This window comes from Panicum virgatum, chromosome 6N, assembly GCF_016808335.1.
Source record: "Panicum virgatum strain AP13 chromosome 6N, P.virgatum_v5, whole genome shotgun sequence".
Classification (NCBI taxonomy): Eukaryota; Viridiplantae; Streptophyta; class Magnoliopsida; order Poales; family Poaceae; genus Panicum; species Panicum virgatum.
The window spans coordinates 2,241,682-2,307,256 of NC_053150.1; the positions used below are offsets into that span (position 1 = coordinate 2,241,682).

General features: G+C 43.3%; 3 protein-coding genes across 6 annotated transcripts; 1 reads left to right on the forward strand and 2 right to left on the reverse strand.

Annotated features, from left to right (window-relative positions):
• The first annotated feature begins 19,905 nt into the window (after positions 1-19,905).
• LOC120679343 (60S acidic ribosomal protein P1-like) lies at positions 19,906-21,229 on the forward strand. 2 transcript variants are annotated; one of them, XM_039960913.1, is made up of 4 exons: positions 19,906-20,008; positions 20,100-20,209; positions 20,304-20,427; positions 20,887-21,229. In XM_039960913.1, the coding sequence occupies exons 2-4, from the start codon at positions 20,141-20,143 to the stop codon at positions 21,018-21,020; spliced, it is 327 nt and encodes a 108-aa protein (XP_039816847.1). In that variant the 5' UTR covers positions 19,906-20,008; positions 20,100-20,140; the 3' UTR covers positions 21,021-21,229. The 2 variants fall into 2 exon arrangements, with proteins under 2 accessions (XP_039816847.1, XP_039816846.1); XM_039960912.1 differs by lacking the exon at positions 19,906-20,008 and having other exon boundaries at positions 20,100-20,427.
• A 930-nt stretch (positions 21,230-22,159) lies between these two features.
• LOC120678678 lies at positions 22,160-55,978 on the reverse strand. Of its 3 annotated transcripts, XM_039959962.1 has the most exons (48): positions 55,662-55,961; positions 55,186-55,263; positions 54,983-55,095; positions 54,793-54,886; positions 54,168-54,211; positions 54,003-54,071; positions 53,423-53,496; positions 52,237-52,414; positions 52,006-52,071; positions 51,811-51,890; positions 51,244-51,393; positions 50,533-50,596; positions 49,332-49,433; positions 48,379-48,555; positions 48,113-48,237; positions 46,737-46,887; positions 46,568-46,657; positions 44,278-44,379; positions 43,445-43,503; positions 43,259-43,361; positions 42,581-42,772; positions 42,380-42,496; positions 41,605-41,864; positions 39,936-41,518; positions 38,678-39,846; positions 36,830-36,958; positions 36,602-36,754; positions 31,341-31,931; positions 31,197-31,268; positions 30,594-31,058; positions 30,326-30,512; positions 30,011-30,245; positions 29,570-29,938; positions 28,293-28,409; positions 27,612-27,885; positions 27,426-27,539; positions 27,208-27,291; positions 26,579-26,629; positions 26,320-26,496; positions 25,859-26,169; positions 25,462-25,785; positions 25,296-25,377; positions 24,371-24,517; positions 23,858-23,962; positions 23,661-23,771; positions 23,476-23,580; positions 23,179-23,248; positions 22,160-23,103 (listed from the first exon to the last, which is right to left on the reverse strand). In XM_039959962.1, exons 1-48 carry the CDS (start codon positions 55,756-55,758, stop codon positions 22,442-22,444), a joined length of 10,272 nt encoding a protein of 3,423 aa, XP_039815896.1. In that variant the 5' UTR covers positions 55,759-55,961; the 3' UTR covers positions 22,160-22,441. The 3 variants fall into 3 exon arrangements, 2 of the variants coding, with proteins under 2 accessions (XP_039815896.1, XP_039815897.1); XR_005676693.1 differs by lacking the exons at positions 22,160-23,103; positions 23,179-23,248; positions 23,476-23,580 and having other exon boundaries at positions 23,858-24,017; positions 55,662-55,978; XM_039959963.1 differs by lacking the exons at positions 49,332-49,433; positions 50,533-50,596; positions 51,244-51,393; ... (8 more) ...; positions 55,186-55,263; positions 55,662-55,961 and having other exon boundaries at positions 46,568-46,652; positions 48,379-48,536.
• Positions 55,979-56,549: 571 nt separating this feature from the next.
• Positions 56,550-60,194, reverse strand: LOC120679450 (beta-1,6-galactosyltransferase GALT31A-like). Its single transcript, XM_039961037.1, has 11 exons — positions 59,930-60,194; positions 59,701-59,740; positions 59,553-59,614; positions 59,242-59,447; positions 59,111-59,171; positions 58,931-59,009; positions 58,688-58,808; positions 58,511-58,598; positions 58,193-58,318; positions 57,996-58,105; positions 56,550-56,955 (listed from the first exon to the last, which is right to left on the reverse strand). The coding sequence occupies exons 1-11, from the start codon at positions 60,043-60,045 to the stop codon at positions 56,807-56,809; spliced, it is 1,158 nt and encodes a 385-aa protein (XP_039816971.1). The 5' UTR covers positions 60,046-60,194; the 3' UTR covers positions 56,550-56,806.
• Positions 60,195-65,575: the final 5,381 nt, after the last annotated feature.

The following is a 65,575-nucleotide window of genomic DNA, read 5'->3' on the forward strand; positions in this document are numbered from 1 at the left end:
GGGAATTGAACCCGCGACCTCTAGCCTCGTGCGTTTCTCCTTTACCATCTCACCTACACAGCAGTTTTGATCGAGAAGGAGATATTTTCCTTTTCAAGTAACCCATGGATGAGCCTAAGGTACCGGTTGGTGTTACCAACCGGTACCTAAGACTCCTAAGGCACCGGTTGGTAACATCAACCGGTACCTAAGGCTCGTCTATAGGTACCGGTTAGTGGCACCACGCGGTACTAATATAAAAATTATCACCCGGTACCTATAGAGAGCCTTAGGTACCGGTTGATATTACCAACCGGTACCTATGGCTCATTTATAAATTTCATCTACCCCAAAAGTACCGGTATGGAGATGAACCGGTACCTATGTTAGCATAGATACCGGTTCATCTCCATACTTGTACTTTTGGGGTAGACCTAAGACTTGTTTTCTAGTAGTGAAAGATCCCACTATCATATACAATATGTGGGCTGCCTCATGAGCTCAACCTCCCCCATGCACTGCCCAAACCCTAGCCACCCCCATGCACTTCCCAAACCACCAGCCACCACCCCCGTCCTCTCATGCACTTCATAAAAAAACCACCGCCACCCCCCTCTGCATCACACGCGCAGCCCCTGTGTCTCGCCACCACCTGCAGCAACTCGGGTTCCTCACGCCCGCGGCCGCCACCCGCAGAAGGGCAGGGGTCCTTGCGCTTGCGGCCCGCCGGCGGCAGCACCACCGAGGTCCTCGTGCCCGTGGCCGTGGTGCCAGGCATACTCGCCACCGGCGTTGCTCCTATTACCATCACGAGGGAGGGGGTCCCCCCTAACTCTTGGAAAACCCAAGGGCAACTAGGCCGAAAAGACCATTCCGGCCCAATGGTGGCAACAAGCCGCGAACAGATCGGTCGGAGATCTCACCCGGCCACGCGCTTACCGAGGCCAAGGGCAATCCCTTCGTGGAGAAGGATTCGCCTGCCGACGCCTTCAATGTGCATGGTCCACTACTGATAAAGCAAGGCCCCAAGGGGCACCACACCTTCCCCATAAAAACACTATGATTATAGGGGAGGCGTGCTTACAGTTGGGTCAGAAGCCGGCTAAGAGGGGAGCTCCATCTCGGACCGTGTTGTGGCCCCAACCACTACCACTTTCCCCTAAACTACTCTAAGTGTCTCTCAATGCCAAACGACACATAGAACTAGTTTATCCTTGATCTTTGCGCATATCCTTTGTACCAACACAAAGAAAACCATAATAATGGGGGCCAAGAATACCATGAAAACATATCATTGCACTAACTTAAGATTGCCACTACAAAACACATGTTAGTTGCAATGATTATGTTATCATTAATCACCAAAATCAAATTAGGGTCCTAGAAACTTCTGCTAAAAGACAGTGTCAAAATATCCCCGGCATAAAAGTTCAATTTGGCCTTGTATTTAAATAGTTGAAATGGTTTAAGGTTGGGATTGTCATTCTTAATAGGGTTTTAGTGTAGCTTTGGACATATTGAAGTCTTGCTCATCAAAATAGTCACCTTGGGAATGTGTGTTTTCCACATTTAAGTTGTTGGGTACACTTATATGACGTCAAATACAAATGTGCTTATCTCACAAACTTTAATAGAAAGAGTTTTAGTACATTCCAAACAACATGTAGATCATAGTTTACCGCAAGAGCATACAAAAATAAAAAAAATACTAAATTTAATTCAAAGTAGATAGAAGCATTTGTATACCAAAACATAATACTGAAAGGCTCATTAGAATTCTATTTTGTGTACCTTTTTTCATATACTAATATGAACAGAAATTGAAAAAAAATAGTTATTTATGCTGAGTCATTAGCCACCGTACCTTTCTTATAGTTGCGACAAACCTGTCAACATCAATATTATAAGTGACATCATAAGAATTCTTTCAGAGACCTAGTCACCATCTGGCAGGCCCGTCCCTGGGCATGTGCGACCTGTGCACCGGCACAGTGGCCCTAAAAAATGCAGGCCCCCAAGCTAGATTAGTCTACTACTAGTTAGTATTAACCATGTGCATTTCAGAAAGCAATCAACAGCAAACACGTTCTTATAAAACTATGACATGTTGCTTTCCCACAAAATATGTATGCTGAAGAGTTCGAGATTTAGCAGTTGGAACACCGCTTCACAATGTGGTTTGGACAATGGGGACACATAAAACCCAGTCATGTTCAAACCTATGGGAATGTGATGCATCATGAAAGAATAAGCTTTGCTAAGAGAAACTCAAGGGATCATACAAGGATGCCTTCCGTAGAAAGCAGTTTTTGCATCTATATCAAAAGAAGTTTGCTCTAGAAGCACTGCTACAACCGGCGATAAAATTAAAGAGGGTCCGGACAAATATATTTTGTCGATTCAAAGATTTGACAATTGATCCTTAATTTTCATTGTTCATCCAAGCTTACACTAGCTAGCTATAACTAGACTAGTTGATGTAACTAGCTGCTTTGTACTCCAGAAATTGAGTTGCGTCCTCAATCACATTACTCCAAATGAAACAAAAGGTTCATGTGGGCATGCTTGGCACCCCATATTCTTTCCAGAAAGAAAAACTTTTCTTATATGACGCGAACGGAAGATGGTTGGTGTTATTACAATAGTTGCATTGCAGCCAACCTTCCATCCCACATATATATAAGTCTCCATATTTTAGCACCAACACACATCCTATTCTCTTCTTTTATCCATCCCTGTAGACCCAATTTCGACATAGCCATAGTTGTGTAGGTGCTCATTTGATTTGCTTTCTAGCTCAACTGCACCAACTCACAAGAATGGAGGAAATGTATCAAACGAACATTGATGTTGTGCTGTATGAATGGGATGCATCTAGAAATTATGGTTTACTTCAGGAATCGGTCATAGTTATCTTATGCAGTTAGAAGCAGCCATGATATGGGGAGATAACTAGTGCTAAAATCACCATCCCGAAGCTAGAGAACAATCTAACCTGCAAATTAAAACCTGGGAAAAATGGGAAAATACTGGGAAGGATCAGCAAAACCAGAGAGTCAGTGGTGACGGGCAAGTGGTGGCTGCAGCACCAGCCGCTGCTGTTTTATTCTGATAGTCCGGTGTATAACTCTGGGATTTGGAATATTCTATGTGGCGACTTTACAAAGTGACTCATTATGGTGTCAACTTCAAATGGTGTTAATAATTGTGTTTTAGGATATAATTACAGTGGCCCCTTCCAATTTGACATAAAAGCACTTAACTATTACATATCCAACTCAACTTCACTGTACCTAGGACCTTGTTCCTGCTCATATGCACCACCATAATATCCACAGGTCGCCTCGATCCTCTATGAGGAACTAGGCAACGTGTGGATATTACGGTGGTGCATATGAGCAAGAACTGGATCCGACATTGCACTCCCATTTCCACATAAACTACCATTGCCTGCAAATTAGTCCATTTTTTCATGTCACCTGCCGCCAATACTTCTCCACCAACCAGCATCCACTTCACGTGGGTATCTCTGCTCCTCATCTTCCTGCCACTTGCTACCCCCTGCATAAGAAGGGGCCAGCTGCATCCTGCATCATCTCCAATTTCTATTGAGAGGAGCTAGGAAATGTGTAGAAAACCAAGTAGGCTGCTATTGAAGGGGGGAAGATACCTATGAAGAAGAGATCGAAATACCACAAGTAATCAAACATTGATCTTTTGTGCTATGGGAATGGGTTGCATCAAGAAATTATAGACGAGTTCAAAAAGTCGGTCATGTATCTCATGGAGTTATAATCACAACCAAGATGTGGGGAGATCGGCATGGTCACAGTCGAGGACCTCACTTTTCTACTTTGTCTGCAAAATTTGCAAAATCCACGAGTAGAACCTGGAGATCCAGAGAGGCATTGGTGACGAATGGTGCAAGCGGTGATGCCAGCTGCAAAATGTATGAATGTTTTGTTGGTGTTGACAGCCAAATTTGGCACCTGCTGAGGTCGACCGGTCTGACCGGTCGGGCCGACCGGTCAGACCGGTCTGGTTTGTACAGTCCGAGTAGAATTAGGGTTTTTGTAAAGAGTCCTCATGTAATCCTACTCATGAAGGGGTACGTCTTCCCCGGCCTATAAATATAAAGGCTAAGACCGATTGAGGTTATTCCCAATCGAATCGAATCAAAATATCGCATTACTTTTTGTCTCTCAAACCCTAGCCTTTTCCAACCCTAGATTGCTTTCTTTCTTCGTCTCGACAGTGTTTGAAGACGTTCTGAGTGGCCTGCCGACCTCAGAGCAACCCTACGTTCACGAGCTCCGACGGGGTCCCTCCCGAGCTCGCTGTTCTAGGTCTTTGCGAGTTCCCTGCTTGCACCGGTCAGACCGGTCGGCGAAACCGGTCAGACCGGTCCGCCCAGGGTTTTCGCTATGTTGATCGTTTTGACGATCGTCCGCGCGTTCTAGCGCATTCGAGTGTGTTGGCGTGATTCTGTGTCAACACACTTTTTGGCGACTCCGCTGGGGAGAGATTAATCTAGTTTTAAAACCGATCTAATCTACTCCTCGAAGAAGATGGGCTCTTCAGAGATCGACAAGGAAAACATCATCACGGCTACAATGGAGGAGCTCACCGAAGAGGAGCGCAAGGCCTACCTTCTTGTGGAGGAGCACGTCAAAGCACAATTCTTGAAGGGCTTCAAGAAGGATCGTGGTGGCCTCGTCAAGAGGGTGGAGGAGTTCGTACTGCCGTCTCTCAAGCTTAGCAAGAATAAGATTGAAGAGATCCCCAAGGTAAGCCTCTCTCCCTCTGATATGTTAGATCGAATGTCATCCATAATGGATCAAAAGATTGTTGCTGCACAAGCTGTTGCGGGTGATATTTTGATTAAATTGAGTAGTGATGTTGATGCGCTTAAAGGTAAACAACCCATGTCAGATCCTAGCTCATCAGATCCGAGTTCGGCTACCCCTGAGTTCATATCTGAACCACTCTATGGTATGCCGCCGAACTCGTTCTCAGGGCAAACCCCGCCACCGTCGACCGTGCACACTGCACCTGCCGAACCAGTCCCACAGACCGGTCAGACCGGTTATCAAACCGGTCAGACCGGTTACTCAGTGCCGTCGCCGACGCCTCTCGAGACAATTCTAGGTTCGGCTGCCCCTAGCTGAACTAATGAATTGTCAATGTATACACCACCTTGCACTACTACTGTAGCAGGAGGACCACGAGGGTCTGGACCTAACCAAGGACCGATCCCGATTTCTTTACAGACGATGGCGCATGGAAATTCTAATGCGCATCGTTTTTCTGAGTTTTATACCAGCCAACACTATCATGCCGATTTTCTTAAGTTCAAAGAGGATCTGGCAAATGCGATTAAAGGTAAGCTTGGGGTGGATATGGGTACTACACGTTTATATCAAAAACCTTATCCCGCTGAGTTTGATTTTACTCCTTTTCCTACTGGTTGGCGTATTCCTGAGTTTACTAAATTTAATGGTGATGATTATCGTACAATTTGGGAACACGTTAGTCAATATGTCTTGCAATTAGGAGAAGCCGGTTTCAATGATGCTTTGTGTGTGCGTTTATTTTCTTTATCTTTGATTGGGATGGCTTTCTCTTTGTTTTCCTCGCTTGCTCCTAATTCTATTCGCAATTGGGCTCAATTGGAGCATAAGTTTCATGATCACTTCTTTAGTGGGGAAACCGAAGCAAAATTGTTGGACTTAACATCGATTAAGCAAGGACGTGATGAATCTTCTTCGGATTATTTCAAAAGATTTAAAGAAATTAAAAATTGGTGTTTTAGTTTGACAATTTCTGAAAAGGATTTGGCTGATTTGGCGTTTAATGGTTTACGTTCTTATTTGAAAGAGAAACTCGAGGGATTTGAATATCATACTGTGAATTTCTTGCAAGTCAAAGTCATGGGTTTAGAGTTTAAACTTAAAAATGCCAAAGATACTTTCAAGCCTCATCGGTCCAACACACATATTCTTGATCATGATTCGGATAGTTCAGACGATGATAGCAAGGAAGTATATGTTGCTGAGTTTGTTTGGCCATCAAAGGCCAAACCCGGTTCAGTTCCGTCTCTCAAGCCGATTCAAAAGAATCGGCAAGAGGAGCTGAAATTTACTTTTGATGTTTCTAAGTGTGATCGGATTTTTGATGAATTGCTTAAGAATGGTAACATCTGATTGTCACATGCTATTCCATCTCCCGACGAACTTAAACGACATGCATATTGTAAGTGGCATAACTCTACATCTCATGCTACTAATGATTGTAATATTTTTCGTCGATAGGTACAATCGGCCATTAATGAACGACAATTGGTACTTTCTGAGATGCAAATTGACAAAGCTCTTTTCCCTGTTCATACGCTGGAATTGAACAATCCAAAGGTGCTCATTCGGCCGGAACAAGCCGAAGGAGCTAAGGGGAAGAATGTTGTCATCGGTGATCCAAGACCGATGGATACAAGTGACAAGATCCTTGCCCGGCAAGTCATCAAAGAGAAGACTGATGATGGCAAGGATACTCTGAAGATCATAGTCAGAAATCCCAGACTCGGGGGGCAAGGAAGCTCTCCACCAGAAAATCGGTCTGCTGATCAAGCACGACCGGTCAGACCGGTGTCTCCGACCGGTCCGACCAGTTCCTCCAGCCAGTCAGACCGCCCTGGTGACCGTCCCTGGACTTTCAAGCCAAAACGTCCGGAAGTGGATACTTGGAAGACCAACGAGGTGAAGGTGTAGGGAAGAGCTGCTAACCAGAAGCCCACCTTCAACCAGTTGTTGAACAAGTACACAAAGGCCGTTCAAAACGATCGGCAGCTAAAAAAGAGACCGCGTTCACCACCGCGCCAAGATCGTCCAGCGTCCCCAAGGAGGGAATCCAACAGGCGCAGAAGTGATGTTGTCACATTGTATCCTCCTAAGAAGATGTATGCTACCATGCCATGGATGCCACCGGCGTCAAATACAACAAATCCGGCGTGGGAGCATGAAGGGATATGGATGCAGTGTTTCTCAATGCCTTATCATCTACATTATCAGGGGGAAAGTTCCAGAGTACCAGTACATGACCGATTGGGACCACGCCAATCTGGTCCAGTACAGCAAGCTGCACCGGTCAGACCGGTCGCCTCCAACCGGTCAGACCGGTCTCATCAGAGGCCAGGCCAAGCTCCTGTTCCGAGGTTTGAATATCGCATCAAAGAGAAGGAGGAGGAGTAGAAGCCTGTGGTTGACTCAGAGAAGCTTAAAGCTGATGTTGTGGTTCAAATCGGTGAAATCAAGGTGCCCATAAAGGATACGGGCAAAAAATCGATGGATTTAGATACATTGGTTGACGTTCCTTGGCAAAAGCCGGTCATGGCCAATGATCATGAGGCCGGTAGTAGCAAGAGCGCAGCGGACAAGTACCATCAGCCTAGGTGGTGCCCTTCGGGTTTAACTCATACACAGAAGAGGAAATTGCAGCGCCTTCGCAACAAAGAAAAGAAGGAGCAAGAGAAAGAGAAGATGAGGGATGAGGACTTCAACAGATACAGGCCCATGTTCCCTCAAAGCAAGGTTTGGAAGGCCAAGACAGCTGATCAGCCAGCCAGACCAGTTGGACCGCCACAGCCGACCGGTCAGACAGGTCAGACAGACCGGTCAGACCGCTCTAACCGACTGGTCAGACCGGTCGAGCCTTTTGCAGAGCCAGCAGCCGAATCGGCACCACTCGTTTCGGTTTCTTATGTTGATGGAGCCCCAGCAGTTCCTCTGACAGCAGAAGATGAGGAATTGGTGGATTATGAGGCATCTCCGGAGCACACCAATTTGGAGATCAACGTGGTGCACTTGTCTTCGGATTACTTTGTGGTTCCGGAGGAGGACATGGCTCATCTTCAGTTTGGGCCTCGTGAAGCTATGTTCCAGAAGCCAAGCGAGAAGGACAACCATCTGAAGGCTCTTTACATGAGGGGACACATCAACGGGAAGCCGGTAACTCGCATGCTAGTGGATGGTGGGGCCATTGTAAATCTTATGCCCTACTCATTGTACAAGAAGCTCGGTGGCCAAGACAAAGACTTGATCAAGACGAACATGACGGTCAGCGGTGTTGGAGGGAGCGAGTCCCTTAGCGCCAAAGGAGTTGCTTCCATGGAGCTCACCATTGGGAGTAAGACGCTTGCTACAGCTTTCTTCGTCTCGGAAGTGCAAGGTAACTACAATTTGATTCTTGGGAGGGATTGGATTCATGCAAATCAGTGTGTTCCTTCTACCTTGCATCAGTTTCTTGTTCAGTGGATCGGCGATGAGGTCGAGATTGTCCATGGGGACACATCGTCCTTTGTTGCTTTGGCCGATTCGGATTCTATTAGTGCACACGACAACGTCAAGTGTTTATCGGGCGTGGATCTGTCCGATTATGATTTGATCAGTTGCACTATGGATGGTTTTGTTTCTGCTGTACTAAAGTCGATGGATAATCGGCTAAATCATTTAATGTAAATCAGATGAGTACAACAGAAGCTCCAGAAGAGACCGGTCAGACCGCCCGTGCCGACCGGTCAGACCGGTCTTGTCCCGTTCGGCACACAAGGCCGACCGGTCAGACCGGACACCCCGACCGGTCAGACCGATCCAACACAGAATGGCTGCAGCAGAGGCTAGATCAATATCGGGCACGTACGAACGATATGTGTGAAGCCATTGAGGATTCTGGTGATCTAGATAAGCTGGGCCAAGGGTTTACTTCGGCCGATCCTTTAGAAAAGGTAGAAATTGGTGATGGAACTGTTCCTAGGCCGACCTTTGTAAACAAAAATTTATCGGCTGAATATAAAGCCGATTTGGTTAATTTATGGAAGGAATATGTTGATTGCTTTACTTGGGAGTATCATGAAATGCCTGGTTTGAGTCGTGATCTTGTTGAGCATCGTTTACCAATTAAAGCCGGTTTTAGACCTTATAAACAACCGGTTAGATGTTTCAATCCCATTATTTATGACCGAATTAAAACTGAAATTAATCGTTTACTTGATGCTGGATTTATTCGGTCTTGTCATTATGCTGATTGGATCTCTAATATTGTGCCCATTGAGAAAAAAGATTTGGGGAAAATTAGAGTGTGCATTGATTTTAGAGATCTTAATAAAGCTACTCCCAAGGATGAATATCCTATGCCTATAGCCGATATGTTGATCAATGAGGCTTCCGCACATCGTGTCATTAGTTTTCTTGATGGTAACACCGGCTACAATCAAATATTTATGGCCGAAGAAGATATATCTAAAACGGCCTTTAGATGTCCGGGATTTGTCAGCTTGTTTGAGTGGGTGGTTATGACTTTTGGTTTGAAAAATACGGGTGCTACTTATCAAAGAGCTATGAATTTAATCTTCTATGATTTGATTGGTGTCATCTTGGAGGTGTACATTGATGATATTGTCATTAAATCGGCTGGTTTAGATCATCATTTAGCCGATTTGAGACTTGCTCTTGAGAGGATGCGCCGGTATGGTTTGAAGATGAATCCACTCAAATGTGCTTTTGGTGTATCGGCTGGAAAGTTTCTTGGCTTCATTATTCATGAGAAGGGAATAGAGATTGATCCTAAAAGAATTGAAGCTATGAGGAAGGTTGAAACCCCTGCATGCAAGAAGGATTTACAGAAGTTCTTGGGCAAGGTAAATTTCTTGAGAAGGTTTATATCTAACTTGTCTGGGAAGATCGATGCTTTTACTCCTATTCTTCGGTTAAAAGATGAAACCGAATTTACTTGGGGGCAAAACAGCAAGAAGCATTTGAGAAGATCAAGATTTATTTGTCTTCGCCACCCGTACTCAAAGCACCTAGGAGAGGAGCACCTTTCAGACTTTATGTGGCTGCTGAAGACAAGGTTATTGGGGCTGTTTTGACTCAAGAAACCGAAGGGAAGGAGTATATCATTACATATTTAAGCCGACGACTTATTGATGCGGAGACGAGGTATACATTTATTGAGAAGTTGTGTTTGTCTCTTTATTATGCTTGTACAAAATTAAGGCATTATCTACTATCTAGTACTTGCATAGTAGTATGTCAAACCAATGTGATCAAACATATGTTACAAAAACCAATTTTAAGTGGTAGAATCGGCAAGTGGGATTATGCTTTGGTTGAGTATGATTTGGCTTGTGAACCTTTAAAATCTATGAGAGGCCAAATTATAGCGGATTTTATTGTTGAACATCGGATTAATGACAAGCATGATCTAGAAGTCGGCTATATTAATTGCACACCATGGAAGTTGTACTTTGATGGATCGGTTTGCGGTGATGGTCAAGGAATTGGTGTTGTTCTTATTTCTCCGAATGGTGCTGTTTTTGAATTTTCAAACTGATTAGAAGAAGAATGCACAAATAACCAAATTAAATATGAGGCGCTTCTATTTGGCTTGGAATTCTTGCAATCCATGGGCGTGAAGCATGTTGAAGCCTTTGGGGATTCTCTTCTGGTGGTGCAGCAAGTCTCCAAGGTATGCCAATGCTATAACGATTCTCTAAATGCATATCTTGATAAATGCCTTGATATTATTTCCTCATTCGATGAATTTATTATTAAACATATACCGAGGGAAGAGAACGAAAAAGCAAATACTCTGGCTCAGGAAGCATCTGGCTATAATGTTACGAAAAAATATTTCAACATTCGCAAGCCGATGCAAACGAAAGCCGAGTTTCTGGTTCTGGACGCACCGGTCCGACCGGTCAGCAAGACTGGTCTGACCGGTCTGACCGCCCAGACCGGTCTGACCGATCCAGAGACCGGTCTGACCGGTGATGCTGTTGTTGGTTCTGATTCGGCCAAAAAAGATGATTCAATCGTCTCGGCCTAAGCCCAGGATTGGAGGGTCCCTCTTATATCGTATTTGAGAGATCCTGGTCGTGGTGCGGAGAGAAATATTTGGCGTTTGGCTTTCAAGTATGTTTTAATTGACGATGAGCTTTATCGTCGAACTGCCGAAGATTTGCTTCTCAAGTGTTTAGACTCGGATCAGGCTCGGGTTGCTATGGGTGAGGTTCATGAAGGTATTTGTGGTAATCAATCGGCTCCCAAAATGAAGTGGTTACTCAGAAGAGCCGGTTTCTATTGGCCCACCATGCTATCCGATTGTTTTAAATACTATAAAGGGTGTGAAGAATGTCAGCGATTTGGTGATTTGCAATTGGTGCCTGCTGCGTTGATGCATCCTATTATTAAACCATGGCCGTTCCGAGATTGATGGTTAGATTTTATTGGACAAATTAGTCCTCCATCTTCAAAGGGGCATCGCAAAATGATCTCTCCGCTGTTGATTACCATGATTTGATGATGGATAATATTGATGAGGTGACCGACAAACATTTGAAGGCTTTGAAGGAGATTGAGAAAGACAAGTTTCGAGTGGCTAGAGCTTACAACAAAAAAGTAAAACTTAAGTCTTTTCAGGTTGGGGATCTGGTTTGGAAGACAATTTTGCCTCTTGGGATGAAAAGCAACAAGTTTGGCAAATGGTTGTCAAGTTGGGAGGGTCCATACAAGATTGTCAAGGTTATCTTCGGTAATTCATATGTGATGGAGACGGTGCAAGGTGAACGTCTACCTAGGGCTATCAGTGGGAGATACTTGAAGAAATTCTATCCTAGCGTATGGCAAAGTGCGTGAAGACGAAGATGGCCGGTATTGGATATCGGCCTTAGTTTTATTTTTGGACTTGTATGCTCTGTGTGAAACGTGTACATCAGAATAGTTCTTGCTTTTTGGCTTGTGAAACTCACCAAAAAGCAGGGGGCATATGTTGACAGCCAAATTTGGCACCTGCTGAGGTCGGCCGGTAGGGCCAACCGGTCAGACCGGTCTGGTCTGTACAGTCCAAGTAGAATTAGGGTTTTTGTAAAGAGTCCTCATGTAATCATACTTATGAAGGGGTACGTCTTCCCCGTCCTATAAATATAAAGGCTAAGGCCGATTGAGGTTATTCCCAATCGAATCAAATCAAAATATCGCATTACTTTTTGTCTCTCAAACCCTAGCCTTTTCCAACCCTAGATTGTTTTCTTCCTTCGCCTCGACGGCATTTGAAGACGTTCTGAGTGGCCTGCCGACCTCAGAGCAACCCTACGTTCACGAGCTCCGACGGGGTCCCTCCCGAGCTCGCTGTTCTAGGTCTTCGCGAGTTCCATGCTTGCACCGGTCAGACCGGTCCGCCCAGGGTTTTCGCTGTGTTGATCTTTTTGACGATTGTCCGTGCGTTCTAGCGCATTCGAGTGTGTTGGCGTGATTCTGTGTCAACAGTTGGTTGCAATTCTTTTTATATAATGGATGAAATTTCGGCTCCCGACAACCACAGAAGGGGATGCATCAGACCAAAGTTATTACAAAAGGTAGCCAGTGCTACAACGCCCGCACATGTAAGATATGTAGCCTAAACAAAAAAGAAATGGTCTCTTCAACTTACAGTTCCTATAAGAATACAATGAAAAATCCACCTCAACTTCACCGAAGACATTTATGTAGCATTAGTTGTTTCTTCTCCAGTGTGCAGGATAATAAAAATGCATTCAAACTACGACTACTTTATTTCCCAGCTAAGACTAAAAGCATGTAAAATATTATAGTTCTTGTGTTGGTGGCATCTTACATGTTTTGGATCTGTGGCACCTATATCTACAAGAGCATACACGTCATTATATATATATATAGATAGATAGATATATATAGACACACACACACGCTATATTAAAACATCTTATCTATAAGCTTGTCTCTCATTAATTGTTTATTCCTGCATATGTGTCTAACAAACCATCCCATCTCCCTCCCTCCCTCCCTCTCTTTGGAAAGAATATTTGGCATGGAGTCTGAGAGTTCAAATAGGTGTAAAATTTGTCTAACATAATACGATCAAACCCAAAAGATTGAAGGAGAGATGCAAGAAACGGAGCAATGGCATCGTTTTTCTATCTATAATCACAACAATCATACGGTAATGGGGTTGGCCAAGAAAATCAGGGTGGTCCATGGCCCATAGGGACCACCCTGTAGCTCCGCCCCTGCTAGATGCTACATGTGCTCCTAATGATAGACCTAAGGTCTTGTTTAGTTGGGTGGTGAAACTTGCCGAAAATATCATATATTGAGTTTATTGATGCTAATTAGGAGGACTGAATAATGATTTATTGATGCTAATTAGGAGGATTGAATAATGATTTAATTATAAAACTAGTTACATAAATGGACTAGAAATCACGAGACAAATTTATGAAACCCAATTAAGCTAGAGGATGTTTACTAGCACCACATTGTCTAATCATGACCTAATTAGACTCAATAGATTCGTGTCGCCAATTTACCCAGGGTTATGAAATGAGTTTTGTCATTAATCTATATTTAATACTCCTAATTAGCATGGAAACAATTTACTCTGTTCCGATATGATGGGTGAATAGTAGAAACTTGCAGACCTAAACAAGGCCTAAATTCGTGTCGTATTAAATATTTCACACATCTCAGTTTTCAGTAACTTTACTCTGTTCCACTTATCCTTAGAGGAAAACAATTTATTATTCTACTTAAACAGAAGGAATCCGACAAGATGATTTCAAAATAATTTTCTACCTTACTGAGAGAAGCTTTTATGTACTTGTTGCCAATTTTTTTTGTCTATGTTTGACGATGGAAAAACACATGTGGTTTAGTTTTCATTTTCATTTTTTTTATTTTTTATCACTCATCTTCATGCCTTGAAGAGGAAAATACAGGTTTGCATTATACGAGCAACATATATGGTCTGAACAGAGGGTGCTCATGAAGTAACAGATGCACTTTAATAAATCCATCTAACATCCTCTATTTGGTCTCTACTTATATGTAGTAGCGACAGCACTACTATGCTAGTACTAGCACCACAGTTTGTCAATTATTAGACATTCTCATACTACCACAATAAGTCATGGAATGAGGATACTAGCCAATCATGTGCTGTGGGAATAGGATGCATCAAGCGAAGGAACAAGAGACGGAATCCGAAAGAAAGGAACCAGGCAGGATGAGGAACCCATACCACCTAATAACAGATATACTCTTCGAAGCATCCCCTCTAGATGTCTGCTAGGCCCAAACAAACCACCACGAAATGATCCTTGCCTCCTTGGCATATGGAACAGTGAAGGCAAAAACAAATTGGAGTGCCGAACTCAGCTGTAAAACTCATTCCCAACAGAAGGACACCACGCTCATTGCTGTACAGAGAGAACGGTCATGTTGACTATGTCCACCTGTGTAACGTCTCGGGCCTATTCTCCTGTCCTCAACTATTTTGTGCACACATTAGCTACATTCTAGTTCAGTTAGCAGCCAATGGCTCATGTACACATGTAATAATGTAATTGACAACCGGATCTATGGTACGAATGCCATGCATTGCATTCAACTCTATTCATTCATAAAAGTTTTCGTTTCGGAAATAAGATTGACACATCGAGTGTTGCCATCCTAGATGCTACATGTACTCCTAACGATAGAGTTATTTCGTGTCACAATAAATATTTCACACATCCCAGTCATCTGTAATTTTAATCTGTTATATGCAGTTATCGTTACATAAAAACAATTTGTCTACTTTAACAGAAGGATTACCGCAAGATGATTTCAATGTAACTTTCTACCATACCAAGAAAAGCTTATATGCATTTCGCTTTTTTTTGGGTCCATGTTCGACCATGGAAAAAGCCCTATGGTTTGAGATTATTTCATTTTCAATTTTTATTTTTCGTCACTCATCCGCATCCCTACAGACGTAAATATAGGCTGTCTGCATTGCCAGAGCAACATATATGGTCTGAATAGAGGGAGCTCGTGAAGTCACTGACGCAATTTGATAAACTCGCCTAATATAACATCTTCTAGTAGTTGCACACGACACAAACAAACACTATCTCGTAGTAGTTTGCAATCCAAGGATATGGGTCGTCAGCGTAACTTAAACAATACAGTACTGGGAATGGAATGCATCCAAGGAATTAACCAGAGTTACGAAATCGGTGGTAGCTGCATCCAACATCGCACTAGTCAGATACAATATAGGTAGTTGACTAGTTGCTGCTTGGCTAATGTACTGAAGCATTGAACAAGCACTTGCATTTCCTTAAGTGAATGCAGGCAGCAAGCAGAGGCCGACTCAGTTACAAAATGATCCAAGATGAACAAAAGCTTCTGTTGAGGACAATAGTTAACTTGAATGAGAATAAATTATTTCACTATATATATATATATATATATATATATATATATATATATATATAACCTTGCACAACACAAAATATATGGTTTTGTCTTATGATAATATTTATGCATGTTAAGTTTCATATTTTAGGACAAGATCAACCACGCGGCTCATGTGCTGCTGTAAGACTACTTATTAGCAAAACTTTGTTTCGGCCAGCACATATCTGTTTGCTTAGCTTGTCAGTTCCGAGTTGTGGTAAACATATTTCCGTGTAGTGGCAGTTGCACACATGCGCACATATGATTTGCTTTCTAGCTACCGCGGTTACGTCAATTAACTCACAAACATTGGGAAAGATGCACATAAATCAATTATTGGGGTTGTGCCGTGGGAGTGCGTTATGCCAAGAAATTACACTAGCATATAAAAACACAGCATAACATTGAGACTTTCCTGTACCTCGATCTATATTTTTGTCCCAGCACCTTACTTTTATATATAGAACAATATATATAAACACTATATATATATATATATATATATATATATATATATTAGCTAGTATCGGCAGCACTCACAAATATGTACGGCAATGACTCAATGTAATATTTGTGTGCCCACTGCCCAGCAGGTCATGTAGTTAATCTCGATAATTTTGTGGGAGTGGGATGTCTCCAAGGAAGAAACAAGCAACCGAACCCAGACAAAACTAGCCATACCGATTTGATAAGCCCTAGTGAACATGGTGTATGGTGTTTGTCAAAGAACAACCATATCAGAGGCATCTGATGTTCAGTACTGATGATATAATCGGAGCCGCAGATCATCAGTTATCATCAGTTATATGTCTCTCGCGTGGCTTCAAAATAATAAATGATTTTGGTAGTCGATGGAGTTATCGATACACATCACACTTCAATTACTAGCATCTAGTTAATTAATTTAAAATTTGTCCTTCCCAGTTTTTCAATTGAGATTTGAGAAATCATCTTGGCCTTGGAGGTGATGGAAAAATGGAGCTTCCATTATACATTGATTTTCTTGGTTAAGAAAAATTGAGTAGCATGTACTCCTAGTAAGGAATATATACTTGATGCTTCGTTCTAGGGATAATGCACTGTCAATAGGGGCATGCAACTATGCGAGACAAATCTCAAAAAAATATATAGATACAATCATATTTTACAGGAATGAAAGAATATAGATACAAATTTCAGGTGTATGAAATTTCTGCAATCATATTTACTAGTGTTGTTTGTTCATTTTTTTGACACTATCATGCGCCAGCTTGTGTATCTGAACCTGGCTCAAATAATATGTTTCTCATGAGATAGAATGCGTAATTATGCTTCTCTTACAATTCTAAATGTTTTGATTCCCATAGCAACGCACAGGCATGAACCTAGTTAACGAAAGATTTCTGTTTGCCTAAGAGGATTTGCGTAAGAGGTGGCTCTGGCTGCCTAATTTGATCCATTCATCAGCATAATCGCAGCTGCTGTTTGCTCCAAAGTTATATTGAAAATTTTTCTGCCTAATTTGATCCATTCATCAGCATAATCGCAGCTGTTGTTTGCTCCAAAGTTGTATTGAAATTTTTTTGTTCTTGGAAAATGAATTGTTGTTATGTGTCTTTTCCCGGTGCATCCCAGTCTCATAAGCTACGCTGATTATCTGCATCTCCTATACACTCATCTACAAACCCATGTCACCACCATTTGGCTATTAGAATTGTCACCGAATGGTGTGTGTGCAATGAAACCAGGATATTTATAGTGGAATAGACCAGCAACCGTTTTAAAGCCGAACCTTTGCGTTGGTTGATAATAAATTCTACTAGGCAAGTCACTACTACAGAACCGAACATCACAAACGCTTTATCACCGCCGGTTTTGAGCTATCCGGTGGTGATAACGGGCATCAATACTTATAGTAGGCAAGTCACCACTACAAAATCAGGATATTTATAGTGAAACTAGGATATTTATAGTAGGCAAGTCACTATTACAGAACCGGCCATCACAAACGATTTATAACAGAAAACAGCAGTAAAAGATGAAACCAGCAATCATGATATAACATCACCTAACACTACGTGAAATAGGGTTATTGGCAACGGGCATAGAACCACATTGGTAAAGAGCATAGCATGTGTTACCAATATTGGGTTACTAATGACCCATCATCAATAACTAGCAAATGCCCGCTACCGATAACAGTCATTGGTAACGGGCATTAAGTCAATGCCCGTTACCAATAACAACATATCAGTAACGAGCATCAATTACGCCCCCTACTGCCCAAAACCTCCACTGAAATCGAAGGAGAAAAGTGAGAAGAAAAGAGAAAAAAGATGAAGAAAAAGAGAGAAAATGAGTGGAGATGAGAATGAGGAAGAACCAAGCCCCCCCTAAGTTTGTAATCTGCGTCCGCCACTGAGCTCAAGTGTTGTAACTAGATGTTCTATAGATGTCTGCATCAACCATACCTTGCCAACATATGAGCACACCATATTTTCTATATCCTGGACAATGCTTTCAGGCTACCCCTCTGAAAAGATAACATGGTCAGTGAAACATTCTGGACAAAAATTACCTGAATTTAAGAACATGAGCAAAACAACCATACCTTGTCAACATATGAGCACACCGTATTTTCTATATCGTGGACAATGCTTTCAGGCTACCCCTCTGAAAAGATAACATGGTCAGTGAAACATTCTGGACAAGAATTACCTGAATTTAAGAACATGTGCAAAACCGATATAGACATATACATACCTACATCAACTTTTGTTAGACCCGGTAGATCAATCAATGTCAAGTTGACCACTGCAATAATCAACTGAACTGAGTAAATATTTTGGGCAACTGCACTATTTCAGAATCAACAATCCATTTCATACCTCTGGAAATTTATCAAGCTCCAATACTGATATGGTCTTTTCAGAACTTTTTTCAAAATATAAACAATTTCTCTGTGCAAGCATTGGAGCAATACCATCCTAACTAAAACCTGAACCATCGTTGATAGGCATCACAATCAATAGCAGCTTCCAAATCATCATGTGAAAGTTCAAAATGGATTTATTTTTTTCATATTTGTAAAACGCAGTCTAAATCCTGTGACCAAAAGTTCAGATTTAGTGGCTGTAGACGACCTAGGTTGTTGCATTGGATATATAGAACTTAGAAAATCAGATAATTCTCACATAAACCCTTGCCGGAGCACCTCTTTGGGACTCTTTGGTGGGAGCCGTGACTAGATATCACTCGAGTGATTTTTGTCTGGCTTTCAATTGATTTTTGCACCAATCTAATCATGGCACGCAGCAGTGCGGGGAGAGGAAAAACAAGTGACAACCAAACTAAATTCAGTCGATTTTAATTAAAAAGATAGTTCCCCACAATCAAGGTAAAATTGAACCATCATTTAAGTCTGTTTGGAAAGTGGGGGTTTAATTTAAGCTAATAAAGCACCCTTCCACGATAAGCTTAAAATAAACCTCCAATCTGTTTGGGCAATAACCAAATAAGCACAATAAGCACACCAGAAAAAGGAGGTAGGTGTTAGTATCTGGTGGATCCACCACCAAATAAGCACAATAAACATACTCTGGAGGTACTTATGGGCTTATGGAGTGCTTAAAATAAACCTCTCCAATAACCCTGGTGTTTGGCGATCAAAAAAATTACTTGAGGCTTATTTGGAGGGGTTTATAATAAGCACCCTTGAGTTCAGTACAGAGGTGGTTGAGGACGCGATGTGTGGTTGCGCTTGGCGGATGGTAGGATGCAGCAGAGCAACAATGGTCAGTGTTGCTTGGTTGAGCACATGCCAGTGGTTCGTGGAATGGTGCACGACTGGGCGGGAACAGCGGGCAGCTAACCAGCGGGCTGGACAAAGACGAGGGACTTGTACGGGAATCGCTCGAGTTGACGACTGGACGGCAGACATGATCTGAACGACGGTGTTCAGTAGTCAGGACGACGACCTCGAAGCTGTGATGAATGGATCGGTTTTGCTGTAGTGGAGTGGAGCTGATTGACCTGTTTGGATTTTTTTTAGAGTAGAACTGTTTTTTTTCCTTCTGGAGTGGAGTTCTCCCAAACACCCTTTAAATGCAATTGTGCAAAGAATCGACTAATGGGCCGGCTGAAACAAATGCAACCCGCTGACAAAACAATAACAAGCATTCAAGTATCATGAGAAAAGTCAATCGAGGAGGATTGGTCGTGCTGCGTTCAATCGAAAACAAAAACAATAATCTGTTTCAAAAAACAAGAAAGAAAAATAAAATAGGAACAATAGCAAATACAGTGCAAACGACAGAACAAAAATTGGTTGATGATGGGATAAAAAACACTCGAGTGTTATTTAGGAATTCCGTTTGTACTTTAACAATTCATTCTCTGCTTTAGTTGCATCTTGCAAATATCAACTGGACTCCGCTATAGGCCTGTAACAACTTGTACCTGGTGGCAAAGCTCTGTCAAAGTCACTTTTAGATTTCGGAATTTTTAGAATTTTTTTGTTAGAATTCGGAATTTTTAGATGAAACATTGGAAAATGGGAAAAGTCAGCCCAAAACGCTTTGCCGATGGGTAGCGACGCAGGGGACGAGAGCCCACGATACGGCCCACCCGGCCCAAAGTCCTCGCGCCGGCGAAACCCTAGCAACTCAAAGCCCCTATATATTGCATCCACGCCGCCTGTTCCCAAACCCTAGAAGCCCCCTGCCTCCAGCGCCTCCACCCTCCTCGCCGCCTCTCTCCCTCTGGTACGCGCCGCCGCTACCTCCTCCGATTCCTCTCACGCGGCCGCCGCCGTTGCATCGGGTGCTGACATCGCTCTCTTGTTTTCCGTCGCAGAGACCGCAGATCCTTCCGGTGAGAGGAACCCGCCCGCCGCCATGTCGATCGCTGAGCTCGCCTGCACCTACGCCGCCCTCATCCTCAGCGATGACGGCATCCCGATCACGGTGCGTCCTCTCCTCCTCGCCATCTGTCGTGTTTGAATCTTTCTCTCCGTTCGTTGGGCGGTCGGGTGATTATTTGGGTGTTTCCGTCCGCCAGGCCGAGAAGATCGCGACGGTCGTGAAGGCCGCGAACGTCAAGGTGGAGTCTTACTGGCCCGCGCTCTTCGCCAAGCTCCTGGAGAAGCGCAGCGTTGAGGACCTCATCCTCTCCGTTGGATCTGGTATACCACCAACCCTACCCTACTATGTGTATGTTTGTGCCCATGATGGCAATTGTTGTAGTTTTACCTTGATCAGTCATGTAGCTTATTTGATCTTTGTTGATACCTGCTGTTTGTAGCATTCTTTGGTTACATTATGATAATCTCATTATACAGCACTAATAGTCTATTATGCTGATTTATAGATGATTGTTGAATGTGATTGAGCCATTATAACTTGGCTATAATTCTCTTGAGTTGTTAGTTTCTGTTTCTTAATGTTTAATTTGGCATGGTAAACATGTTCATTGTGTGTTCTTTCTATTCGTGCAGTATTAACTTTGTATTTGATATCCGTGTAAATTTAAAACTGGTACCAAAGACAAGGCTATCCTAATGCATTTGTCAGTCTTTGCTTAGCTAGTCTATGATAGTTCAGCAAATGTTGTATACTTATGGGTGTGTTTAACTTTGATTTAGGTGGTGGTGCGGCCCCAGTTGCTGCTGCTGCCCCTGCTGGTGGTGCTGCAGCAGCTGCTGCCCCGGCTGTTGAGGAGAAGGAAGAGGCCAAGGAGGAGTCTGACGATGACATGGGCTTCAGCCTGTTCGACTGAGGAGACCCTGGCCCAGCCATTAGCAAATTCACTTATGCTGTCCAAGACTTATCTTATATTATGTCTCTAGGCTTTTGTTACAAGTACTCAAGTTTTGAGTTTTTGAGATGTGCTATGGCTATGTGATGAACCGCAAACCATCTTATTAGAGTGAAACCTGTTTCTATGTTGTGTTCAATCTTAAATGGTTCTTGAGGTCTGTTTATTTCTCTCTGAATTGGGTTCAGATGCCCTGCAATCCTGTGATGACTGGATGATTAATTTGTTGTTTATTTGTATAGGCCGTCTGTTTGAGTTCCTTCGTTGGTTGCTAAAGATTTGTTGCATTACTCTTTAGGGTCAAATTCGTTTTTTTAGATCTGGGCGAATAACAGTAAACCTACTTTAGCAGTTGTGGTTATTGCGCACAAGCGCAGCCCACGGTCCGGATGTCACCTATGATTGTTTCGTTCATATTAACCAAATTGACCGCATTATGAATCAGAAAAATGACACCTTAAATGCTCACACTCAAAAGATCTGTACACATTATATATATATATATATATATATATATATATATATATATATATATATATATATATATATATATATATATATATATATATATATATATATATATATATATATATATTTGGATTGTGAAACGGTAGTTCTTGGGTTATGACAACTCCCCCAACAACAAATTGCACGCCCCAACTCATTATTGATGTTAAACTCCATTATTGTTATTTTGTTGCGATAGATATGCTCTGGTGTTGCAGAAAACTTTCAGTTTATTACTGATGTTGCAATTGTAGTTTAAAAATATTGCAATTATAATTTTTAAATGTTGATAAAGGTAAAACTTTATTTCTATGCTAACATAACATCATATTGCATGTCTACGGCAGGAATTTTTTAATATTGCAGCAATTAATCTTCAATGTTGTGCCATGGAAAATTTTCCATCAAACGTCCCAGCAATAGTGGCTCCAAATATTCAAATATACCTGAGACTGACTTCAACAACGCCAGTCAAATGCAAAAATACATCAGAGCTGGAGGCAAATGGGAACCAGCAGTGGGAACTCGAACTCTGGTGATGCCTTCTGTGTGTAAAAACTAAATGCATATACAAACACATACTGAAGGAGAAGAGAGCAGAGAAGCCTGGTGACATTTGCATGCACAAAATCTTTACAATTGTGTTGCTACACATACGTCCCCACCACCTCACCCTTCATTCACAAGAGCCATCGACAAAATTTTCTATAGCTACATGTGTACACCTAGCCTCTGCAAAAAAACCGGAGCACGCCCAGCTGCGCTGCGGTGGATCACCTATGAAACACTGGGTTACTTACAAGATCACACTATCTCAATGTATGTTGGCATCTGGTCTGACTATAAACTGTACAGATCGCTTGCTCATGAAGACCTCAACTGATGTTGCTTCGGTGTAGGATGTTCTTATCCCACCTCCGCGCCCTCCCCTTCTCGATGAGAGCCTGTAGGACCTGCAGCGTGCCTTCTGCATCCTCAATGTTTGGCAGCTTGATGCTGAGGTGAAACAAGGGGACGAAGGCCGAGCTCGGAACCCTGTTTCTAGCGACGCCTCTTTTGCCCCTCGGCGAAGTCTCTCCATTGCTCCCAACAATATTCACAACCTCCAGAGACCTATCCAGATGAACAACGCTCTTGAGGTGCATCTCTGTGTCAATTGACCACTGAGGGTCAGGAGGAACACCGACAAACTGAGGTGACCCTAGATCCACTAAATATGGACTTGAGACAAGCAAAAGCAGCTTTTCAGTCAGCACGAGGAACTTCCCAGGCTCCTTGAGTGTTTTGCACATGACAAATGTCTCCTCCTTTAGCCTACCACCATCAGCTCGGGAAAGCAATGATATGCCAATGGCTTCTTCCCAGGAGTACGGAAACAAAGGACGATCTCTGGCAACAGGCCTGGGGAAACGAACACGCAAGCGGTTGGATTCATAAGGGTTGCTTCTGTTTCTTATGCTTTGGGCAGTTCTGCCTGTGGCTTCAAGAATGCTAGCCATAGGCCGCGCCACAAGCCCAGCGGTTCCCATTGCTAAACCTGTAGAAACAGATCAGTTGGTCAAAGATGGGAACAATAACAAATGAATGAGTATGCTTAATAGAATCACAGCACCTGAGATGACCCCGGGGAGACCATGTTTCTCAGCACCCCTGATTGGTGATTGGAGGAGCCCAGTCAGACCCTACAGAAAATCATTGCAGCTTAGAACATACATGGTGCTTAGAGGCCCAATAAGGTGTATGGTGAAAAGTAAAAATAAAATAAAGTACAACAACAAGTTTCATTTCAAGTAGCCCTAATGATCCAAGGATGACATCATCTGTGATTTAGTTTTAAAGTGCAAAGAGGCATTGATTTTAAATTTGTTAGAATCAGATGACAAGCATGATCAAGAGAGATGGCTTTTACCTCTAGAAACCCATTCAGTACTCCTTCCCCATGCAAACCTAGCTGTCTTTCCCGTTCTTCCATTTTTGAAGCAGCTTGCTCATCATATGTAAAGGCAACAAGGCCCTGCATAGTGGAATTATTCCTTAGCACTGACCTCAGTAAACGTACATTTTAATGATCAAAATGGCCATCGGCATAAATACCTTATAAGCAGTTTTACTGAAGTGAGAAGTGGCGCTGCTGACTGCATAAACTGTACTTCCAATAAGAGTTTTTGAACCTTGTGCTAAACCGCTTAATAGTTCAACTGGACTCTGTAAAAAAGCAACCCGTAGATATTTGAGTTTAAGCTGGAAGGCTAATGCATGGACATTCCTGCTAAGACTTTACATTTACAAACCTGCAATTTCCCTTTTCTCGAGGCAGATATGAAGTCCTTTAAACCAAACCCAACATTCCTAGCAAAACCCATAGGATTTCCTATAACGCCAGCAGAACCAAGAACCTGCAATAAACCGTAAAGCAAAATAAATTGTGCTCCCAATTCGTGTAGATAGACCCTGGAAAAGGAGACTCATTTCAAGCTCTAAGGTTAATGTTTCAGTTGAAATATGTTTTCAGAATAACTGGTTTCTGTCACTATAGAATCCAAAGTGGTCCTTAGGACCCACTTCCAATAACGTAACAAGAAAAATGTAAGATTTGCCACATCCATTGCAGAAAGCCAGCAGCAGTTTAAGCTATAACTTATAGACTGCACACAAACAGGTGCAGCCACTCGAGATCTTTTTACCCTGGTTGAATTAATCATGTTTTCTTTATCAAATATAAGCACATTTTCCACTCAAGTATTGTTCAATAAGTGTTTACAACTTTGCATTCTAGTTAGTTCATTTTGGATGCTACTATTTACCTTGTAAAGTTCATGGAGGATTTGCCTGCTATAATGCCTCACAAGAATGTCCTGAACAGATTGCCAGCTGGCCATAAGATTTTCCACCATTATTTCTCCAAGGTGAACTGGCACTCCTTCAACATCTAAGAGGGCCATGATACCTCTCTGCAATCAAAATGGCAACATTAAGGCCCAAAAGATACAATACATTCGAACGGAAATTTTTAGATCATACATACTATCAACAGATCAAACAAATATCTAAAAACATTTTTTTTCTCGAACACACAGGAGAAGAAAAAAACATTGAGAAAAATCTATATTTATACTAAAATATTACTAAGCAACCTTATAATTGTACATCATAACACTGGAAGCAATCACCCTGCATGCTATCCAAGTTAGAGCCTTAGCTACTTGAGTAGACATATGTTTTGCTGGCTGGTGGGTGGCAGCGGTTGAGATAGGAAGGGGGTGGTGGGCGGAAGGGTCTAGTTAGAGCTTCAGGAACAGCAAGATTTTGTCAGCAGACCATGGCAAATTTGTTAGTTACACATTGAGCAAAGAACTGAGAATATCTTTTTTTTTTCTCGAACACTAGAACTGAGAATATCACTACTACTCCCCTAGAGAAGAAAATAAAGACCTCACTCAGGCCCTTTTTCTCCTGGGGTGCCACCATTCTCTTCTGAAGTTGACATTGGAACTTTTTGTTTTAGGTAATCGGTTAGTATCGTAGCATAGATCCATACAACCAAAGGAAAAAGGTGTTCATTTGTCAATATCATTGTTAATTCTAGTAAAGAAGTTGCAATACAGAATGAAGTAAAAAACACACGCAAAGACAGCTGCTATGTTGTATAACAAATTGTGTGGCTGGATTAAATAACACTATAAAAATAGACAATATTAAACCTATCTGTTAAGGGATATGTGTCTCTACCTGGATCGCGGTAGTGTTGTTGAAACCTGTGCTGGGATCTGAACCACATTCATTCCTATTGAGCCATGGTGTGCTTGTAAAACTACAGCAGAAAACATAGCTGTCAATGTTAAGTTGATAACATATATGCAGAGTAATGACCACAAAACATTAGAGAAGAAATGACCTGAATGTCAACTTGACAGGAGTCAACTGAAATAATTCAATGTACACCTTTTTCTGCTTTCTCGCTAATAGGTGTATCTGTTGCCATGGAGCACCAATTGGATCAACAGAAGGCAACAATTCACTGTCTTGCAGTAGGGACTTGTCTGGTAAGTGCTTTGAGATCTTTTCATATTCTCTTAACAGATCCGTAGCACCACCTAAAATACTTAACTCAAGACTTTTCTCAAAGTGTCCAAGATTTATTCTAGAGGAAACAGATCTAAAAAATTCAATCATGCTCAATACAAGCCGTTCTTCAAGTTCAAGGCGAACAGGTGCTACACTGCCAACCAACAAACAAAAAGTGTCACCACAAGTACAGATATAATGAGATGTAACCAAAAAGTAAGGGGTACCTTATGTTTATACACTGGTAGGAAACAAATGATACATCTCTGGTTCTCCATTTAGCTGCAGTAAACCATAGCACAGGTTCTGTGGTACTGGAAAGACCGTCACCTGCTGATCTCAGCTTAGTATCTTTACTATTAAAAATATTCATGGATTTTCCCTTCTGACTGCCCTCGAATGACAATATGACAGGGTGTGGGCTATCAGGGAACTGATTATCGATTTGCATAGATTGTATTTCAACTGTAAGTCGCTGCTGATCTAAACTCTGCATGGCAACAATTGTCATCTCCTTGGCAGAAGCAAACAACAGTTCCTGCCAAAGAATAAGTATAGTGACACGAATTTCCCTTAAGTTAAACGAAAAAAATCACAGTAGGACATCAAAGATATTCCAATGATGAAAATTGGCAGGTGTATTTTGATAACTTAAGCAAAGTTCAACTAAAGCTCATAGAGAGTTCACCTGGGGAGAAGAGCTTATTAAAGATATCCCGATGAATGGTATGTGTATGTTGATAACTTCAGCAAAGTTCATCTCAAGCTCAAGTTTCTGATCAGCAACTTTAGGTTCCTTTGATGCCAGAAAATCCTTTTCTTTTGTTTCCGTATTGTGACAATTTGAATCAATAACACTTAGCACCTGCATATGATGATTGCAAACAAAAAATGATAAACAAAACTGATCAAACAGTTCAAAGGCAGTTGGTGGCCCAGAAACCAACCTTAATCGCTCCTTCCGCATGCACTGAGATGCAGAATTTCCTTTCAGCTTTCTGTAAAAAAGATATGTATAATCAAGATTGCGATATATAAAGACAAGAACCGATATATCTTTCTCCGTTTGTTGATGTGATTAACTTTGCTTCAATGGAAATTGGACAACAGGACAAATCATTCCCAAAAAATACAAACCGTTATTGGACAGGAAGTTAAAGATTTCCAATTTCTAATCACACAGGGGAAGTAACTACAATATCTGGACAATGTACCATGGACATTTTAGACCCATAGGTATACACCTAAGTAGCTACATACACTGTATTTTTTCCCCCTCAAACTGGTAGAGGATCCACCATCATTATATTAAGAAGAGGAATAGAAGGTAACAGTCGCCAAAAGGGGAAAAAAACAAGAAAAACAAACGCAAGAATAAACAAAACTGAAGCAAAGGAGTCGAGCCAGCACAACTTTTGCTTGCCCTGGCCCAGTGAGGACACAATCCTTGAGGTCTCACTATACAACTTTCCATAAAATAGTAGTTGTTGACAAGAAAACACTCCTTTGATATATTTAAGTTAGAACCCGTGATGAGAGATGCTAAATTGCTAATCAGATCTGAAAACATTTTTACCTCAGATGTGGATGGCAGTGACACATGAACATCATCACTGAGAATATCCAGATTGAATGTACCCAAATTTCGTTCTCCAGGAATCTATACATCCATTAGTATGTAAGGGTTTCAATGCGGACTTTGATGGGAATCAAATGGTTGTTCATCTAGTATGAGGAAGAAATAATGTCGCATAATTTGTTCAAGTTAAGTCAACTTGATAAAAAGCTATGTACCTCAACAGTAAGGCGATGAGGATAGCAAGGCTCATCCCAAGCGTATTGACATGATGTGTAGGGATAAACAATTGTTTCAATAGATTCACATCTCTGTTGATATATCCGCATTTTCTGAAAAGAGTAATCATAAGAATGATAATCATTCAATTTTCAAACGAAGCTAAGGCAGCACAAACTAGTTACCTCCATTGAAAAATTGTCGATCCTGTAAGGTACAAAACCAGTCTTGTCATCGGAAAGCAGAATCAGTACTGTACCAGTATTGATATTATTTCTTCCAGAAAATTTCTTGCTGTGTACGTCTAGATCAGCATTTTGTACTTCTACTCGAACCATATATGATACACCTGAGGCACTATTCCTCATTTTCAGTTGAGCATCTCCCAGGTGATCAGGGAAAAAACTTCCCGACCATTGCCATCCTGGCCCATCAAATCGAACAGAGACCAGCAACTCTCTGAAATCAAGGTTGTTCAGCACAATGAGTAAAAGATTGGAAGATGTACAAATAACAAAACGAACATAGCACTCTGACTTTTTTTTTTCTCAAACACACAGGAGATCTGTGTATCATACGCACGCAAGAATAAGGATGAGGTTTAGTACCCTTTCGATTTTTATAAATACAAAATCAAGAATAAGATTCATTTTCCTTTGTATTTTTGAAATATAAAAGCATATAGTAAAGTAATTGTGGCATGAACACATCATTGGAGAAAGTAGGGCTGTATAAAATTTCAATCATGATTTCTGCAGCATGCATCTAAACTGTAAAATCCATTTTTTATGTTAAACAATTCATAGGTTCAAACTTCAAACAAAGCAGGCTGCCAAGGTATGCATGGTAGTAATGATGCAAATCACCTTGCTGTATCAGACCAGTGAAGGAAAGAGTGCTGCCCAGAACTTAAGTGCTTAGAAAACCTCGTTCCTTTTTGTCGAAAGAACAAATCGTTGCTGCATGCATTACATATCACATACCTGCAAAATAGCAGGAACAGAGGACAGAAGTATATTAGAAAGGTGACCACAGAATGAAATGACACATGGTACAAGTTAACGAGTAAATATAAGGAGCCTCTTTGATGGCAGAAACTATGAATCCAACTCTAGTACATGGTAGCCATTCACATTAGAATCACTCACAGCAATGAAACAAGAAATTTTGTTATACTTGTCTTCGTACTATATTTAAAAAAGTTTTGACCAATGGAGGCCTCCTCCACGAACCAGTTGAGATGGTTTGCCATATCCAAACCAGCACATGGCAGCATATCCTGAGATGCTGATAATCTAAGAAGAGGCAGGGGTAGACCAAACATAATACGGGAAGAGGGCCGTAAAGAGACTTGGGGGAATGGATAGCAGAAATCAGTAATCCATTATCCATGTCCCCAAAACAATAGTACTGTTACTACTATGTAATGCTATTATCCCTTTTTATGCTCATATCAATGCCTTTTTTTGCAAGGTTTCATTTCTAAGTACCACAACTTGCTTGGGACTAAAGGCTTTGTACTTGTTGTATTAAAAAAAAGGCTTTGTACTTGATGGAAAGTAGGATGTGTATAATGTGGTCAATGTATTGCATTGAGCCCATTGGGCGGTATATATAGAGCACATGGCTTAGAGGGCAAGTAGCCTCTCCTAGAGATAAGGAAGGTTATCCCGGGATTACAATCAATCCTAAACTAACCATATCCGGAGTTGCCTAATATACTCTAACAGTACTTGTTGTATTAAAATTTTTGACCAACAACACAGAGATTCCCCATTTTAGTATGTTATAATAACCATTTTGCACAAGTGGCTTCTTTTATGGTCACCATAAAATATGCAATTAATCCCAAGGACTCATTTCACATATATTAATATGGTATGAGCATTTTGGGGTAATGGGCAAAGGAATTATGTCTATTTCAATGGATCAGTAAAGTTCTAAGCTTTTGGTAAATGATCAAACTTTTTTTTTTTTTGCTTTGCTTCTAGTGACTGGAATTGTTCCTCAAATTAAAGTGCTTGAAACACTTTGTACAGGGTAATTCGTACCCTTCATAAAGTCGTGGTAGATAAGGATGACAGCTGAAAACAAATATGTTGTCACAACTCACAACTAGATGAAATAGAAACCTTTAAATTACCTTGGCCTGAAAGCAATAGCCCTTGTCCTTCCAAAAAGTTCGATCGAAACAGGTACAGATGCCACTGCAACTAAAAAGGCACCAGACGTAGATGACTGAGGAATAGTAACATTTGTCGAACCACTGCCAGGGACAAGGAGGAATGGATTTGACCAATCTCGCCGAGTTGTTTCAGTTCCGTTATCAGGTGGAGTTGCATTCAGCTTAACTGAAAGCTCAGTTGCTGGAGTGTGTCCATCAGGAGCAAACATATAAGCTTTAACGTCTTTGTCAAATTCTTTCTTTACAGGCTCACTGTTATTGGTACAGCTTGTCTCTGACGAAGATCCATCCATCAAAACTAATTGGGGCATTTTGCCTACAAAGCGCCTGTAAGACAAATTTTACAGATTGGTAAAATAGATACAGAAACTGAATTCTAAAGGACAGAAAGCCACTTACTGTACGGATGGATCAACAAGAGAAAGACCATTTTTTTCAAGCAAATGCCTTGCATGTCCATCCAACTCAAAACTAGGAGGAATCACAAGGGTGGATCCAGTTCTCTCATAACTGCTTTCCGTGACAGTAAGCAATAGATCCGTGCAATTGTACAACAAAAATGGAACAGAAAGATACAACTCTCTTGCCCCAGAACGAGCATCCATTGATTTCTCCAGCATAACATTAAGAGGAGCTGCAGAGCAAATTGACATCAGAACTTCGTTATAGTGGCTTAAGTTATTCAATAATAAAAAGAAAGTCAAAAGTCCATACAATTCGACAAATTTGAGTAGAAAGTAATTGTCTCTGTTGTGGAGAATTTGAAGCCATTTGACTTGGCTGCAGTAGAGAATGATTCAGCCCTGGGAAACTTTATGGCCAAGGACCTATAATCTTGAATATCAATTGTAATCCCAAGATCATTGGAGGGATCGACAGAAAAAATAGAGGCAGAGGCTACCTGTGAATATGATTGTCACAAACTTGAAAATGGAAACCAAACGAGCTGAGATAAGATATGTGCATGGCACCAGAAGCTTACCTCCTTTAGGGAAACTACATGTGCAGACCCACCGTTGTCTATTGTCAAAGAAATGCACACAGGGAGATAGTTCTTTATGAGAAGTGGTGTATTAAGCCTGACATGTCGTATAAAATGTGTCCTTGTCAAACTCTGCTTAGTATTATTTGGAGAAGAATTTCCAGGAACCGGTTGTGCGTTCAAACGTTCAGTGCAGAACTGGCCTTTCCGGGTACTAATAGATGAAGGGACATTGTATTCTTCAACAGATACACAGCAACGGAATGGATCATTACTAGGGTGAGAAGGATAGCAAACAGATGATTTCATGAACCCAACCCTGCTTTCACGTGAAAGCAAACTTGATAGTGAGTGGGTTTCACTCCACAAATATGTTCTGCCAACAGGATGCCACCTAATCTGGCCAGCTTCAGACAAATGAACCGGTAGTGGAATCTCTTTGTTTGGAGGAATGGGCCCTATTACCTGCAGAATAAAGTTTTCTTGATAAATCTCAAGTTTTGGGGGATTTTTTTTTGAAGGCATAGAAATGCAACTCAATTTCCTACTAGTATAAGTTCATCTAAAGAATTTGAAATGGCAACAAGGTCGAAAATTATGTACCTTTGAAGAAACACCAAATGGTATATCAAATCTCAATTCGAGGGGCATTGATGTCGCATTGTATAGTATTACCTAGAAAAGGAGATCATTAAGCTGACAGTAACTCGTATAATAACTGATTATTCAAAAGGGCATAGTCATTACCGTCGAGTAAACTCGTATATGCTTGCTGTAATTCTGCAAGGAAACATCAAGCACCACAGGCACAATTAACCCATCGATACCCTTTCTATTAGACGAAAATGCCCCTAAACTTTCTTCACCGATAATTGGCTTTTTACTTGAAGAGAAGTTTACTTCAAAGAAGTAAACACCCACAAGGTCCATTGACATTGGCTTTGAAGGCCCTGACGTTCCATCAAACTGAATAGAGATCATATAGTGTGATACAGCACTCATCCTTTTCTCAATGAGATGTTCAGAAGATCGTGCTTCTCTGTGTTGGAAGAAGAATTCATCAAGTGTTTCCTCAACATATATTGGGACAGCATACCCTGCTGGCACATAGTTTTCATCTATTACAGAGAAACTGTCAATGTCATCTGAATTAACAGCACCACGGTACACCTTGAACCTAAAGGGCAACGATGTGTCATTCGCGAGAATGTATGGTGCATATCTTCTGGTGCGCACATCATCGTGGCCTAATCTCAATATTCCAGGATCTTCTCGAAGACCACCACCATTACTTTGATCAAGAGAATCTGTAATCATCTGGCTAAGTCTGATGATAGCCTACATATGCAAATGAAGATTTCAAAACATTAAATTTGAGAACTGTAGAGAGGTAGAGAGAGATGGGAAACACCGCACACCCTAATGGGGGGGTGACCTTTCATTATATAGGCCGGATGGCTTGGAGTACAAGTTGTACATGCCCAATATGGGCCTACACGCCCAATATGGGCCAAGTGTATACATACACAATATACAAGCCTATACATGCCTAATACCCACCCGCAGTCGAAGCATCAGGAGAGCGAACGCAAAGACTGGACCTGAAATCCTGAAACTGCTGAACAGGTAACCCCTTCGTCATGATATCAGCAAACTGATACTGTGACGGCACATGAAGAACACGGACTTCGCCCAAGGCCACCTTCTCGCGGACGAAGTGGATGTCGATCTCAATGTGCTTGGTACGGCGGTGATGAACCGGGTTGGCTGTCATGTAGACAGCGCTGGCGTTGTCGCAGTAGACGACAGTGGCGACCCGCAGAGGAACATGCAGTTCCTGTAGAAGCTGACGAAGCCAACAACACTCAGCAACAATGTGAGCAACAGCCCGATACTCGGCCTCCGCACTGGACCGGGAAACCGTGGTCTGCCGCTTGGACGACCAGGACACCAGGTTGTCTCCGAGGAAGACACAGAAACCTGATGTGGAGCGGCGGGAGTCTGGACAACCAGCCCAGTCTGCGTCGGAGTAGGCGATCAGCTTGTCGACAGGCCCAGTGCCGATGTGGAGGCCGGCCGACAGAGAGCCCTTCACGTAGCGAAGGATGCGCTTGATCAGCGCGAGGTGAGGCTCCTGAGGGTCGTGCATGAACAAGCAGACCTGCTGAACCGCGTACGCCAAGTCTGGACGGGTCAGGTTGAGGTACTGGAGAGCGCCTGCGAGACTCCGGTACTCGGTAGGATCGGCAACAGGAGTCCCCTCCGAAGCGGACAGCTTGGCACGAGCGTCAACAGGTGTCGACGTCGAGTGACACTCGGCCATGCCAGCCCGCTATAGAAGATCCACGGCGTACTGGCGCTAGGAGAGGAACAACCCCTCAGACGAACGCGCGACGGAGATGCCGAGGAAGTGATGAAGTTCGCCCAAATCCGTCATGGCAAACTCGGAGTGTAGTCGCTCCGTGATACGGCGAAGAAGTGCTGGAGTCGACGCTGTCAGGACGATGTCGTCGACGCTGTCAGGAGCAGATACGCCGTGGTGCCCCCCTCTTGTAGAACAAAGAGGGAGGTGTCAGAGGACGAAGTGGAGAAGTCGAGCTGACGGAGGTAAGTAGCGAACCGCTGGTACTAAGCCCGTGGAGCCTGCTTGAGGCTGTACAGGGAGCGCTGCAGGAGACAGACATAGTCAGGGTGAGCAGGGTCGACGAAGCCGGGCGGCTGCTGACAGTAGACGGTCTCCTCCAAGTGACCGTGAAGAAATGCATTCTTCACATCAAGCTGATGAATGGGCTAGCCGCGGGAGGCGGCGATGCTGAGGACGACACGAATGGTGGCCGGTTTGACAACCGGACTAAACGTCTCGTCGTAGTCGATGCCATGGCGCTGAGTGAAACCGCGGACCACCCAGCGGGCCTTGTGACGGGCGAGGCTGCCGTCGGAGTGGAATTTATGCTTATAAATCCACTTGCCCGTCACAACGTTGGCACCTGGAGGTCGGGGTACAAGGCGCCATGTGTCGTTGTCGATCAGGGTCTGGTACTCGTCTGACATGGCCGCCCGCCACTGTGGGTCAGCAAGGGCGCTCCTGTAGTTCCCCGGGATCTCGGGGAGATCGTCGAAGTAGCTGCGACGTGAGCCGAAGGAGCAGGGAAGCCGAAGCGATCGACCGGCTTCAGTGAGCCGGTCTGGGACCGCGTCACAGGCCGGCGATGGCACTGGAGGAGGCGGTGCCGCGGCGACAGGAGGAAGAAGCAGCCCGGGAGGGTCCACGCGGGCCCTCCTGCTGTAGACGCGACCGAAGGCAGCAGGTGGTCGCGTCAGAAGAGAGGCGGCCTCAGGTCGTACCACGGCAGGCACAACCACAGTGGGGGCAGCCGCGGAAGATGAAGACGCCGGAGCTGCCGCCTGAGCCGGGCGACGGGCAGGCGGGATGATGACAGGGCCGCGCATAAGGATGGGGTCATCAGGGAGCTCCTCCAGATGAGCTCGGGAAGGGCGCGGCTGCTCAACACCAAGAGAAGGTGGAGCGACTGCTGTAGGCGCCGCGGCTGCAGTGCAGTGCACCGGCGCGGCAGAACCTGCAAGAAGAAAGTCCAGGTCGCTTGAAGGCATCCTGGGTAAGTATAGACCAAACGGGAAGCACGTCTCGTCAAAGACCACATGGCAAGAGATAACAATGCGCTTAGTGGACATGTTGAGACACCGGTACCCTTTATGAGAAGAGGGGTAACCAAGAAAGACGCAAGCTGTAGAGCGGGGAGCTAGCTTGTGGCGAGTCGTGGCAGTCATGTTTGGGTAGCAGAGACACCCAAATACCCGCAGGTGAGAGTAGTCAGGCGTGGTGTTGTAGAGCAGCGAAAAGGGGATGGCATTGCGGATAGCAGAGGAGGGGCGCCTATTGAGCAGAAGGAGGAAGACGGGACAGGAGTATACCATCCGTGGTGCTCATGTGGGAGGAAACACCAGAGTCCATGACCCAGGTAGACTAGTTCTGGAGCGCCAGCTGGTTGAGGGCAGTGATGAGACCCGCCTAGTCCCACGCTGGTGTCGGCGAGGACACCTGAACAGGAGCGAAGGCGGTGTGCGCCTGAGGAGCGGCGCCGAGGAGGCCAGGGCGCCAAGCGCCTGGCGCAGGACCCTGCTGCTGGGTTGGAGAGGGCCCCTATGGCGCCCAAGGATTGTAGCAAATCCAGGGGCCCATGGGGCAGTAGGGCTGGGGGCGGCGTTGGTGGACGCCTGTTGGGTGCGACCGCCGCCACCGTTGCCGTCGTCGTTGCCCCTGCGAGGGCCGCCGCCCTTCTTCCTGTTGCCGAAGCCGCTGCCGGTCTTGGGAGGAGGTACTGCGCCGCTGCTGGAGCCTCCAGAGGGGGCGCCCGTGGTGCTGGAGCGGCACCCGCCTGGACTGGTGCAACCAGAACCAGCGGAGGCGAGGAGGGCGGTGTTGGCGATGCTCTTCTCGTCGTGAGACAGCCTAGTCTCCTTGAGGACGAGCATGTCATGGGCGCGGGCGAACGTCGGAAGAATGGTGGAGTTGGTGATGTCGTCGACGGTGCTGGCGAACCGAGGGTTGCGGAGCATGGCGAGGACGAGCGCACGGCCCTCGACGGGGTTGCCGACAGCGCGGAGTTCAGCAGCCTTCAACTTGATGCGCTGACAGTACTCCGAGATGGTGGAGTCGCCCTGCTGGAGGGTGTGGAACTCCTCAAGGAGGACGGCGCGCGGCTCTTGGTTGGCGGTGAAGATCTCCTCGATGGCGACCCAAAGTTGTCGGGCAGTCTGATCATCACCGGCGAGGGCGAGGTCGAGGACGGAGTCGCCGACGGAGCCGAAGAGCCAACTCTGGACACAAGAGTCGGCGATGACCCACTGTGGATCATCAGGGATGGCAGTGCCTGGGGCGTCGATGTGCGGACGGAGGCCGAACTTGCCGCACAGCACCTTGAAGTAGGAGACCCACTTCATGTAGTTGGAGTTCATCTCCAACGTGAAGGGAACATGGGTCTTCACACAGACGGCGGCCGCCGGGTGGATGAAGATGGGTGGTGCAGAATCGCCGGAGCCGAGGGAGGCGCTGGAGGAGCTCGACGTGGTGGAGGAGGTCGCAGCGCTGGTCGACATGGCGGCGAAGAGGCGCAGCACGATCTGGAAGAAGGGCGCTGCGCAGGGCTGGAGGCGTGCTGCAGATCAATCTGATCTGCGCACAGCCAGAGATGGGAGGGCGCGCAGGGAGGGGATCCCAGCGCGAGGGACACGCAGGGGAAAGCCCTGCGTGGGGGAAGGGTTGGGGGGGCAGCACCGCCTAGGGCAGGGGCAGCCGGGGCGCAGGGGGAAATCCTAGCGCAGGGAGCGGAAGCGAGAGGATCGAGAAATCTCAGATACCATGTAGAGAGGTAGAGAGAGATGGGAAACACCGCACACCCTAATCGGGGGGGGGGTGACCTTTCATTATATAGGCCGGATGGCTTGGAGTACAAGTTATACATGCCCAATATGGGCCTACACGCCCAATATGGGCCAAGTGTATACATACACAATATACAAACCTATACTCCTTCTGTCCTGAAATATAAGGCATTCTGGTATTTTACCAGATTCATTGAACATTCTCTGAATGTAGACAAACTGTATGCCCAGATTCATTGAACATTCTATGAATCTGGACACAATAAAACACTCCTAAGATGCCTTACATTTCAGGACGGAGGGAGTACATGCCTAATAAGAACCTCATAGATAAATTCTAAATTTTAATGTTAAACATTCTACTATTCCAAGTGATCAAAAACCCCAAAACCCAAATTTTGCACCAACCTCTTATTTCCCTTGAAAACAGATATATAGTAGATACAAAAGAAATAAGAAATGCTTTACTATCCTGATTTTTGAATCAAAATATATTTATCGGCAATTAAACTACAATATATTATCGCTTAGAAATACTGATAGTAAAAGTATTCACAACATTTTCTTTGTGGCAAGTGAAAAATTACAGTATACCGGGATCATACCTCAATCAAGGGTTCTGATATATTCAGATTAAGCTGCTTGCTTGAACTTAAACACACATCAGTACTGGGTGATATATTCAGTGCACAATCAGCATATTTTCTACGCATATTCAACTGAAATCTTGAGGGTTCTATAAAAGGTTCCCACATGACCTACAAGGATGTAAGTTGTTATTCCAGCACTATCACAGCCAAAATTCAAGGGGCAAGAGTATATTATTATTTTACCTTGTCAATGTTGTTGTAATTTACTAGAAGGTCAACAAAAGCAGAAACTTCTGTCTGATCCTTCATTTGAGTAAATTGCACAGTTAAATTCTTCAATAAGGTCTCTATTACAGGTCCATGACTGCTCCACTGTCAAAAAAATCACCGAGAACAATAAAGAGTTTAGGGCTTGAACGGAGTTACAGAATGCCACTCGGCATATTTGATATATAAAAAGTTCATGAAGACATACAAATCTATTTTGTTTACTGAATTACAGAAATAAGCTCAAAGCTATCTAATGTTACCAAATAATGAAACAAACATAATCCATGCCGCGCCTGATTATGTCTGATAGTCCAAATTCATCTTTAGATCAAAACATCTCTGTATCATGCTGCTCTATCAGCTAATACCAAATTATTTATATATATATGAGTAAAATGCACTGTGGGTACATGAACTTTTAGTGCTGTGTCAAATAGGTCCATAAACTTAGAAACCGGACATCTAGCCCCTCGAACTTGCGAACCCGTTCACCCCAGGTCCAGTCCGGTTTTGCATGGCTTGCATGGCACTGTGCGCTTGCGATTTGCTACAGTAAACCCGGATTCGTTACAGTTACCGCGGTTTTGTTTTTTTTTCTTATTTATTTCGGCTGAATCTTTAAAAAATCATAACTCTTCGATACAACATCAGATGAAGATGATTTTTATATGAAAATTGTAGCCCTCGACGAGATCTACAAATTTCTAGTTTTGAGTTTTTTCATTTGATGAAGTTAAGTTGCCCAAAAAAATTATACAAAAGTACAGCACCATAATAATCACGTACTTCTGCTTGTCGCACTAGAAAATTAATATATTTTTCTGTTTGTTGTCAAATGAGGACACTTTGTATACCAAAATTTTAACACTTTTAACGATCTAGATTCTTGTAGTTTTGAGTTTTTACATTTAAAGTTGTTAAGATGTTGATAAAATAGTATAAAGCCTCAACGTCTTTTGCGTACTTAATATGCTGCTTTATACTGTTTTATCGATATTTTAACAACTTCAAATATAAAAACTTAAAACTCTAAGAATCTAGATCTTTTAGAGTACTAAAATTTTAGTATACAAGTGTCTTCATTTGACAACAAACAGAAAAATATATTAATTTTCTAGTGCGACAAACAGAAGTACGTGATTATTATGGTGCTGTACTTTTGTATAATTTTTTTGAGCAACTTAACTTCATCAAATGAAAAAACTTAAAACTAGAAAGTTGTAGATCTCGTCGAGGGCTACAATTTTCATATAAAAATCATCTTCATCCGATGTTGTATCGAAGAGTTATGATTTTTCAAAGATTCAGCCGATATAAATTAGAAAAGGAAAAACAAAACCGCGGTAACTGTAGCAAATCCGGGTTTACTGTAGCAAATCGCGGGCGCACAGTGTCATGCAAGCCATGCAAAACCGGACTGGACCTGGGGTGAACGGGTTCGCAAGTTCGAGGGGCTAGATGTCCGGTTTCTAAGTTTATGGACCTATTTGACACAGCACTACAAGTTCATGTACCCACAGTTCATTTTACTCTATATATATATAGATATATATATATAGACCAGTGAATAGTAACATTTGTCCTCTAATCCAATATAGTTTATAATAGTTAGTACAAGTTATTTCCTATTTTGTGATATTTCCATTCTTAAACAATTCAAATTTCATGATGCTCTTTTCTTGACACCAATATAATTGAAATGTTTCTTTCATCATCTGAATGGGCATCAGCATGCACATACATGAACCAAACATTTCCAACATTTAATAAGCAGCTACTTTAATAAAGTGCAGGAACAAGTAACCATGTAACACAACTTACCCTTCCATCATTTAGCAGAAGAGACCCTTTCCTCAATCCTGCCTTGAATGTCACATAATAAAAAGAAGATGCAGATGATGCAGCAGGAAATTTGAGTTCCATGTTGCGCCAAAAGCTAAATATCTGGTGTGAAAAACTAGCATCCATGTATTCAGCTTGTAGATCAACAGAAACATGTTGCAAACTCCTTTCTGATTGATGAATATAACCAGAAGATTTAACCTTAGATATATGCAGAAATGGAACAGAGGTACCCTTGTTCTCTTGAATCATTTCCAACATTATCTTCATTCTCTCTAAGTCACATTTAAAGTTCATGCAGCTATCACCTGACATCACCACAAAATGTTTACTCTCAAAAGTTACGGTGACAAACTTGCAGCCTTTTGGTTCACGATATTGAATATCATCTGCCTCATGACGAGTGCTCACTTGCATTGGAAAAGAAGCGGAAGTCTCGCTCATGTGATTGCTTGTGTGATTTTCTTCTTTCTCCCAGATAGGTAAATGAACCACACCAGCAATACTTTCGCACGTTACCACTAAGTTGGAACCATCTGGTGAACCAAATTCGGATGCAATAAAAGGTGATGATGTCGTCTCTGGAAATTGAGGCAAAGCAGCTGGATGCTCCATTGGCAAACTTTCTACCTTTTTGTTTACATATGATTGGAAATGATTAATAACTGTATTCCAATCCTCTAAATATAACCAGACCTCAAAAAGCGGTACACTTAGTAATATCTCATCTTGTCCAGCATGGTGCTTTGTAAACTTGATGAAAACAGGAGATAAAGGCCCATCAGAAACAATGGAGATGAGAGAGTAACCACCAGGTGACTGCAGGACTAAAGAAACAATCTCAAAGTTCATGCGCTCTGGTTTTTCACAAACTAGTGAAGCAGAAACATCAAACTCCAGGTTTGCAGTAGCAATTCTCTCCAGTGCTAAATCTTTATCTTTCGAGTGACCTAAGAGAATCCTCAGATCCTTGATTGAAATAGTAATATTGGTACGCTCATTAGGGTCATCAGGGTCACCCTCATTTAAACTTCTATGTTCTAAAAACTGCAAGGCATTGCCATTGTACATTTTACTTTCTTTGCCGATCGAAATTAACTTGTCAACAACACCAATAACCATCTCCATCCTGTTCATAAAATAGAGATCTGCATAGAAATTCGACAAAGTTAAAGTCAATATTACAAAAAGACATTTTCAAGAAGTTGAAAAAGCAAGATAAACAATGATCTGGTACCTTCAGCAACCAAGTTGCATTGTGATATTTTGCTCATAATTGAGGTGGGTAAAGTAGGCAGCTGGGAGCATGAAATTTCTTTGCAAGGAACCTGAATCCATATGCCAGCATCAAGATTTTCAATAAGAGAATGGATTCTCTTAGGAACGTTCTCGTCAAGCTTCAGCATAAATTTTGTTTGTTTGCTTACGAATAGAAGTGATATAGATGCATTTCTTGCATATATGCAGATGACATCAACTGTACTGGACACTATGCATTCCAAACTGAAGAGTTCTTTCGGAATACGCTTTGCAAATTCTACAGAAATTCCAGTTGCAATGAACTCACAGAACAAATGTGGAACTCCCAGCTTTAGACCAAAAAAATCTTGCTCTTCCACAGGAAAAATTACAACACAATCACAGATCTCAAATTTGTATGTTATACAGTCATGTGATTCTTCCATGCACTCAAGATTGTTACCTGTCATAGGGTGTTCCTGTTCTGCTATAGGATTCCAATCATCCAACAAAAAGAATCCAACAAACATAGCCAGTAACTTTGATGGCAACACACAGCAAACATTCTGAATTCCAACACATACTTCGGTTGACAGTAATTCTTTTTTAACTCGGATGTTGAGCACGCTAGCATTATGATGTGAAGACGTGCCCCAGAGTAGCTCATGGATATTTGGTGGAGTCCATGGTGAAGCAAGAGTCAAATTGTTAGCAGACAGTAGTAGGTCCCATGAGCTTGCGTCAAAAAAAGTGAGTGTTGCTATAGATTCAGGAATGGAAATTGTTGCTAAAGTGCCACGTGATTCAGGGAAATGTACTCTGATTGAAACAAGTGATAGATCCAGAACAGTTCTGCTGATATTCTTGGGGTTATTTGATGACGTGGATGAACAGTTTGAATGCCGAGTAATACACAGTGAATAGCTCTCAAGATCTGATGCACGATAGCCATTCACACCTGAAGAATCATAGCATTGCCCATTCTTCAAATATGAACCTTCTTGTGCTTGAACATCGTGAGTTCCTAAGCATCCAAAACTATATCCATATGTGCAATCTGTATCTAAAAAGGGAAAGTGGTCAACGGGAACGCCAGCAAATAGTGTACCGTCTGCTCCACATAAATTTGACAAGGAAAACTGGGGAAGTATGCTATTAGCTGCTCCGTACTTCATGGAACCCTGACCAATCGTTGCTGATTCAACATCACTGGGGAGTATGCCATTAGCTGCTCCAGATTTCATGGAACCCTGACCAATCGTTGCTGATTCAACATCACTGCCAGCTGAAGGTCCTGAATCAAGATTTCTCAAAAACATCCGTATCTGGCCAATAACAGATGGGTTAACATGCAGATCAACATCACATAAATTTAGGCGGTACACATGATGTATTTGACCATCATGCTTGTGAGTTCTGTAATGCAGATTCAAGCAAGTTTCAACAGAATTTCCAGGGCATCGTGTTAAGTTTCCTGATAAGCATAACACATGTGAATCTGATTCATCCTTCCGATTATTGGAAGTAATATTGACCGTCTTCATGGCGAGAGAGAGGTCTGACAATTCACAGATAGCATAACTACAAATACAACAGCAAATCAAATATAAAAAACGAGAAAACAGTAAAAAAAATCAAGATCGCAAGATTTGTAGACAATTATTAACCTGATATCAATGTCTTCAATGCCAACAATGACACCTGAACTTTCCTCATAATTACTATCAAGGTCAACCTGTAAACCCAACTTGGCTAGCTTGAGGGAGACAGACATGTTTAAGGCCAATTTCTTGGGTTCATGTGTCTTGGCATTATCAAACATGCTGTTCCTGACAAGGTTAGTTTCTTTCACTCTAGGCAAATTAACAATAGCATTGTACATTGTTTGAGAGAGGTATATATCAATAAACGGCACAATAAAACCAACCTGCCAAAACAATAGTTTAGAAAATATTCTTCGTGCAGAAACTTACATCAAGAGAAAATAATGTAAGTAAACACATTGCACAAACCATGGTGACAACTTTATTAGTATACACTTTGTACAGTTGCACCAGAAAACTGACCATTAAAGACATGATTTGTCACCATCCGTTAATGTTGGACCAAGGATAAAGGCCCCCGCCCCTCCCACTATAACACCCGGGTTTTATGGTCGGGTTGGCTAGGTGGGGCGCGCTAACATGGTACCAGAGCCGAGGTCCTGGGTTCGATCCCTCCTGGCCACGTATTTCCGCTGCGCGATTTCCCCTGCGTCTCTCGTGTGCTGAGACCTGCTGCGGGCTACGCCGGGCACTAGAACCTGCTGCGGGCTACGCCGGGCTCGCACGCCGTAGGGGGGATGTTGGACCAAGGATAAAGGCCCCCGCCCCTCCCACTATAACACCTGGGTTTTATGGTCGGGTTGGCTAGGTGGGGCGCGCTAACAGTTAAGAATCTTACCTCCAATTGTTTTAGCACTGGTTCATCTAGGAACACACATAATCGTAGTACGATGGAAGCATCAAGTTTAATCAGTGTTGAGGAAACATTATGTTCATCAGGCAGCAATACCTTCACCTGCAAACAATCATTTATTGCTGCTTCATAGAGAGATCCAATAAACCAGAAAAACAGAACTACAAATTATGCACCATGTCTGACCTGAAACCCAGTAAGGCCAACCTCAAAGTGGCTATAAAGCTCATCCAACTGGATACCATGTAACAGATCATCAAGAAAATAACTAGGAAGACTTTTTGATATGTGATCAAGAAAGGAATTGATTTCTTGTGTCCGAGAAACATCCCCAACTACATCTTTGGACTGAACCAATATATCTCCAGCCTCAACAACCTGCAGTTACAATAATTGTTCAATGATAAAAGAAAGAAAAAACTAGCTACTGAATCAACCAATTGAAGTTACAAATACAGATGGTGATAGTTAAGACCCATTAGAATGATCTTTTATTTTGACAACATTAAGCTAGTGCATATTTTGATTTTGTAGGAGCTCATATTTTGAAACAACAGCACAGGCAAATGGGGCCTTGTATTACCAAAAATGTCATAGATGCTGGCATCTTCCAAGTTTGCTTACTTCCATGACTATCAAATTTTAATTTCAAACTTGAAATAAATTAAACAAGGCTGATTAGGGTGCGCGGTGTTTCCCATCTCTCTCTATCATTCTACAGGGTCCAGGAAAAAATGGTGGCCATCAGTCTCAACATGAATATGGGAACCTAATCTGTAGAAATTATGCTCACATAAATATCAAGGTATTAACTCGCCCCTTGAACACTAATGTAAGGCAATGTTATTTAGTGTTAGCACATACCATGGTAAGTTCTTTCCTTTCCCAATTCTGTGATGGTAGCCTAATGGCGAAGTGGTGAATCCTCAAATCCCAAATAAGCCTTTTACGATTAGCAGATGTGTACCTTGAATTATGTTCAAAACATTACTCAAATCAGACAATCATACTACAGCACAAACTGAAAAGAAAAGGGAGATAAGTAGATACTTTAGTTTTGAGACAAGTCTGGCTCCCAAATTATCGAACTGATTTAGAGAGGAAAGCACCTGCATAAATCCGAATAGTTATGCATAACATTTCTTACAGGGAGAATTGCATGAAATATCCAAGGTCTCTCAACCCCGCATACAGTATAATTAAGCACTTCGATGGCCCAACAAATAAATGAAAAAACGAGCTAATGTCAAGTCCTGAAGTCCAGGGAAACAAAAAACATTATGTGACGAAAGGCAGGCGTCACAAAGTGGCTGATCTATGGAAATGCTGGAAAAAGGCAGTTAATCTCATAAAGATATAGAGGAACTGCCTTTGCATTTTTCCAAACAACAACAACAACAACAACAACATATCCTTTTGTCCCAAGTGAGTTGGGGTAGGCTAGAGATGAAACCCGAAAGACACAAAGGTCATGGTTCAGGCACGTTGATAGCTAGTCTCCAAGCGCTCCTATCCAAAGCTAACTCCTCAGAGATATCCCAATCTTTAAGGTGTCTCTTAACCGACTCGTCCCAAGTCAGTTTAGATCTACCTCTACCCCTCTTTACCTTATCAACACGCTTTAGCACCCCACTGCATTTTTGCAAACGAACAAAAATATTTACAGAGAGGGGACCATGGCTACAACAGTGTACCAAACATTCTAAAAAAGTGAATGTACCAACAGAAACCAATTGCATATTGGCTATTGCATCCATTTCTTTCTTCTTACCAGTGTTAGCTATGTTTAATAAAAAATTATGCATAAGAACTCAGTAATGGAAACAAAGCAAGAAAATAGAAAATAGAGTACAATAACGTGAATGTACAGCAATAATACTTACCCTATCATGCTGAAATTGGAAAGAAGAAAACAGATTGTAGACGTGTAGAACATTAATAAAAAATTCTGGTTCATAGATGGCACTGAATTCCTGGACAATAACCTGAAATGGAACATGACAAACATACCTAGAATCAGCAATCACAAACACCACATGTGCAATAAGCCAGTAACTTTATGGGGCAATTGAGTTCTTGCCCCTGTTTTGAACTCCAATTGTGATTTTACCCCTACTTTCTTTCACTTTGCATTTTTACCGTTACTGTTTGGAAACGAAACCTCATTTTACCCCTACTCCATGAACAGCACATAACAGTGTTAAAGAAGACAATTTTGCCCTTGCAAATATACACCTACTTTTTTTAGAATTTTGTGAATATACCCTTGTTTGCCATTATATTTCAGCAGCATTTCAATAATAATATGAACAACAATTTGACAGAATTTGGATAGCATCATCGCACATAAAAGTAGAATTTGATAGAATTTGGACAGCATTATAACACACAAAAGGAAGTTCAAACCACATGCATTTGCATATATTAGTCAGGGCACTTCTATAGCACTGAACGGCAATGGCTCTCTATAGCACTGATGTGTCACTGCCATGTGCCATCTCAACTTAGAGAAAGCAGAAACAACATCTGCTTCAACAGTTCATCTTTACCAGCAGGCAACTGTGGGCCCCACATGTCAAATTATTCTACCTATTTCTTCGTCTTCTTCATTATAGATGATCGTGGGCGCTTGGCCTCGCCGAGGCCCGCGTCGGCCGCTGCCCCCCCTCCGCGCTTGCCTGCGCCCGCGCGGCCACCGCCCCTGCCTTCGCGCATGACTCCGCGCGCTCTGCCCGAGCATCGGTGGCCCGTCTGCTCTTGCCTGCGCATGCGCCGGCTGCCGCCCCCGCCTTCGAGCTTGCCTCCATGCGCTCCGCCCGAGCGCCGATGACCCGTCTACTTCCCGCGCTGCCTCATCGCGACATGCACTCCCCGTTCCGTCTATAAGCTCCCAGTGCATCATAGGAACTAGAAAAATGGGGTTCTTTATCTTTCGTATACTTATAATAATTGTTATTATTGTATTTTACTTTTTATTTGGAGAGTTTCCGCAACTATTATATCTATTTGCACAAATACCTCGACGGTTTCCAATCGTTAATACATAAAGTCCAATAAGCATGTCTTGGGTTGGCATGCAAATAGGATCTCCAATAGCGGGAGACAGGAGATTGATATGAGAAAACACAAGTAAACGGGCTTCCGCCTGAGCTTCCAAGGATAAAGGTAGATGAACGGCCATTTGATCCGCATCAAAGTCCGCATTGAAACCCTTACACACTAATGGATGTAAACAAATAGTACGCCCCTCTACTGAAGTGGGTTCCTCGCACGCGGAGGCCACATCCCTCGTCCCCGCGCTAGAGGCGGGGTCGTTCTTCCCGCGACGGAGCTCCAATGGAAAACCTTCTCCCGCGACGGGGCCTACTATCGCCTCGTGCAACGCAACCTCACCGGCGAGGTGCTGCAACCGGTCCGCCTCGCCCTCTTCACGCCCGCCAGGCGGTGGGTGTGCTACGGCCTCCCCGCCAGCCTCCGCGAGTGCCGCCGGCGACGATGTTGTCGTCGTCATCATCACGATGAGGTTGTTCCTCCGCACCACCATGTTCGTGCTGCACCACGCGGATTGGCCAGGACACGCTCGACGAGGGGCTCCATCACCGCGCGCTCCTCTCCATCACCAGCTTCCCGGTCATCGCCTTCTTCTTGGCGCTCACCAAGAGGCTCTTCCGCAAGCGGTGGAGAATGTCACTGCGCGCCGGAGCTAGGAAGAGTGGCTCGCCTCCCTACCTCCACGCGCCGCCCGAGCGCTGCCTCCGCACCGCACGGCCCTGGCACGCGCGCTGGCCGCAGCCGCCGCGCCAGCCACGCACCGCCGCAGCTGTTGGCTGCCGCGCGCCGCCCCTGCTCACAGGAGTCGCCTCTAGGGTTGGCAACAGATGGGGACAGAATGTTGGGGAGAGAAGCAAGGGAAAGAGCCGCATGGTTGAAAGTATAAAGGGTATTTTTGGTCTTTCCGCTACATTACAAAGGGTTTTCTTTTTTTTAATTTCTTAAATCCTTGATGCAGCTAACGGAGCCAATATTAAGGGTGAATGAAGGCTTCACATTGAAATAGTAGGGGTAATGCAAAGTGAAAGAAAGTGGGGGTAAAATTACAATTGGCTTTCAAAGTAGTGGTAAGAACGCAATAACCCCTAACTTTATCTAACTGATAGAAAAGAACATAAGTACTCTTGTTGAAGCTTCTGATCCTTGGTTTGCCTTGGGAAAGTCAACTTGGATACTGATAACAGGTGCCCCAAGACCATCAGCAGTGCTACACTAAAATATATATCAATTTGAGATATAAGTAACCCACAAAATGTAAAGAAAAAGATACGAGGAATAAACCGCATTGTACCTTTTCAGCCAGTAATATTTTCATATTGTTTAATGGGTTGATAGCTTGAAGAGAATCAAGCCAGGCAAGAACAGTTGCTGAATCATCCCATATTTTACATTCCATACCAAGCCCAGCAAACACTGTATTTACAAGCTTCATGCCGAACCGCCTAGACAATCAATGAGCAGAAATGTTAGCTGATAACAAAGGGCCGCTCATCCCTCTAAGTTAAATCATTCACGTAGAAAAACAAATCTTGACCATTGGCTGAAAATATTGAACTTTAAGAAACTAAAGTTTTGAGTTGCTATTGCTAGTGTTAAAAAGTACAAATAACCTGGAAGGACATATGATCAATTAAATGAAGAAAATTTAGAAATCTGCATTTATTCATGTTCAAAGTACAATGCATTTTTACTATTGCTATCTTCTTTTTGGTTCATGTGGCTCTTGTTGGTTTCAACACTACCCTACCCAAACTTGCTTGGGATTCAAGACTTTTTGGGAAAGCTCAGGATAAGGATCATCTTGGGCAACTCTTACGGAATAACTGAACATGGCTTTCTGATGGCATTTTTTCATGCGAGTTGTTGGAACTCTCAATTAGGCCACACAGAATCCTACAAAGTCTAACACTTCAGGATTCCACAAAGCTGCTAGTATATGTGGACATTCACAATAGTATAATTAAGAGTTCAATAGCCACAGCGATGCATTTGCCTCCCTTGCGAGTTGTTCGAACTCCTATAAAGACTAAGTGGAGACCACATCTTTAGAGCCATAATAGAACAGGAGTAAAATGCACCAACTTTTTGCAGACTCTCAGCTAGGTCCGTGAACTCTCAAAGTGAGCCATCTGGGTCCTTAGAACTTTTCAGGCATTGCTTGGTTAGACATGGATTCATTTCAGGTCAGGAATGATAGAATCAGTAAGAGATATAACAAGAGACCGGGATTCATTCGGTTAAAAACTAACTGGGACAATATAGACTCATAATAGATACAACAAGAGACCGGGATTAATTCCACACCTCTAGACTCATGGATTGATTCCCGGTCTTTTAATGTAGCTATCATAAGCCTATTTTATTAAAATTAGTTTTCGACCTGGAATAAATCCCGATCTCTTGTTATATTTCTTATTGTTTCTATCATTCCCAACCCAAAACGAATCCATATCTAGCCGAACAAGCCCTTAAGTAGTTTGTCCCAGGTGAGAATCCATAAAGTGAATTTACAATTTAGAGTGAACAACTTGAAAACTTTAAGGACCCACTGAGAAAAGTTTAAGGACCCCGGGTGCATTTTATTACTAGGGTTGTCAAATTTTTTAGTAATTAACTTTACTAGTTATGGAAGGGCCATTAAAAACCAAAAAAAAAAACATAACTTGCCTGGAGGCGACAGTTGTGACTATCTGAGAAACAGATAGTCTAACAAACAAAGAATAGTAGTTTTCTTTTGTCAAATAATTTTCAGCAGAAGAAACAGGATGAAATTCTGTTCCCTCGTATATATCCTGAAAACGGAAAATAAAGGTCTTAGAACTGCCTGTTCCTAAAAACTTAAGTGCATAAAACTGGTTAACCATGTCCAAGGAAAAAAACACTAAACTGGCTAACCAAATAAGCAGAATAGGTCAATCGCTATAAAGTATAACCTTAATAATGTCTTCAGAAATAACACCAGCAAATGAGCTATTGTCAGCTGTTCCACCAGCACCAAGCATTCCAAGAGAAAGCCAGTTTAGCCATCCCCGGCTTGCCCCTGCTGACTGTTCATCAGTTCGAGGACTTTCAGGACTAGAAGTATCTTTGGTAGATTTCACCAATGATTCCTGCCAATGATCAGTAAAGTGTTACCATAGATAACGCCGAAAAAACATAGGACTACCTCATTATAGTTATACTGAAAATGTGAAGAATGGGCACCTAAGGATATATATATATATATATATATATATACCTTCCAATGCTGCATGCATTTTAGACAAATATGATGTTATTCTTCTAGTAAGCATAATGAATCAAAGTTACTTTCTACCCAAAAAAATATTATAATACACCTGGTTCAGTCCCACTTTAGAGAACACACACATGGCATGCAATTTGGTAGTCCTTCACAGCAAGGGCCTTCAATAAGTTTTTTTTTTCTTTACAGCAGCTCACATCAATTGCCTTCAAACAGTTTCTTTGTTTCAGCAGCTGATATTTGATGTGCCAAAGGATTCATTAACAGAAAGACCTGAGCAGCATTGTGGTGTCAAAGTCACCCTTGAGTTACTACAACACTTCAGATATGATGCACATACAGATATGTTCCAATGGGAAACTAGAGTCCACTGCATGCACTTCAGCCTTGGAGACCCAATGTTTGCTTAGGTTCCAAGGCTTACAATAGTTTAAAACAGCATTAAACCATCTTAAACAGGTACTTCCCAGGCCAAAGTGGAGTACAAACCATGAATGCTGTTATATATGAAATGCAGGCAAATACGAATTCAATCACAGTGGTCCAAATGTTTAGGTCACATTTTCAACCCTAATGGCTAAACTGAACAAAATGTAATTCACAATCACCCTCACATGTTCTTCTAATAGAAGCATCAACTACCTGCAGTTGTTGCTCTGCAATTGTTCTGTAGTTAAGTATGTCATCTATATCACATTCTTTGTCCATATTTTCCAGCTCTTGTAGAATGTCTGTACCAACAATCTGAAAAAAGCAAACATCAAACAAAGTAAAACTCATGAAAATCATGACGTATAGAAACCATAAATGTACACATAAAGGAAGAATCTCCAGGTATAATAAAATCTAAGCTTTAATTCAGAATTTTGTCTAGAGAGAAAATTCATCCATAAAATATTGTTTGCTTGGAAGAGGGAAACAATGTACACAGTGTTAGAAGAATCCTTGTTTTATGTTAGTGTGGGTCAAGTTTTATCTTATGGGGGAAGTCAAATTTTTCCTTAGAGCGCAAGACAAGTCTTTGACTTAGTGTGTAAGTCAAGGACTTGAGTCTTCATGAGCAAGGCACTAGGGCTGTCTTAGTGCTATAAAATGAGCGTGAGAGTGCAAGGGTTGTAGGGAGGAGAGAGAGTGATAGAGCTGATCAGTTTGTGAGTGAAGCAAGTTGATCAGTGAGAGGGGGAGAGCGGGGGAGTGTAGAGCTGGTCAGTTTGTGAGTGAAGCACGGAGTGCGTGCACAGTTGACAAATTAGTATACAGCAGTAGTAGCTGTGTGGTAATTGGAGTCAGCAAAGTGAAAAAGTGTCAGCATGTATCCAGGAATTAGTGGAGGTGATTCTGCATACACTTACGTTAGAGGAGCTTGCTGCATGAGTATTTTGGCTGAGTTGTGCAGCTGAATTGCTGTGTGTGTGTGTTAAAATCTGTGTAATCATTTTGTTGGACTGGTGAAATAGAGCAAGAGGGTCAGTGCCACAATAGTGTGTGTATTTGAGTTTTCTCTAGTGTTAGAGTGGGTGATCATGGGAGGTAGAGGGGCTAAAACACAGTATGATGAAAAGTCAGCAGCCTGAGAAGGGGTTATATAGTCAGTGTGATCAAATTCCGAACATAGGTATGGTAAGCTTAATGTGAGAATCAGCTTCTTTTGCAAGAGACAGAAGTGAAAAAAAATGACAGGTTCACATGCATAGGATTTATGTGTAAACTTTAAAAGATTGGAATCAGTAAGTGCAATTACAGCTACCCAGCCTTAGATTGCACTAAACTATAACAATTGTTTATCGAGTTGTACATGTACTTCAGAAACATGAAAAATGAAGGTGCATGAAGAAATGCATACCTGTCCTTTCTGCAGAAGCTCCAATTTCATTTGGTACAATTTGACATATCCTATGCGATAATTTCTGCCAAACATAAAGAAAAGACACAACTAAAGGTTGCCATATTTAAATGTGTATTAATCCAATATCAAGGAAAATGGTAGACTAAAGCAACGCCTATTGTAAGAAGAAGACGAATGTGTTGTTCTACCTTAAGCAAAATCACCAAACAGCGAAGAGCTAGTGCAACAGGTGTGAAATGAGGCAGTACAGACAAGTAAACATGAACACAAAAGAGAAACCATATGCTTATTTTTAAGGTATTGCCTTCTGCAGATGGAACCAAATCAAGAATAGTGCTTCTGGGGTTACAAGGGCAAACCAGGTCATCAATTTCATGTATCATCTATGGCACAACAGAATTTTGATTTGATATTCCTATCTGTCAGCAGATAGGTTCTATGCTATGTTTTGGTCTGAGCTCCCTGAAGCTTATAACAGAAAAGAGAAACCAACACACATTCATGAAACCATTTACTGCATTTGCTGTGATTGGCAACCTAACCATGACACAAAAGAAGACCATGAAACCATGTGCGTTTCTTTATTGCATTAAGAACAACTTTCAAGAAATTTCAAAACTCACCATGCCTATATTATACCATTCAACTAATATAGTACTTCTCAATTCAAATTTCACAATCAAATTGAACAAGGAAAGTCAAACTTACAGTCGCTGCTTCAAATAACGCCATGAAGTTTTCTTCAGTCTTCTGTGAACGTCTGCTAATATGGAATTCTGAGCATACTGCCACCACATTCTCTGCCAACCTTTACTTCTCTTAGATAAAGAGCTTTGAGATGGACGGTAACGACCATATCTGTGAAAGTTACAGGAATACTGTTAGACTTTGCTTGCTGCATCAGAAATTATAGGTAACTCAAAAATCTGGCATCCCTTCATAACATTCAACATATCAGTAAACCAATTGAGTTTCATATATTCAAAGCACATGTTGTCGTGGGAGTGAGGACCTGCTGCAAATTCCATAGCCCATTTACTGGCCATATTGCGGCAGTTATTATGTATCACAACCTTATCTATTTGAAGGTAGAAGGATAAAGAGCAAGCGAACAGACAACGACTTTAAGCTAGGAATGATATCTTTTACGAAAAACAACAAAAGAAACCCATGGTTTGGTTTCCCCACACAAAATGATAAATGGTAACGGATTTTGTTAATAAGATAGCGGGACAGGATATTTAGCCGTATAAATTAGATATTAGAATAGCTTACTTTGTTCGCAACGCACAGATAGTGAAGTAATCACAAAGACTTAAGATTTGCTTGAGCTGGATTTCATCAACCGATAGGGCCTACAGAGACATGATGGAAATATAAGCAACTGCTCAGATCAATCCTGTAGTTCATCACATATGATACTCTGTGCTACTTATAAAACTAGACATCTAGAAAAGTTTGCAAACGAACCAATGCAGAAAGCTCTACAGTCATATCATACTGAGGGGCACCGTCAAGCTTTGCGGCTTTGTTAGCCTACAATGAAGACATGATTGCGTTGATCAGGCTGGTCACATTCAGTAAAAAAGTAACTAAGCAAATATGAGAGTATTCAGAAAGCTTCGGAAGCCTTTTGGAAAAAAGCAGACTGATGACAGTATCAACATTGATGGAAACATGCTGAGGGAACAATGCACTTACAAGCACAGATATAGTAACAGAAAATGGATGTACAAGATAATCATCCCTTGAATGGCCATTTCCAAAAGCACCAACATTGCATGGGTCCTGCTGTTCTTCTAACTGATGACAGTAAATTCCAACATCTGATATCTCTATTATCTTATTTACTTCATCCTGTCTTGACCGCATCAATGACCTGCCCAGAAAGATGATGAACATTAACATATTGCATAGAAAGTATAAATATAGGTTTGTATCAACTGCATGAAATACTAAAATGTCTCTTACTGTGAGCTTACAAAGTACATGGCAACAATGTTTCCACATTTTGTCCTTATTCCATAATTATAATGTCCTTGAAAATATGCAATAAAAAATTTTAACGGTCATGTAATAACTTCCTAACAGTTTCCACACCAGAAAAATGAGAGCTTTTATCCGCAATAAAATCAGGTATCTTATGTGCTCCATTAAACAAATGTAGAGCACCACAGGAAAACCCGAAGATAGAACTATAATTAAAGTCAAAAGTAAACTACTCTCATGAGGGGGGTTTTCTCGAACACGCAAGAGAGCTGCGTATCTTTGTATTAAGAGGAAAAAAGGGTTGGTCAAAATTACAGAGTCCAGGTCCTCTCCTTGGGCCAGAGGGCATGAGGTCCTCTCATGAGGGTTTGGGCTCCTTCAAGAGTCGAGGCATTCATGTGTAACGGTAGTTTCTACAGTATGTTTCCATGTTAAGCTGGCAATATTCCCAATGCGATCTGACACGAAGGTATTTCCACATAATTGCAAACATCTTTTCTGTTATTTCTTAGTAATTGCATCTGAGAACCGAGTGAGCTCGGTTAATACAGTCTCCCAATGAGGAGACCATCCAGCTGGGCTCGAACCCGGGTGCTTGCAAAATATAGGTACCTTTCTGAGAACTGGTTTCAGCGAGCTTCCTTGCCAGCCAGGGTTCAACACACCCCTTCTTTAAGACGAAGCCCCTCTGCCCGTGGTCAATTCTTTTTACTAATTGTGTTTCAATTTCATATTGTTCCAAAATTATATAATTTCAAAGCAGAACAAATCCTTCTAATCCTAATCTTCCGTGATGAATAAGTTGTATACGAAGAACTTAACAAGCATAGTGGAAGCTTTTGTTCTCAAAATATTGCTTTTTCTAGAACAAAGGAATAAAATGATTGGATGAACTCACATGGTAAAACTTTGCTTCTGAGTATCTGTTTGTATTGAGAGACTGGAGAATTCCACACCGAATACGAAGTTCCCCTATTGACATTTCACCAAGAATAATAGGCAAATATCAGAATAGCTGACAGATGAACAAGACAGGAAAAAAAAAAGACAACAGTTAAGGCCAGAATTGTAGATGTTAGAACATAAGTGGGTGAAGTGGGCTAAAACTAGGTTGCTGGCAGAAGGAAATGGCCATTAGATGTTATTTGGATATTTATTTCAAGCAACACAATTACAGTTTCAGAGAGAGAGAGAGAGAGAGAGAGATTTTGGATGGACTAGGATTGAATCTATGGAGACTCGAGAGGCCCACGTGGGTTTTTTTTACTTCAAAAGGGCCCCTAATAGGTTAAAGAAATTATATTCAGCAGTCATTGTGATAGCATAAAAATGAATTTGGATATTTCCTAACCATCTTCATGGGAAATCTTTTACAAAAAGGTTTAGACCTAATTGAGGAAACAATAAAACCAAACTTAGATGTCAACTGAAACAAAACCATGCACAACATTGAATAGCAGAAATAAAAACAGACATACTTGATTGTTGTGGGTATCCATGTATACAATATGAAAATTTTGCATTGAAACTTGGATATTGTCCAGTATCTGCCATCAGGAGTGAAACACAACCAATAAATAACCAATCTTTCAGCACAACTTTCAAAACTACTGTGTTTGACCAAAATAATGCAAGTTTGTTACCTTTGCTGATATATATGACAAAAATGACTGCCCCGTTTGGTTATCTAGAGGTCAAAAGAATAGGGAAGGCCATGAATAGTGTAAAATGCATAACTCTTCTGAACACACATGATGTTTGCAGCAGTTATGTTAAATTTGGATAAATATAAGTAGAAGAAACATGTTAACAACAACTAGAACATGCAAAAGAAGTTGTTAAGCTAAGTTTACTAAACCAACAGAAGGGTACCAAGATTTTTTTTTCGAAAACGCAGGAGAGCTGCGCTTCATTGCATTAGAGAGAAAAAAAAAGTCCCCTACAGCTCCCATCTCACGTACAGGGACCAAATACGTGAGATAGTTTGAAAAGATTACAAGCTAGCCTATGAAACAAAGGTACCAAGATTTGGGATACATAGATGGCGTAAGGATCAGGATACGAGGGAAGGCTAATCCTAACCCTTCATCCTTTTCAACTGAGGGTTACAACTACCCATTTGACATACTGCCATCCCAATCCTAACACTAAAGGGCGTACCCAGTGCCGTAGGCTTCCCGCACTGTGCGGGGTCTGGGGAAGGGTATAAAGAACACTCTTATCACTAAATCCAAATAGCCTATAAAGAACATGGGTATGAAGGCTGACCTGTAACTCTTCTGGAAAATTTAGCAAGCTCAATGGCATTAAGTTTAGCCAACTTTCCAGCTAGTTCTCTCTTATCCAGAGAATCGGAGCTCCACTGATAAAGAAACAAAGAATTCATTGGTCAACAGGGTGGAAACATATTTGGCAAGCTAATTGAGCAGTTTACTACTTCCAAATTTCAATGACATGCCTCCGAATCCTCCCGCGGGCATGCACAAACAAAGACATCTTCTATGACAATAATAATAGGATCCCATCCAAGCTTTTTCCATGGAATCCTGATGCTTAGCTTCCCAATTCGTCCTGTAAAGCAGTACAGTAGAACTAAAACTTTACAACAATGCAACAATTAACATACAGGAAAACACTACAATGGTATCAAGAAATCAATACCGCTCTTCAGTGAGAATGGCAGCTGCAGGTAGTCAAAGGCTTCCAGAATCAGCTCTACATTTTCCAGCAGTATTTCCTCTGCAGCACATGGGGTCATCAAAAACACAGTCTCGATCACATACGCAGTACGGTCAGGAGCCAACGCTATCAAGTATCAACACTACGAAAGCATTACTTAGCAGCTCATGTCTTACTAAAATAACTGTAACACTGAACAATGCGCAAACTGACCCTAAAACCCGCAGTCATCAAACTGGACGCTGATCAATTCAGGCAGGGGTACTACACTGTGCTAGTGCGATGACTGATGAAAGGCCGAACAAGTGAAACACCAGACGCGGTCACATAATTCCAAAACAAATGCTGCGGCAACAGGACAGGCACGAATTGCAGCGCAGCGGGGCTGAGACAACCGCCAGTTTGCGTGATTGGGCGAAGCGGCGGTAAAGAGGGAGGAAAGGGGATCGAGGACCGACCGTTCCAGATGCCGATCTTAAGCTGCTCCTTCTGGATGCCCTTGACGTAGCGGCCGAGGAGGCCGGCGAGCACCTGGCTCACCACCCCCTCGAACATGGCGGCGGCGGGAACAACCTAGGGAGCCCGCGCTCCCATGTAGCGGGGAGGAGACGGGGAGTGGCAGAGGGTGGAGCGGCGCGGAGGGTGAGAGGAGGCGGCGGGAGGAGGAGGAAGAGGAGGCGAGCGGCGGATGGTGGAGAGGCCGGGTGGCGGCGTCGGGGCTTGGGCTTTTTCAGTTCCGTTTGCTTGGAGAAGGAGGCGGATGACGGAGGCGACGGCGATTCGTGCCGCCCCTGGCCTCTGGCCTCTGCTGCGCTGCGCCTGGGCTTCCGTGTGGACGATTCGTCGTGCCACGTATGCGAGTACACGGCAAGTATCTGTGTCATCGTATAACCTATTTTTTTCAATTAATGTACTCGGTAATTCGGTATGCATTTAGTTGGTGAAAAAGTTTGGGTTGTGATAATGTAGCACATTTTGACATTTTGTTGTTATTTGACGATTTATATCTAATCATAGATTAATTAAACTTAAAAATTCGGCTCGTATAAATTAGTTAAACTGTGTAATTAATTTTTTTGTACTGTATTTCTCTTACGGAAAAAGAAACGTACTTCACATGTAAATATCCGTAATTCCGTCTGTGTATATCAAATAAATGGAAAACCTTCTCAACATCACGATATACTTGTGCAAAAAGTTTCAAGAAAAAGGGATAACGGATTTGCTTTTTATGCGTGCTGGATCCGTTGGAGTCTTCATGAAATATCTGAATTCTGGTAGGAAGCTTTCTGTTTCTCTTCTTTTTTAAGAGACCAGATCCCTCCGGTCAGTATCGAGGACAAATCTAGAGAACTCACATAGCCAATTCTTCAGAGATCGGTCTACCAATATCTAGACAAGCATACACTGAGGTTTCGTCAGTTAAGGTCAATTGCAGGTTCGTCGTCCTCATCTTTCACCCTCTCCCATTCTCCGCATGCTGTGACCAGGAAAAGATGGCATTGCTGCACATCTGAAAAACCGGACCATTGCATACCAAGAATGTTTCTTGACTAATTACAGAGCCCTACAGAAGAAATGGTACAACGATGTCCCCTGGCTGTCAAAACTGTGCGTGCCCTTCGGCTCCACGGCCTTCCCAGCATCGCCGATGCACCTCTGCCATCCTCTCCACCGGGTTGCAGATGCCTGTGCAGTTCCAGTCGAAGGACGCCGCGCATGGGTTTCCGGCCTGCGCTTTCCATTCGCAGTCTGCAAGATCATCAGAGATGCATGAAACATGTGCAGGGTATATCAAGACACTAAGATTTATGTGAGGTACCATACTGTAACCTGAACAATGACCTGAATAGTTTTTGCAAACATATGGCAGGTAAAAAGATGCTTGATACTCTGTGTCCATTCCATGAACTAAAGTCTAAAGATACCATTTCGGTGCATCTGAGAATATGCTATAGTGATTGGGTAGTGACTGGCCATACATTAATTTCCAAAGACAATGTGCTCGAGAAAATTCCCAAAGACAATGAATAGTACCAACCACAGCAGCACTGAACATGAAAAAGATAGAACCATGCCAACTAAGAGAATGACAGACAAAAAGCTTATGGCTGAGAAGGTCAACATAGAGTACACTAGCAAACAGTTGTCCACATGGCACTATATTTCGAGTTTGTTGAAAAGTAATCATCTACATCTACTGCTCAATGTTGGTAGTGTTCAAATGAATGAAATTCAATTTCAGTCTCCACTATCGCCCGAGGTGGATGCCTAGAGCGCCTATGCATTGCTTAGGGGCTAGGCGCTACCATCCAGTCCATCCCACCAAGCTGTCTCGCCTGCCTAATCGCCCAATTAGGTGCTAGGCGGTGGTCTGGCTGCTGCCTGCTGCCTGCTGCCTAGGGGCAGTGACAAATGATCAAGGGTCTTGTATTGTTGAGATTGTTGTTGAACACCAATTTATCAGCTATGACCATATTTTGAGAATGGGGCCATTGCTGGTAAGCAGAGGACAGTGCTGGTAAGCTGAGGACAGAAAGTTGGAGAAAGCAACTTTTGACTAGTGAAGATGGATGCTAGCCAGTGGTGTAGTTGTTACGCATTCATATCATCCTTTTCTACTAGAAACTTCAAAAAATTGCTCAGCTAATTAGTGCAGTAAAGCAACTAACTCCCAGCTTAAGCAAAGTCATGCTAATATCCCAATGATCATGCAATAATTAACTAGATGCGGCAGGAGTAAATACCCAAGAAGCATGAAATTTTTTTAGTGTAAAAATGCAGGCGCCAACCTGGGGGAGTACCACAGCAAAGGCTTCTCTCATCAACATGCTCGACTTCCAACCCAATCAACCAAGAGCCAAATGATACATCTTCATTTGAATACTTGTGCAAGATATGCCTGAAAGGTGGTGTCAGACAAAAAAAAAATGAATTAAACAGACAGCTAATCTGGTATATAGTATTGCACACCATCATTACAACTCACCGGTTTGCTGATATGTAAGTAGCTAAATCCCTGGTAACAGCATAAAGCTGCCTTGTTGCATGCCTAAAATAGTTGTTACCCTCAGTCCCAAACTTCCAATGATCTGGCTCATAATACTTGGAGTCACTGTTAACATAAACAGGCACTTTGTTATGCCATTTCTGAGGACAAATCTTGGTAAGATGAACCTATCTGTAGGGAGTAACTGGTAAGTAATGTCCTTATGAGTAAATGTGAAAGTGTAATCTTGATTGTTCAATCACTTTGGAGATGAACTATGTTATGTAAAAAAGAAAGTCTGGAATTATGGAACACTACTTTTTCGCAACAACAGGTCCGGATTTCATGCAGCCAATGTACACCCGAGGTTTCATCCTGTGTCGTGCCAAAATCAATCTGGTGATACCTGTATTGAAAGAATCCCTTCAATCTCAGTTTAGTGCACTGGTGCTACAGCAGATTGATAAAAATTGAAAGGTCCTCATGTTGGCATACCAATGTTGACATGAACATTATCATCAACTTTTACATAGAAATCAGCATCCCACGTGGTAAGAGCAGTTGAAAGGAACATCTGAATCTTCATAGGTAGCCCTCCATAGCCTTCCACATGATTCTGCAAAGGATTATCAATGTTGCAAACACATCAATGGTGAGGGTCATGGATTAAAAACAAAAGAAGAAGAAGAAAGCTTGACACTTCGCGTCAAAAAAAAGTTTGACACTAATCAAACATACAAGTCTCAAAATATCATTGTATTCTTTATCTTCTGCATCAATTGCACGGTCCAAGTCATTGTCAGGATTTGGATTTTCACTGCAAGAAGGAATCCCCAAATTTCAGGAATATACCACGAATAAGATTGTGTCATTGTTTGCTTTAAAACCCAACTCTAATTCTCTAAACAAGGTCAATACCTGCGTCCAATGACAAAACGGATAACAGCACCCTTCTCTTCCAGTCTTCGTAGCTGATCACCTACAAAATGTTCAACATTTTACATGAAACAAAGGCTCCACGGGACAAAAATTAAGAAAAGGACATCTACCTTGTGGCATCCATGTCTGCCTTATCGAGTCTCTCCGCTTGCGGTTAGCAAAAGTGGTGAAAACACCCATAACAAAAGACATCCTATGCCGCATGCTTCCCTGGTCGCCCTCCGAATCACTCGGTGACATGCCCTGGCTCATCGCCTGGGCAGCTCTAGCAGCAGCCAGGCGCATCTCAATGTCCGATATCGTCTTATCCAAAGCCCTACAGTTGAAACATCAAAACAACATAACAATTCCATGCTTGGTTCAGATAAATTCAGAACTGGGGAAGTTTATTTCAGAGAAACTGAAGAGTCTGTGGCACTACATGATGACTTCGCGAGTCTGTGACACTTGGTTCAGCGCGGCCCTGGAGTGGTCGGAGCTTGCCTGGAAAATTGGACACCGGATGTCAATGCGCATCCACGGGAAGATGAAAGGGTGAGGAGAAGAAATCTGAAGAAAATATGCATTACCTTGTCAGGGCAACCGGGATGCTCAGGAACTGGCCAGTACCTGGAGAAAAAAGCACACCAATGTAGACCAATTAACACCATTTCCGGCCTCGAAATCGACGAGCATTGTCTCAATCAGCAGCGAAGAGGACGGATTGGTGAACGCAAGACCAGAGTAGCGAGGAACTGGAGGCGCGCGGGGACTCCGTCTGAAAGGACGGCGGATTTGGGGGGGCGTGGGCGAGCTGACCTGTTGACGACGCAGACGCCGAGGAGGAAGCAGGCGGCGCAGAGCGCGGCCACCCACCGCGTGGGCACGCGCGCCGGCGGCGCCTTGTGCGGCCTCAGCGCCGCCGCCGCCATCATGGCGCCCGCCTGCGCTTGGCCACCTCGGATGCCTCGTTCGAATGGGGGGGGGGGAGCGAGAGGGCGAGCGAGAGGGAAAGGGAAGGGCCGTGTGCCCGTGTCCGCGTTGTGAGAGGCTGACTGGCTGAGAGCTTTTTTTTTTTTGAGAAAGGCTGACTGGCTGAGAGCTCTGGCTCTGCTGCTTGCTGCTGCAATGCTGCCAACGCAGGCCGCCTGAGTGCTCCGTGGACTCGGTCCATGCTTTTATACCCTGCCTTTTTTTAGCCTGTTTGCTGCCTTTTTCTGGGCGAGTCACTGTAGCAGATGATTCAATAGTGTTTTGTGAGATGATGTGGTACTGTAGCGGCTAGTTACTGTAGCGACTAGCAGATGTACGGTTCAGGTACGTACAATACGGTAATGCTACAGTACCGCCATCCGAACACGGCGTTTGTCTCTGTGAATTTTGCTTCCTTTCACCATTATCTTTTGCAGTGCCTTTGGGAGTGTCATCATACTATGCGACATTAGGGGGTGTTAAATAAAAAATACTGATAACTTTATTTCAGAAAAATAGTGATAAAAATGGTTCACTGACTATTTTTAATAATTTGACGGCTCATAATCACTATCCCGGTGCTAAAAAACGTGATGAATTTATTTTAGAAAAAATAGAGATAAGAAAGGTTTAGTACTTGTTCAATGATAACTTTTCGAATGTGTGGTATGCTAAGTTCTTTTAAGTTCGCCGACCATTTCTAATAGTCTGATGGCTCATAAATCATAATCACTATCCTCCATACAACTATACTCAAAGATGTGTTTGATTACGTGTTGCGGACTGCGGCTTTTGGATACAATTATGAAATTGCAACATTTGAATAAGAGGTGGCATGAACTTTCTTTTCTCAAGATGCTTATTGCATTTCCTACCTGTACATCTTTCATCTCAGTCTCCGATTTGCCTTTTTTTTTACTTTTTTTTCTTTTACCCTTGTCTAACAGATACTGCTTTTAATGCCAACTTGCTAAGCCACACAAGCAAAGCAATAGAAACCCCGCAAGTTAGCCAGCACTGGTTCAACCGGCACGGTGGTACCTTGTCTTTTCCTTGCAGAAACGAAATTTTCCCTGGCCATGTTTGGTTGAGACTACGAAATTTTTTCACAAAAAGACGAATGTATGTATGGAGTACTAAACGAAGTTTATTTGCGAAACTTTTTCACGGATGGATATAACTTTTCGAGACGAATCTAATGACAGTAATTAATCTATGATTTGCTACAGTGATACTACATGAATCATCCTCTAATCGTACGGTCAAATACCTCATTAGATTGGTCTTGCGAATTTACTAGGAGTCATGCATGTGGTTTTGTAATTAAACTTTATTTAATACTATAAATTAGTGGTAAAAAGTGCAAAAAGTTTTCGCAAAAAAATTTTCAGCCCAAACCAAACACGGGACTTGCCATGGACCAGGTCCCACAACAACTCTCGCGTTCTGCAAGCAGACAGGGGGCATTAACTAGCGCAGTAGCCTACGCGGAGCACGAAGCGGGCACGTCCTCTGTGGGCTGGCTGGCTGGACCCGGTGTTGGAAGACCTATGTGCGGCGACTCACCACCGACTCCGCAAAGTGCCAGGAGGGACGAGGCCGCAAGCTGCCAGCGCTGGGTGTTGGTGGTCCACCGTCCACGGGTGGTGCCGTGGCGGAAGGTTCGCCGGTTGCTTGCTTGCCCTCGCCAAAAATAAGTAAAATAAAAAGAAAAAACGTCGTCGCCGTCGTACCGCGAATTCGCGCGGGGCAAGCCCAACCAGCGCCGTGCGCCGTGCACCGTGCACCGGCATACGGCCAGTAGTGTAAAGGTTCCTTTTTTGCGGGCCCACTGTCATTGATGGGCTGTTTGCTAGTGCACCTGAGGCTTTTCGGTAAAAAGATACAGAGCATTATTGATAAGGGAATGTCCTTTCAAAAAAATATATTGATAAGGGAATGTACTAGGTAGGATCAGCTGGGGAGGAACTTGTTGACTACGCTGGTAAAAGTGTGTTTTTTATTTATTCGAACCGAGATGATTCATGAGGTGCCCAACCACATTATCTATTTACAATGTCGACTTCGTCTAAAAGGAAAGAGTTAATTCCCTAAATGCCATCAAAATTTTAGCCAATCCCTTCAATGCCATCAAAATTTAGACCATCCCTTGAATGCCACTAAAATTTTACTCCAATGCCTTCAGTGCCATTCCATCACAGTTCTGTGAAGTTTCAGTCGCTGACAGGTGGGCCCCACTTCTTACATCTCCGTTATCCCCCATCCAGGCCGACGCGCGCGCCGCGCGCCGCGCGCCGCGCCCCTCCGCCCGCCGCCCGCCCGCGCAGCACCTCGCCTCCGCCCGACGCCCAGCGCCATGGCCGTGCGCGCAGCGCCTTCCTTTTTACCCCGGCGGCGTGGCCCCTGCTCCTCCTCCCCAACAGCGCCTCCGCTCGCTCTGCCCCGCCGCGCCATGGCCCCTGCTCCTCCTCCCTCCCTCCCCCCGGCGCGCCGCGCCGCTCCGCCATGGACGCGCGCCGGAGGAGGAGGGCAACACGCCGCGCGTCGTGTGGCCTCCGCCCGCCGCAGCTGCCCCACCGCCAGCAGCCGAGCTCGCGCAGGCCCGCCCGCACGCACGCGCGCCGAGCTCCGGTCACCGGCGGAGGGAGCAGAGAGGGGGCGCGGCGCAGAGGAAGGAGGCGCGGTGCGGCGAGGTGAGCCGGCCGTGGCGCCCCGAGGCGAGCCGATGGGCAGAGGTCGAGGCAGGCCGAGCTCGAGCGTCCCCGAGCTCCAGGGAGGGCGTCGTGTGCGCTGCTGCCGTCGAGGCCACTCCGAATCGGCCGGGCCGCCGCGCTATGGCCCTGCTCGCCGGAGGAGGACGCGGCCGGGTGCCGCCGCCGCAAAGAGCCTCCACCGTCGCGCGGCCACGGCCAGGGGGAGCGGAAGCAGGCCTCTGCGCGCTCGCCGGCCGCTGCTCCGCTCCGGATCCGGCCGCCTGCCATGGAAGGAAAGGAGGAGGGGCCGGCCGCGCGCCACTCCGGATCCGGCGCCGGCGAGGGTGGGCGGAGAGGGAGGGAGGGGGCAGAGGGTCGGCGGCGCCCCGATCCAGTCGCCGGCGCCCCGATCCAGTCGCCGGCGAGGGAGGGGGAGGACCGTCCCCGGCGATGGGTGAGGGAGCGCCGGCGAGGGAGGGGGAGGAGCGCCGGCGGCCGGCCCGCGTCGTGCCTCCGCGCGGAGAGGGAGCAGGGAGGGCGCCGGTAAAAAGGAAGGCCTTAGTCCTCCCTTTCACTTACACGTGGGGTCCGCAGTAGATTCCGTTAGATTAACAGCAGAATTGAACGGAATTGCATTGAAGGGATAAAACATTAAATTTTGATGGCAACAAAGGGATAGCTTAATTTTCAGTGGCATTGAAGGGATTGATATAAATTTTGATGGCATTCAAGGAATTAACTCAAAAGGAAATGGTACTCTTTGACCTTTCTCCTATACACTCATCAAAGTCAAGTGAGCTTCGCATGGTGATTAACCTAGCATTGGTTAAAGATCCAAGCTGGTTGGTAAGAGTAGTAGTAGTGCAAGCATCCCCTATAAGAAGTAAAAAAGAAGAAGAAGCAAACATCAGAGTTAAGCGAGCTTGACAGGGTAATTGAGTAAGCTAGTTAGCGTTCTAGAATACTAAGGGTGTGTTTAGTTCCACCCCGTAAACGCAAAAAAACCGTAAACGCATTAAAGTGAAAAGGAATCTTGCTAATTTGAAGTACTAAATGAAGTCTATTTATAAAACTTTTTGCATGGATGGGCTGTAAATCGCGAGACGAATCTAATGAGCCTACTTAATCCATGATTTGCAACAGTGATGCTACAGTAGCCATCCGCTAATTATTGATTAATCATGGATTAATTAGCATCATTAGATTCGTCTCGCGATTTACAACCCATCTGTGCAAAAAGTTTTGTAAATAGACTTCATTTAGTGCTTCAAATTGGGAAGATTCGAAACGCAAATTTTTTTTGCGTTTACCGCCTACCGAACTAAACACGGCCTAAACCGGTTGGTCCCTTGGGGTAAATAGTACGAGCATTTCTCTCTCAAACAAAAGAAGACAATATTAATGAACCGCATGGTAATTACACAACTGAGCTCGTCAGCAATCTACAGACACAAAGGTGGTTGGTAGAGTACTAGAGTCGCGAAAGCATTGTGTCCTCTCTCTAAGAGAGAGAGAGAGAAGATGAGATGGACATTCACTTTTCCCTCACCGAAAGGATGCATACAATGATAGGTGACGCTCATTAGTTGCCCGCATGATCATTTTTCAATGCTAGCCCCTTTGATTGTTGTCCCCTTTTGTGAGGCTGGAGAGGCTAATGCATTGCATTTGCACATGGGCATGTGACGCCGTGAAGTGACGGCATGATTGCTGATGATTATGCTCCTTTTTTAGCCCATGAGTTTAGGAGTAGTTGGAAGAAAAATGTTGCCCCTACATACCTGCTATCTCTTCTATTTTTTTCCTCACAACACGAAACATGGATGGAAACTAACTAGCCATCTATTGCTAGAACCAACCAAATTTGCCCTCCCTCGAAGTGGCTCTTGGAAGTTCTGTTCAAAACATGCCATGTTCAAACTGACCCTTGGAAGAATTCGAGCTGTATATCTCATTTTAACCCAGCCCATTAGTAGGGCTAGCTGCCTTCCGGCCCAGCACGGTCCAGAGTTGCTTCCTTTTCCTTTCTCCCGGCATGATGCTCGTCATGACAACATGGTCTGATGAGCGAACCAACCCTTCTTTTGCTCGACAAAATTTTTCGCTCGCCGATGTTATCACTGACTTTCTTGTGTGGCTATCTTGTGAAGGCCGTCTTCGTATTCGTGGCGCGCTCTACTTCATCCTCCGCACATCATCTCCCTTCCTCTCTTACTAATCATCTGTATATAAATAGCATGTTCACATGGCTGATTTTAGCTGGCTGATTCATTGTAGCAGCTAGGTTTGAGAGGGATCTTGCACTCTAGCGTCTGGTTACTCTATCAGCTGTTTCTTGCAGAGGTTTAAGGATACACAGTGAAGCATAGTACGGTAATTGTCGGTACCTCTGGACTGGAGTACCCCTCTTGTTATGACAAGACTCGTGTAGTTATTCGTAACTACGCCCTAAAGAGTTGAGCAGCCGGACCCCAGGGGTCCGGCTCCCTCCCACCGGACCAGCAGACTCGGACCCGCTTCCGCTCCGGACGGGTCCGGCGTCACCACGTGTCCCGGAGAAGGGAACACTCAGCCAAACAGCCGGGGGCTCGGACCTCCCACGGGGTCCCGGACCCCCATACACTATCCGGACCTCTCAGTGGGAGGGGAACAGGCACCCCACCCGAGGGGTCCGGAGCCGCCACGTGTCCGCAGGTGGCGGCACGCGCGCGCGCGGCCGCGACGCTTTCCCGGGAAGGCTCGCCCACTTACCGCATTCAATATGGTAGACGGAAGTGCGCTCTGCTATAGAGCCCGAGGT

Coding starts and splice junctions, on each gene's coding strand:
- LOC120679343 (XM_039960912.1), top strand. CDS start 20,190: ATGACGGCATCCCGATCACGGTGCGTCCTCTCCTCCTCGCCATCTGTC. Junction 20,428..20,886: donor CATCCTCTCCGTTGGATCTG/GTATACCACCAA, acceptor ACTTTGATTTAG/GTGGTGGTGCGGCCCCAGTT.
- LOC120678678 (XM_039959962.1), bottom strand. CDS start 55,758: ATGTTCGAGGGGGTGGTGAGCCAGGTGCTCGCCGGCCTCCTCGGCCGC. Junction 52,072..52,236: donor CTGTTACTATATCTGTGCTT/GTAAGTGCATTG, acceptor TCTTCATTGTAG/GCTAACAAAGCCGCAAAGCT. Junction 36,959..38,677: donor TTCTGCTAAATGATGGAAGG/GTAAGTTGTGTT, acceptor TTTTTTTGACAG/TGGAGCAGTCATGGACCTGT.
- LOC120679450 (XM_039961037.1), bottom strand. CDS start 60,045: ATGATGGCGGCGGCGGCGCTGAGGCCGCACAAGGCGCCGCCGGCGCGC. Junction 59,615..59,700: donor ATCCCGGTTGCCCTGACAAG/GTAATGCATATT, acceptor CCAATTTTCCAG/GCAAGCTCCGACCACTCCAG. Junction 58,809..58,930: donor ACAATGATATTTTGAGACTT/GTATGTTTGATT, acceptor AATCCTTTGCAG/AATCATGTGGAAGGCTATGG.